The sequence below is a fragment of the Chenopodium quinoa genome, unplaced genomic scaffold (assembly GCF_001683475.1).
Source record: "Chenopodium quinoa cultivar QQ74 unplaced genomic scaffold, ASM168347v1, whole genome shotgun sequence".
Taxonomy (NCBI): Eukaryota; Viridiplantae; Streptophyta; class Magnoliopsida; order Caryophyllales; family Amaranthaceae; genus Chenopodium; species Chenopodium quinoa.
The window spans coordinates 1-71,727 of NW_018743285.1; the positions used below are offsets into that span (position 1 = coordinate 1).

Below are 71,727 nucleotides of genomic sequence, written 5' to 3' on the forward strand. Positions count from 1 at the left end.
CTGCAGGTTCCGTGACAGTCCTATGCACGGTGGGAGGCCCCTTGGCCAAGCATGGAAGCCATGGACAAATGAAAGAGGGGCAAAAGGGAAGGAGAGGAAGCAAGAAAAGGAAGTGCAAGAGGAGGTGTGGCCGAACCTCTGAAAGGTCCGGTCGAACCTTGGTGTGGTCAAACTTTTCAAAAGTTCGACCGAACCTCCAGGGTGCAGTGAAGGCAGTGTCAAACCTGTTTTCAGCAATTTTGCAGGAGAGGTCGAACCTCAAAAGTTCGACCAAACAAGGATCAGGGAGGTTCGACCGAACCTACACATGGTTCGACCGAACCTACCCTGAGTCCGACCGAACTTACCCATAGTTCGGTCGGACCTTTTCCCGATCTCAGCCAATTTTGTACGGACTATTTAAGGTCCTTTTGAGATCGTTTAAAAGACGGAGAGAAGCAGGACAGTAGCCTAGTTTTCAGAAACCTCCTTAGTTTGAAACATTCCTTAGGATTAATTTAGCTTAGTTTTCATCAAATCAAATCATTGTATTAGTGAAATTCAAGAATTATTCTCAAAGTTGGGCAATTTGTATTCAACATTTGAAGCTTCAATTAGTAATTTCTCCAACCTTCTTCCTTTTAATTTCAGATTTCATTTGGTATTTGCATGTTATTTAAATCTTCTTAGTTCTTGGTAATTTGTTATTGGATGATAGTTATTTCAATTGTTAACCACTTTTCCCCAATTATTGAAGTATTTAGAACCCTAATTCTTGATTGCATGTTGATAAACATGAGTTGTGAGTAGTTTTCTTGCTAGGGTTGGGTGAAGCTCGACCTTTTTGGGTTAACTATGCAAATGTGGGAGAAGCATTGATGTTTGTATTGCAATTAAATTGATTATATGAGATTGCTTGTTAGTTCCTCATGATAGGTTTAGCTACCCTTGACTAAGGAGCTTGATAGTATGATATGCCTAATTTGACATGGAAGTGTAAATTGAGTACGTCATTACTTATTGTAATTGATTATGTATCATCTATTGCTAAACTAATGAGGAATCTAAGTTTAGTAGTGTGAGTTGTTTTCTAATTGCATGAGGTTGATTTTACATATAGTCCTTGCTATATCTTGTCTATTTTACTCCCCGTTTGCCTATTTGCCTTGGTTGAGGGGATCTCATTCCCTAGTATCTTTAATTCATTGATTTAGCACCATAGTTTGTTTGTCTTCTTGACGAACCCCTATTCACCAATTGACTTCGAGCTAGCTTAAGTGTAAAGATCTTTGGCAATCATATCCTGTTCCTTGTGGACCGAACTCTTACTTGTCATTATGCTTGGTTTGTAAGGTGTTTGTTAATAAATGTGTTTGATTGAGTGTGGAATGTACGACCGTTCGCACGCCCATCAAAATGGCGCCGTTGCCGGGGAACGGTGTTGTTGATAGCTAATTGATTACTTGAGTCTAGTTCACTATAAAAAAAAATTCAAAAAGATTGTCTCTTTTTGGCTACACTTGTAGCCTTGGTACTAATTGCGTTTGTTGAGAGTGTATGCGCAGAACTCATAACAGGATCTTGGTACCTTACGATCCCGAGATTGAGCAAACTTATAGAAGGAGAAAAAGAGCCGGTTCTAGGCCGTTTACTACTCCCCCAGCTAGAGAGACCAATTTCGAGGAGGATCGAGATCAAATGGGTGACGCGGAACCACCACCTCAAAGACCTTTAAAGGAGTTGGGAACTCCGGGAGCTTATAGAGCTTCAAGCGGCATTGCTCCACCCGTTACTCAAGCCAATGACTTCGAGATTCGGCCCGCAATGATTAATTTGATTGAAAGGAGGCAATATAGTGGAGCAAAACATGAGAGCCCTCTTGCACACTTGAACGAGTTCGAAAAATATTGTAACACGATCAAGGTAAATGGGGTAACTCAAGAGTTTGTGAGACTAAAGTTGTTTCCTTTTTCTTTGATAGGAAGAGCTCTTGAATGGCTTGAGAAGGAGGTGAGGCCTAACTCCTTGAGAACTTGGGACGAGGTCACCACGGCTTTCTTAGGAAGATTCTATTCCCAAAAGAAGACGGCCGAGGCAAGAGCTTTGATCCAAGGTTTCCGTCAAAAAAGCTAGTGAAACCATTTATGAAGCATGGGAACGATACAAGGAATATCAAAGGGAGTGCCCTCATCATGGCATTCCGTCATACCAAGTGCTTCAAATTTTCTATGGAGGCTTGAGCCCACAAGGAAAGACTAGCTTGGATGCAGGAGCGGGTGGCCCGATTATGAACAAGACGGAGGAGCAAGTCATAGAGATAATTGAGGATGTGGTGAGGCACCACATGGATTGGCAAGAAGGAGAGAGAGATTCTCTAAACAAGGGAGGAAATGCGGTTTACTCCGTTGATCATCTTAATGCCATCAACAATTTGACCTCCCAAATCGCCAACCTTGGAAAGGAGATGACGTCCATTAAGGCAAAACTAGAGACCTCTAGTTCAACACAAGAGCATCCCTCCCAATCTAAGGGGAGAGGTATGAATTCTAACTCTTCTCCCTCTACTTCTAATAACATGCCTCATGGATGTTTGTTTTGTGAAAATTGTGGGTCTTATGACCATGATACCTCTTCTTGTAATTATGATTTCCAACCCCAACCCCAATACGAAGATGGTAATGAAAATGAAAATGAACAAGTCAATGCCTTGTCTTATGATAATAGACATAGGAATGACAATCAAAGATACTTACCACCAAATAGAAGAGAACAAGGGGGGAATTCCTATAACCAAAGAGGAAATGATTACGATTACCATAATCAAAATCAATGGGGAAGTAGGAACCAAAGGGACCAAAATCCCCAAGGTAACTACAACCAACAAGGTGGTTATGGTAACCATAATCATAATAATCAAGGAAACTATGGGAATCAAGGGCAATTTCACCAAGGGGGAAACTCTAATAATCGGAACAATTGGAACAACAATAATAATAGAGTTTCTTCTAATCAAAATACGTCCAATTCGAATGCTAGAGGTAATAGGGCTTCCCAAGACAACCACTATGCACAAGCACCACATAGTAGGTCTAGCTTGGAGGAAATGATGGAAAATCAAACTAAAATGTTCAATTCTTTCATGGCCTCAAGTGAAAAGAAATTTAGTGAAGTAATGACCCATAACAAAATGCTTGAAACACAAATTTCTCAATTGGCCAATGCTTTAAAAGAGGGTGCTAGCACTTCTAAACTTCCACCCCAAGGACTTGACCCCAAGAAACCGGTGAATGCTATATCAACTAGGAGTGGGAAAGTGTTGGAAGAGAGAGTCCCTAAGGAAAACAATGAGAAAGTGAACATGAGTGAGCCTCCCTTTAAAAGCGATTCTGAACAAGAGAGAGAGCAAAACCATGAGAATGAAAAGGAGAAAGAATGTGAGAAAGAAAAAGAATTTGAGAAAGAGAGAAGAGAAAAAGAGAGTGAAAAAGAAACCAAACAATTGCAAAGACTTCCATATCCCCATAAATTTGTGAGACACAAATTAGATGTGCAATTCGGAAAATTCCTTGAAACACTGAAGCAAATTCACCTTTCAATCCCTTTTACCGATGCTATCAAGCAAATGCCTAACTATGCTAGGTTTTTAAAAGATATTTTGAGTGGAAGGAGAAAGTGTGATGTGGTGGAAACGGTGAATCTCACCGAGAATTGTAGTGCTATTATCATGAATAAGATGCCACCAAAGTTAAAAGATCCCGGTAACTTTTCTATCCCATGTGCAATATACAAGATGCAAATTGATAATGCTTTGTGTGACCTAGGGGCTAGTGTTAGTCTAATGCCATACTCGGTATACCAAAGACTTGGGATAGGGGAACTTCTACCCACCAACATCACCCTTCAATTGGCCGATCGCTCTATTAAATTCCCAAAGGGTAAGGTAGAGGATGTTCCTCTAAGGGTGGGGAAGTTTGTAATCCCGGTGGATTTTGTTGTGTTAGAGATGGATGAAGATGTTAACATTCCAATAATTCTAGGAAGACCTTTTCTTGCTACTTCGGGTGCTTTAATAGATGTTCAAAGTGCTAAAATTTCACTAAAAGTAGGAGATGAGGTGATAGAATTTGATTTGAATGAGAGCATGAAATATCCAAGCTCTAGTCTTGATAATTGCATGATGATTGATACTATTGATTCTATTGTAACTTCTATGCATGAGCACTTGCTCACTACTAACGATGCCCTTGAGAATGTCCTTTTGAACAAGGAAAAGATAGGTGACCAAAGCAAAGAGATGGCATTGTATGAAGAGATGCTTGAAGGAAGTACGGAATCAAGCAATGAGCAAGTGTGCATGGGAATCACAACACATGATGCATTAGAAGTAGCTATCTCAACAGAAGGTAAGGGTGTTCCAATGGTAGAGTTGAAACCTCTACCATCACACCTAAGGTATGAGTTTCTGGGCCCCAATTCAACTTTTCCGGTTATTGTGAATTCTTCTTTGAACGAGTGCCAAACTCAAATGTTATGTGGTGTTTTGAGAGATCACCAAGGTGCTTTAGGCTATACCATAGATAACCTCAAAGGTATTAGCCCCGCTTTATGTATGCACCACATAACACTTGAGGAGGGTGCTAAGCCTTCCATTGAGAGGCAAAGGAAACTCAATCCTCAAATGGGGGAGGTGGTGAAGAAGGAAATCACCAAACTCCTTGATGCCGGCATCATCTTCCCCATTTCGAGTTCTAGATGGGTTTCCCCCGTTCATGTGGTCCCTAAAAAGGGAGGAATGACCGTAGTTGAAAATGAGAATGGTAATCTCATTTCAACTAGAACGGTGACTGGTTGGAGGATGTGCATAGACTATAGACGTCTAAATGCATCCACCAACAAGGATCATTTTCCTCTCCCTTTTATCGACCAAATGCTTGAAAGACTAACCAAGCACAAGTATTATTGCTTTCTTGATGGTTATTCGGGTTTCTTTCAAATCCCTATAAACCCGGATGACCAAGAGAAAACAACTTTTACTTGTCCCTATGGAACCTTTGCATACAGGAGGATGCCCTTCGGGCTTTGCAACGCACCGGCAACCTTCCAAAGATGCATGATGAGTATTTTTGGGGACATGCTTGAAGCCGAAATGGAAGTTTTCATGGATGATTTCTCGGTAGGGGGCCTTTCGTTCGAGGATTGTTTGTCCAACTTGGGCAGGTGCTTGACAAGATGTGAGAAGGTCAATTTGGTTTTGAATTGGGAGAAATGCCACTTTATGGTGGAAGAGGGAATTGTCCTTGGTCACAAGATTTCAAGCAAAGGGATTGAGGTTGACAAGGCCAAAGTTGAAGTGATAGAAAAGCTTCCCCCACCAATCAATGTGAGAGGAGTAAGGTCATTTTTGGGGCATGCCGGGTTCTATAGGAGATTCATCAAGGATTTCTCACAAATTGCTAGACCCCTAAATGCTCTTCTTCAAAAAGATGCCATCTTTATTTTTGATGAAGAGTGTCTCCAAGCTTTCAACAAATTAAAGGAGGCTTTAATCTCAACTCCAATTGTGCAAGGGCCAAGATGGGATTTGCCATTTGAGCTTATGTGCGATGCAAGTGATGTTGCGATTGGAGGTGTATTGGGGCAAAGGGTAGAGAAGAGGCTTCACGTGATTTACTACATGTCTAAGACCTTGAATGAAGCTCAACGGAACTACACCACAACAGAGAAAGAATTTCTTGCCGTGGTTCATGCTTTTGAGAAGTTTTGGAACTACCTCATTGGTTCCAAAACTATTGTCTACACTGATCATGCGGCTATTAGGTACCTTGTGGCAAAGAAAGAGTCCAAGCCTCGTCTTCTTCGTTGGGTGCTATCACTTCAACAATTCGATGTAGAGATTCGGGACAAAAAGGGGGCCGAAAATGTGGTTGCGGATCATCTATCCCGGTTAGAGAACGTGCAAGATAATGACGATGGGGTCCCAATTTGTGATGAGTTAAAAGATGATGTGCTTTACTTGTTGGCCGAGAAAGATCTTCCTTGGTTTGCGGATTTGGTGAACTATTTGGCTTGTGGGGAGTTTCCCCCAAATGCTTCAAGGAACCAGAAGAAGAAGTTGAAAAGGGAAGCAAGGCATTACATATGGGATGATCCGATCCTTTTCAAAAGAGGAGTAGATGGTTTACTCCGTAGATGTGTGCCAAATGATGAAGTGAAGAGCGTTTTGAAGATGTGCCACTCCGATCCTTGTGGAGGGCACATGGGTGCCAACAAAACAGCCTTCAAAGTATTACAAAGCGGGTTATGGTGGCCTCAAATCTTCAAAGATTCATGGGGATTTGTGAAAACATGTGACTCTTGCCAAAGAACCGGTAATGTTTCGAAGAGAAATGAAATGCCTCAACAACCGATTCTTGAACTTGAGGTGTTTGATGTGTGGGGCATTGATTTCATGGGACCTTTTCCCTCATCTAATGGAAATCAATACATCCTTGTGGCGGTTGATTATGTTTCTAAATGGGTTGAAGCCATTGCCTCCCCAACTAATGACCACAAGGTAGTGATGAAGATGTTCAAAAAGGTGATATTTCCAAGATTTGGGATCCCTAGAGCAGTGGTTAGCGATAATGGTTCTCATTTTATTCATAATGTGTTTCAAAAGATGCTGAGAAAGAATGGGGTCCATCAACGCTTTGGCACGACTTATCACCCGCAAACAAGTGGGCAAGCGGAGGTTTCCAATCGCCAAATCAAGGTAATTCTTGAGAAAACAGTGGCTAGGAATAGGAAAGATTGGTGGGACAAGCTAGATGATGCCCTTTGGGCCTATAGAACCGCTTTCAAAACCCCCATCGGCACTACCCCCTACCGGCTTGTATATGGTAAGTCTTGTCACCTTCCGGTTGAACTTGAACACCGTGCTCAATGGGCTATCAAAAAGATCAACTTTGATTTGGCGAGTGCGGGTGAACAAAGGTGGCTAGACTTGCATGAGTTAGAGGAACTACGGATGGATGCTTATGATTGTGCAAGCTTGTACAAAACCCGGTCAAAGGAGTGGCAGGACCGGCAAATTGAAAAGAAGACCTTCAATGTTGGAGATAAGGTGTTGCTTTACAATTCAAGGATGAAACTATTTCCCGGAAAGCTCATGTCAAGGTGGAGTGGTCCATTCACCGTTAAGGAGGTGTTCCCCCATGGAGCAGTTGAGCTAAATGATTTGGATGGATCGAGGTCGTTCAAGGTCAATGGGCATCGCCTCAAGCTTTATTATGAGGATGCTCATGTTGGTTTGATTGAGTCAATGCAATGCAGTCTCATCTCTTGAATGTGTGAAGTACGTCAAGCTAGTGACGTTAAAGAAGCGCTTCCGGGAGGCAACCCGAGTTTCTAACCCTCCTCTATTCTATTTGCTTGATGTTTTCTTTTCTTCTTTCACAACTTTGGATTGATGGTTTTGCGGGTATTTGGTTTGTGTTGGTATTCTTGTTTGTCTTGCCTTAAAAAGGAATGCATTTTCCATATACCTTAGGCATGATTGTGTTGTATTTTAGTGTGTCTTGAGGGGAAGTTTTGTGCAAATTTTCAGATAGAGGGATTTAGGGGTGTTCGACCAAACTACAGCAAGGTTCGGCCGAACTTTGCAAAAGTTTGACCGAACCACACAAGAGTTCGGCCGCTCCTCCCCTAGAACTCAAAATGGGCTAAAAACTGTCGAATTCTGGAAAATCAAAGAGTTCGACCGAACTTTTCATAAGTTTGGTCGAACCTATGCTGGTCCGACCGAACCTTAAGAAAGTTCGGCCGCTCCTGTTCTGGAAATCAAATTAGGCTGAATTCTGGCAGTTTCTGGAAGATCAAAAAGTTCGGTCGAACTTTTAAAAAGTTTGGTCGAACTTATTATGGTCCGACCGAACCTCATAAGGTCCGACCGAACCTTTTTCGATCTTGCCCAGATTTAATAGACTTGAGCCGCTGCTTTCTCACTCTTACTTCTTACTTTCGGCTCTCCCTCTCCCTTTTCTTCTCCTTCTCACCCTAATACTCCATAGTCACCCCTCCTTCAACCTCAAATCTCCATAAAAATCACTCCTATCTTTTTCCCTCCTCACTTCATTTACATCCACTACTCAATTCCTAAAATCTCCCATAAAAATCACTCCTTGAATTTTCCCCAATTTCTAGGGTTTGAGTGGCTTGAAACTTCTTGATTTCTACTTACTTCCAATCAATTGTGGTATGGTTATTCTAACTTTTGCAAGCTCATTTCTTCAATTTCTCTTTGTTTTACCATGTTTTACATGTTCAAGTATGATATGTGGTACAATTGATATTGTTAGTCATGGCTTGTTTGATTTAAATGGTTATTGGGATTTCCTTGTTGTAATTGGTTGGTTGTTGTTAGTAGAACTTGTTTCATGATGAATATGCATGTATGACTTGGGTTTTCATGATTTCAATTTGTTTGCTTGAATGTGTTAATCTTTCACTAGGTTGTTCATGCTACATTTTGATTGAGAAATTCTTGAGTTGGATGGAATTTTGTGACTATTACTCATTGTTCTCGGTTTGATTTCGATGAGTTTTGAGTGGATTTCATGAATTTTAGGGGACGTCATGCCCATTTTCGCCTAGGTTTTCTTAGGATTTGCATTCGATTGCCATAGGATTTTTAGCTCATGCCTTGGTTTATAAGTGTCCATTAATGCCTTGAATTGTATTGTTGCTACCATCTACATCTATTTCACAACTCATGGCTTTTACTCTCATTGCACACACTTTTAATCTCGACGAGCTTCTTGTGCCCCCTTTTGGTTTGAATCTTCCTAATGTTAATTCTTGGCGATTTTTGTAGATTCACAATGCATCTTTTTGGCAAAAGCAAGTCCAAGAGGAAGAGGACGGGAGAATCTTCATCGTCAAATTTTCCTCCTCCTCCCGGCATCTATGATCATGGCATCATCGCTCCAAACAAACACTTTTGGGATGTCTATAAAACCCTCATAGACCGTCCCATTCGTTCTACAAGGTTCTTCTGCGGGAACACCTTAAGAAAGCTTGGCATCATGGATGAAGTAGTCCGGCTCGCACAAAACTTTGGTTGGGGCGAGTTCATTGACCTCCACGCTCACACCTATGAGCGCGTCACATTGGAGTTCCTTGCTTCCCTCCGCAAGGAAGTCATTGAAGAAGATGATGAAGGGAATGAATCTCAAATTATTCTTCACTTTCGTATGTTCAACGAAGACCATTCCCTATCCGAGAGTGAGCTCAATGAGATCTTCCATTGGCAAGCAACCGGGATGCATCGGCCTTCCGATATGACCTCAATGTGTCGCATTCCCTATAATGAACAAGAATGGTGGCAGAGCATCTCCACCAAGCCCATCTTTCGCACTAACACCGCAAAGGTCAACAACATCATCCATATTGCTTTGAGATACTTTGCCCGGCTCCTTCAGTATGCCGTATTCTTCAAGGCAAACCTCGGCTCTATGGTGAAAGATGAGGTAGCTTGCCTTTTCTTGGCCGACAATCCTCAGCGTTTAAAGTTCAAATGCTCCACCACTTTTATCTCGAGATTGTTGGACACTCGAGATGGGCGGCTTGGTGATGAGATACACATGGGGGGCATGATCACCCTCATTGCCCTTTCTTTGAATGGTGGAGCTTACAAGGACCAAATTGATTTGCTCCCCCATGTGCTCCAAAACAAAGAAGAAGAGGCCGTCGGCTACCCTCCTTATGCTCTTTCTATTGTTGCTCTCCGCAACCAACGCTTCATCAACTACTCCACCCAGAATCGCAAATTTATCCTCTTGGTAGATAATGGAAAAGAATGGTGTGTCCTCCCGGATCCTCCTCACACTTTGGTAGACCCTTCCAACCCGCTAAGGTGGAAGATTGCGCGAAAATTCATCCCCGATGAATTAAGGAAAAAACAAGCCCGCGGTGCAATCCCTCACCCTCAACCGGTCTACCAAGTGGAGCATAATTTCCCCCCCCTAGTGGGGGAGGTGAGACATCTTCTTCTTCTTCCTCTTCTCCTTTTGATATGAGTGCCCTGCGTAGTACCCTCGATGGTATTCGTTTTGATAATCAGGCTTCTATTGAACAATGAGGGTACTACGCAAGGATGAACTATGATAGTCTTGTGCAAGCAGGCGTTCAAACGCCCTATGTTAACTATCCCTACCACCCGCCTCAAGAGGGCCCAGTTCCACATTGGGACATCTATGACCCTAACAACCCCTCCCCCAACACCTATGCTTATTGGGAAGGTCCTATCGACCCATCCCAACGTGTTGGTACCCCACCATACAACCCTTATCGGCCGGGTGGGTGCGACTACGCCTATGATCCGGCAAGTCCATCAACCCCGAATCCTTTTGATGGTGGTTGGGGTACCCAAGGGTGGCCCTATGAGCACTTTAACCAACCTTTCCATCCATCCATGGATCGCCCGGGGTTTGATTTCATGAACCCCCCTCAGGAACGGGAGGATAGAAACCCCCAATGAGGGTTCTCTCCCTCCATTTCCCCCCCCCCCCCGGACTTTCATGCCTATTCCTTTTGCTCGAGACGTGCAAAAGACTAGCGTAGGGGAGGATGTTCCTTTTGGTTGAAGTGTACATAGGAGGGTAGTGTGGTAGGATGGTAGCTTGTGCATATGGAGAACCATCACGGATAATGAATTTATTGTAGTTAGAGATGATTTTTGGTTGGTAATATTCTTATGATGATGATGTTAAAAAAAAAAAAAATAAAAAAAAATAAAAAAAAAAATAAAAAAAATTTGTTTTTCCCTCTTCTCTCTTGATCCCAAAATCCAAATCCCAAAATCCAAATTTTGTAGATAGCTTTTTGTCAATCTTTTTCTTTTGTTTATAATTCTAGTCTTTTCCTTTTGTTCACTAACTTTTCTTTGTATAGTTGTAGTGTTTCTTTTCTTTTGGCTCACTTTCCTTGTAGCTTGAAAACGGAAGCACAAAATGATGGGATAAGGAGCAACTCAAGCTCCGGAAACCTTGGTGAGATCGCAATTTTGCCTTGTGTTCTATTTCAAGCAGCATTTGGTGAGATCTTTCCCTATTTTTCTTTTTTTTTTTTCCCTTGTGTGCATAGTTAGCTTAGACTAGAATGGAGTTGATTGTTCGAGGTTGTTTGCATTTGATTCCTCGGAATATGGTGATCGTTGGTATTGATGCCGAACGATCTTTGTTTGTCGATTGAGAATTATATGTTTACTAGCCTCTTATCTCTCTTGTACTCCTTGCATCAAAAAAAAAAAAAAAAAAAAAAGAAAAAAAAGGGGGTGAAAAAGATTTTCCTTTTTATTCATGGCAAACCACGAAAAGCTTAGTTGTTTCATTTTCATTTCGAGCATAATAATGTTGACTCGTGTGTTTGAATGCTTTGCTTCTTGAGTGTTATAAGTTTGCATGCTTCGGGATTGCCATTGGTTGACTCTGGGACATGTTCATGCTAAGGTAGTTGTTCTAGAACTCGTTAGGCCCATCGAACCCAAATTCACTTGTTTGTGGTAAGAAGGTGTTGCTCTCATTAGGGGATTTGAAGCCCTAGAGATGGTTTTTGTAACCCGATGTGAGCTTTATTGTTCAAGCCTCCAACATTACTTGTATGAGCGGCGTAGGATCCTCACCAAGGCATGCTTAGATCTAGAACTTGGCGTCTGGCTCCCGAGATCGAGACCGAACTAACCTACGAATGACAAAGGCATTCTTCATTCGGTGACTACTTTTGTTTTCTAGTATTAGTTTTTTTTTCTTTTGTATTTTTGGGTTGCATTTGCCCTTACCATGTTGAATCTTCCCCTCCTTGATTATAGCACATTGCAAGCCCATGGCCCTTTTGTTTTACTTTCACCCTTAGAATCGTGAAGCTCAAGCCATGAGGGTTTATTGTAGTTTTGATTTGAAATTTGGAAGGGAATGGTTCTACTTGGAAAGTGAAGCAGTGTTTTTGTGAATATATGTTCAAGAAAAGCAAATGTAAATCCTAGAAAAAGCCTTTGAAGCTAAAAAAAAAAAAAAAAAAAAGAGAGAGAATGTGACAAACGAAGGGTTGATGAATGAAGATGTAAGAGGAAAGCGAAAGCTCAAAAGTGTTTGGCATTATAGTTCAAGATTGTGGCAACGTAGTTTTAAAATTGGTTGATGATTGATTTTGAAAAAGAGGCTTGATCACCCTTTGCTTCACGGTTAGGCTAAGCACCAAATTCCAAATTCCTCCACACCCTTACCCCCCTAGCCATCGTTATAACCCTTTCAATGCCCTGTTGACCTAGGTTGGTTGAGTCACTTATCGGTGGAGGGAGCTGGAACTCAAGCATATGGAGAAGGCATGACTTGGTGAGATGTCGGGTTCCCCTATTTTGCAGTGTTTTATCTTTGTTCCGGCTCCTTCGAGGAGTCACTTGATGCTATCTCCAAGGGCGGATTTGAATCTAGATGAGGGAACGCGGTAAGATTGTATGTAATGCGGGGGGAGTGGTGCATGTTTGAGTTCTCTATGCTTAGCATAGCTTATCCTTCAATCAACTTTCGGCATCCCCTTGCATGCTCACTTCTACTACTCAGAAAGTTTGACACTCATTCATGTTTGTTATCTCCAAAAGCTCGATTTGGCTATGATTTGTGTTGGATTTGTTGTTTCTTTTTCCCTTGTTTTTGGTTTGTCTTGAACGCAATTTTGTAAGAGTTGTGGGGTATGCTCTCTGGAAACCCTCACGAGATCACAACTCGTCCTCATCGGCGACCTTGGGGTTTAAATGGCTTGTTGCTTTTGCTAAAAGCAATTTCGGTTTTTCTTTTGTTCCTTGCATGTTTGAATAACTAATTCTTTCTCCCTTGTTCTTTTTCCTTTGCTTTGCTCGAGGGCGAGCAAAGGCTTAGCGTGGGGGAGTTTGATGAGTGACATTTATGTCACTCTTAGGGGTAGTATTTAGGTCTTTTTCCTCTTATTTTTATTAGGTTTTTCCACCTCATTATCCTCTTATGGCTTCTTTTTGTGTTGATGAAAAGTAATGCTTATTTTGATAATCTTTATGCATTATTTTATCATCCCCATGCTCTCGTGAACTTTGGTATCTTCTGCAGGTTCCGTGACAGTCCTATGCACGGTGGGAGGCCCCTTGGCCAAGCATGGAAGCCATGGACAAAGGAAAGAGGGGAAAAAGGGAAGGAGAGGAAGCAAGAAAAGGAAGTGCAAGAGGAGGTGTGGCCGAACCTCTGAAAGGTCCGGTCGAACCTTGGTGTGGTCAAACTTTTCAAAAGTTCGACCGAACCTCCAGGGTGCAGTGAAGGCAGTGTCAAACCTGTTTTCAGCAATTTTGCAGGAGAGGTCGAACCTCAAAAGTTCGACCAAACAAGGATCAGGGAGGTTCGACCGAACCTACACATGGTTCGACCGAACCTACCCTGAGTCCGACCGAACTTACCCATAGTTCGGTCGGACCTTTTCCCGATCTCAGCCAATTTTGTACGGACTATTTAAGGTCCTTTTGAGATCGTTTAAAAGACGGAGAGAAGCAGGACAGTAGCCTAGTTTTCAGAAACCTCCCTTAGTTTGAAACATTCCTTAGGATTAATTTAGCTTAGTTTTCATCAAATCAAATCATTGTATTAGTGAAATTCAAGAATTATTCTCAAAGTTGGGCAATTTGTATTCAACATTTGAAGCTTCAATTAGTAATTTCTCCAACCTTCTTCCTTTTAATTTCAGATTTCATTTGGTATTTGCATGTTATTTAAATCTTCTTAGTTCTTGGTAATTTGTTATTGGATGATAGTTATTTCAATTGTTAACCACTTTTCCCCAATTATTGAAGTATTTAGAACCCTAATTCTTGATTGCATGTTGATAAACATGAGTTGTGAGTAGTTTTCTTGCTAGGGGTTGGGTGAAGCTCGACCTTTTTGGGTTAACTATGCAAATGTGGGAGAAGCATTGATGTTTGTATTGCAATTAAATTGATTATATGAGATTGCTTGTTAGTTCCTCATGATAGGTTTAGCTACCCTTGACTAAGGAGCTTGATAGTATGATATGCCTAATTTGACATGGAAGTGTAAATTGAGTACGTCATTACTTATTGTAATTTGATTATGTATCATCTATTGCTAAACTAATGAGGAATCTAAGTTTAGTAGTGTGAGTTGTTTTCTAATTGCATGAGGTTGATTTTACATATAGTCCTTGCTATATCTTGTCTATTTTACTCCCCGTTTGCCTATTTGCCTTGGTTGAGGGGATCTCATTCCCTAGTGTCTTTAATTCATTGATTTAGCACCATAGTTTGTTTGTCTTCTTGACGAACCCCTATTCACCAATTGACTTCGAGCTAGCTTAAGTGTAAAGATCTTTGGCAATCATATCCTGTTCCTTGTGGACCGAACTCTTACTTGTCATTATGCTTGGTTTGTAAGGTGTTTGTTAATAAATGTGTTTGATTGAGTGTGGAATGTACGACCGTTCGCACGCCCATCAACCATCATAAGAGCTGCATTACTTTTGCTGTTGGTTTCATAGCAAAGGAAGGTATAGTGTCATTTGAGTGGTTGTTCAGATCATTTCTCAAGGCAAAGGGTGGAAATGAATCGAATTGTATGATTACAAATCAAGATCCAGCAATGAAAATTGTTGTTAAAAGTGTGTTTAACAAGACTGAACATCGCTTCTGTATGTGGCACATAATGAAAAAGTTACCAGATAAGGTGGAGAAATCAATCATGCAAGAAGAAACTGGTTTCCTAAAAAAATTATGTGCTTGTGTTTGGCATCTTGAAATTGAACCTTCTGAGTTTGAAGAAAGGTGGAACAAGGTGATGGTATACCACTTGGAAGAACATGAGTGGTTAGGTTATATGTACAAGATAAGGCACAAGTGGATTCCGGCGTATTTCAGAGATGTGTTCCTTGGAGGAATAATGCGTACAACATCAAGATCTGAAAGTGAAACAACTATTTCTGCTCCTTTATCAATCCTCATGTGTCACTTGTTGAGTTTTACTTGAGATATGAAGCTGCAATTGATGCCCCAAGACACACTCAAGGTCAGAATGATAATGATTCAAAGCATAAATATCCTGAGTGCAAAACACCTCTAGGGATAGAAAAGCATGCCTCACATTTATATACTAACTCTGTCTTTTATGAATTCCAATATGAGGTTGAAATTGCTTGTTTTTCTTGCGGTGTTGATGAATTGAAGAAAGAAAATGGATTGGAAGTTGCAAAAGTAAGTGAAGGAAATCGGATTAGAACATTTGATATTGTGTTTAATCCAACTAACTATGACACCACATGTTCTTGCAAGTTATTTTATAGACAAGGTATTCCATGTAGACATATGATTTGGGTTTGGAAAGCAAAAAGGTTTGAAACCATTCCTAAGCAGGATATGCTACACAGATGGACTACTATGGCACTAAAAAAACCAATTTTTGACTTGGGTGGAAACCTGTTGGAGCAATGTGCTAATTTAATTGACAAGAAAAAATTGTTAAATGACTTATGGTCAGAGATACACACTTGTGTAAGTTTGGCAGAAGGAAATGATGAAGATATTCAAGATCTTGTGATAAATTTTCAAGGAATAAGAAAGGATTTGGAAGCTAAGAGGATTGCAAGAAATAATGAAACAGCAGGAAGTGCAAACAACAAAGCACAAGACATTGAGCTATTGATTGGAGCTACTGTGCCAACTGAAATAATTGTCAAACCTCCAAAAATTTCAAAGAACAAAGGGCTTGGAGTTCACGTATCAAATGAAGAGACTTCAAAAGAGAAAGGGGCTGAGATTGATGTGCCAAATGTTGAAACAAGAGGTAGATTTGCAAAAAGGCTGAAGGGAGAAAAAGAAAAGGCTGTAGAACAAAACCAGAAAAAGAAGAGATTTTGTAGAGGTTGTGGTGAATTGAGTCACCATGATATTAGAAATTGTCCAAAAAAAGTGTAATGATAACTTTACATAAATATAAGATTTAATATTTTTGGCACATCTCCTCATTATATATTAAACATTTCAATTCAGTAGCTGATCACAATTCTGATTTCAGAAATTAATTTCAAAATCTAATTCTGAATCTAATTACAAAATCTGATTTCCGATTCTATTACAGGTTGTGAGTGCGTGTAAGTATGTGCATCTGTTTCTGTGTGTGTGCCTGTGTGTGTCTGTGTCAGTGTGTGTGTGTATGTGCATCTGTCTCTGTGTGTGTGTATGTCTGTGTGTGTATCTGTGTGTGTGTCTGTGTGTGTATCTGTGTGTGTGTGTCTGTGTCAGTGTGTGTGGTGCATTGCATATATGTGTGTCTGTGTGCGTGTGTATGTGTATTTATGTGTATGTGTGTGTGTGTTCTTGTTTAAGGGAGGAAGGGGGTTGCAGGTGATCCTGCTATTTTTCAAACAATAAAATGTAACACATAAAAACATACCATAAGAAATAATAAAGATCCTGGAAATTTATGTTTTAAATTTTGTTAATATTCTGTTGATTTTATATTTCTTAACAGAATCAATTATTTACTCATTTGGAAAATGAACAATCAATTTTTTGCTCATTTAGCAAATGAGCAAATAGTTAGTTGCTCATTTGTCAAATGAGAAAATAGTTAGTTGCTCATTTGTCAAGTGAGCAAATAGTTAGTTGCTCATTTGTTAAATGAGCAAATAGTTAGTTGCTCATTTGTCAAATAAGCAAAATTTATTTTTAATCATTCATTAAATAAACAAGCATTTCTTTGCTCATTTGTCAAATGAGCAAATTATTCTTTGCTCATTTGTCAAATGAGCAATTTGTTCTTTGTTTATTTTTCAAATGAGTTAATTATTCTTTGCTCATTTGTCAAATGAGCAAATTGTTCTTTGTTCATTTTTCAAATGAGAAAAAACTTAGTTGCTCATTTGTCAATTGAGCAAATAGTTAGTTGCTCATTCGTCAAATGAGAAAAGAATAATTTGCTCTACCCTTGAGCAAATAATTGTTCTTTGTTTATTTGCTCAAATAAGCAAATATTTTTTACACATTTGTCAATTGAGCAAATAGTTCGTTGCTCATTTGTAAATCAACAAATAGTTCAAATAAACGGTAGGTATAAACGACAAAGTATTTCAGGTAAACACAAAAGTCACCATAATCAAAAGTCACCATTTTTACATCATTCAAAAAATAACAATTTACAAGTTGATTAAATCATTGTTTCTCTACTTCCCTAAAATTAGAAAGCTATGTCAACACCTTAATCAATACTACATCAAGCAAAATATTGAGGTTACACTAACAAGTAGCCTTTTCTTCTTAGGCCTTTTCTTCTTCACCCTTTTGTTCTTCAACTTTTTCTTCTTCAGTCTTAGGAGAAACTTTCTTCTGCGTTTTCTTCTTTTGAGGAATCTCTTTAGCAGATTGAATTGGAAATTTGCAATCAAATTTAAAATGAGCAAATGAATTGAAAATGAGCAAACCTAAATATTTGTAATAATATAAAAAACATATAATGAGGAAACATAATTAAATTGAGCAAATCCAAAAAAAAAAAGAGCAAATATAAAAAGGAGCAAATGAGCAAAATAAGTTGGTAATGGTGGTGGTGGTAGGGTGCAAGGGACAGGGGCGGCGGCGAGGGAGTGAGAGTGAGACAGGTTGTGGTGGTGATATTGGTGGTGGTAAGGTACAGGGACAAGGGCGGAGGAAGGAGAGAGAGTTTGGTGGTGGTGGTGATTGTATAGTGTAAGAAAGAGGGTGAGAAATAGGATTCAGCTCAATAACATGAGTTGCAGAAGCAGTGAAAGTGAAAGAGGTAGCTGTAGCTGTAGCTAATGAGCAAATATTTAGTTGCTCATTTATCAAATGAGCAAGTGGTTGTGCTTCTTAGATTGAGCACTTCCGTGTGCTGTGATAATCTGAAATTACTGTGTGTGTGTGTGTGTGTGTGTGTAAGTGAGTGTAAGAGTGCATGTGTTAGAGTGTGTGTGTGTGTGTGTGTCTAAGAATGTATGGTTTTTGTAGGCAAATATGCTATACTGAATGCTATATATGCTAGGTTTTGCAAATCATATTGAAGGGTAGCATTATCAAGTTTTACTCCTTTTCAAATCATCTAGTTTCTGCTATCAAAGCATTGAGTTCCTTGGTTTTCTTGCCTGCACACAAGCCCCACCCCCCTTCTTCTTGGTCTGTTTCCTGCACACCAACCACACTCCCTTCTTACACTTCCTTATACAAACCTATTCCCCCTCCCCCCTCATCATTCTGTTTGCAATTCTGATTTCTGAATCTGATTTCAGAAATGATGAGCAACAACGAAGAACTTGACAGTCATTCTAGTACCATCACAAATGTGGCAACTACTCCTACAATAGTAGTTTCTCCTAAAGTAGCACCTTTGCTCACTCCTGGAGGAACAAAAGAATGGCTTCCAATATGCCCCAATGAGTTGAAACCAGCTATAGGGATGAAGTTTAATAATCTTGAAGAGGGCCTTGAATTTTATAAAAGATACGCATTTGCTGCTGGATTCAACACAAGAAAGTCTACAACTAAAAGGCAAAGAAGAAGCAAAGAATTGAAATCACAGTATATCTTATGCAATAAAGAAGGATACAAAGAGAAAAGAAAGCCTACTGTTGAAAAAGATTTAAATAACAACGAAGGAGAAAGCAATGAAGAAAAAACTTCAATCAAAAGGAAGAGACTCGTTACTCGTGTTGGGTGCAAGGCACATATTATCATAAAGCATTGTGATGATAACAAATTCATAGTGTCACAATTTCATGAGGGACATACTCATCCGCTTTATACACCTAGTTGCAATCTCTTCCAAAAAGAAGGAAGAAAAATGAACATATTGCACAAAAAAATAATTGTGAATAATTCTAAGGTACAACTTTCAAAGTCTCTTATGTTTCATGAATTCTCTACATGTTCTAATAAAAGTAGTATGCTCATTTGAAAAATGAGCATTTAATTGTTTGTTTATTTGAAAAATGACCAGTAAATTGTTTGATAATTTGAAAAATGAGCATTAAATTGTTCAAATGAGCAAGCAAATAATTGAATTGTTTGCTCATTTTAAAAATGAGCATTAAATTATTTGCTCATTTGACAAACTGTTTTGTTCTTTAAATAGGTGAATATTGGTCCAGTTACAACTTTTCGAATGATGAAGGAAATTGTTGGAGGATATGATAACATTGGTGCATCTAAGGAAGATTTCAAAAAATTTCATAGAGATTTGAAAGCATACATTCAAGGAAGTGATGCTCAAATGTTCGTGGATAACTTTACCAACAAAAAGCTAATGTGGAGCGCTTTTTTCTTTGATTTTGAGATGGATGAAGATTATTGCCTTTGTAGAGCATTATGGGCTGACCCCCTTTGTAAAAAGAGTTACGCTCTATTTGGTGATATGGTATCCTTTGATACCACATACTAAACCAATAGGTAATTCATAAAAATCACAATTCATTTTTATGTTATAACTATAGCTTAACTTAATAACTTTGTTTTAAATGAACTTAGTATAATTGTTTGCTTATTTCACAAATGAGCATTGACTTATTTGCTCATTTCAGAAATGAGCATTCAATTATTTGCTCATTTGACAAAAAAGCAAACAATTGTTTGCTTATTTCACAAATTAGCATTGAGTTATAAGCTCATTTGACAAATGATCAATCAATTATTTGCTCATTTTCCAAATGAGCATTGAATTATTTCAGTAGTTGATGACAATTCTGATTTCATAATCTGATTTCAGATTCTATTACAGATTGTGAGTGCGTGTATGTATGTGTATGTGTGTGTGTGCGTGTGTGTGTCTGTGTCTAAGTACGTGTGTATGTGTATTTATGTGTGTGTGTAGTTATTTGATCATTTAAAATTTAATCTGTATGTGTAAACAGGTATAACATGGTGTTTACTCCATTTACAGGGGTTGACCATCATAAGAGCTGCATTACTTTTGCTGTTGGTTTCATAGCAAAGGAAGATATAGTGTCATTTGAGTGGTTGTTCAGATCATTTCTCAAGGCAAAGGGTGGAAATGAATCGAATTGTATGATTACAAATCAAGATCCAGCAATGAAAATTGTTGTTAAAAGTGTGTTTAACAAGACTGAACATCGCTTCTGTATGTGGCACATAATGAAAAAGTTACCAGATAAGGTGGAGAAATCAATCATGCAAGAAGAAACTGGTTTCCTAAAAAAATTATGTGCTTGTGTTTGGCATCTTGAAATTGAACCTTCTGAGTTTGAAGAAAGGTGGAACAAGGTGATGGTATACCACTTGGAAGAACATGAGTGGTTAGGTTATATGTACAAGATAAGGCACAAGTGGATTCCGGCGTATTTCAGAGATGTGTTCCTTGGAGGAATAATGCGTACAACATCAAGATCTGAAAGTGAAACAACTATTTCTGCTCCTTTATCAATCCTCATGTGTCACTTGTTGAGTTTTACTTGAGATATGAAGCTGCAATTGATGCCCCAAGACACACTCAAGGTCAGAATGATAATGATTCAAAGCATAAATATCCTGAGTGCAAAACACCTCTAGGGATAGAAAAGCATGCCTCACATTTATATACTAACTCTGTCTTTTATGAATTCCAATATGAGGTTGAAATTGCTTGTTTTTCTTGCGGTGTTGATGAATTGAAGAAAGAAAATGGATTGGAAGTTGCAAAAGTAAGTGAAGGAAATCGGATTAGAACATTTGATATTGTGTTTAATCCAACTAACTATGACACCACATGTTCTTGCAAGTTATTTTATAGACAAGGTATTCCATGTAGACATATGATTTGGGTTTGGAAAGCAAAAAGGTTTGAAACCATTCCTAAGCAGGATATGCTACACAGATGGACTACTATGGCACTAAAAAAACCAATTTTTGACTTGGGTGGAAACCTGTTGGAGCAATGTGCTAATTTAATTGACAAGAAAAAATTGTTAAATGACTTATGGTCAGAGATACACACTTGTGTAAGTTTGGCAGAAGGAAATGATGAAGATATTCAAGATCTTGTGATAAATTTTCAAGGAATAAGAAAGGATTTGGAAGCTAAGAGGATTGCAAGAAATAATGAAACAGCAGGAAGTGCAAACAACAAAGCACAAGACATTGAGCTATTGATTGGAGCTACTGTGCCAACTGAAATAATTGTCAAACCTCCAAAAATTTCAAAGAACAAAGGGCTTGGAGTTCACGTATCAAATGAAGAGACTTCAAAAGAGAAAGGGGCTGAGATTGATGTGCCAAATGTTGAAACAAGAGGTAGATTTGCAAAAAGGCTGAAGGGAGAAAAAGAAAAGGCTGTAGAACAAAACCAGAAAAAGAAGAGATTTTGTAGAGGTTGTGGTGAATTGAGTCACCATGATATTAGAAATTGTCCAAAAAAAGTGTAATGATAACTTTACATAAATATAAGATTTAATATTTTTGGCACATCTCCTCATTATATATTAAACATTTCAATTCAGTAGCTGATCACAATTCTGATTTCAGAAATTAATTTCAAAATCTAATTCTGAATCTAATTACAAAATCTGATTTCCGATTCTATTACAGGTTGTGAGTGCGTGTAAGTATGTGCATCTGTTTCTGTGTGTGTGCCTGTGTGTGTCTGTGTCAGTGTGTGTGTGTATGTGCATCTGTCTCTGTGTGTGTGTATGTCTGTGTGTGTATCTGTGTGTGTGTCTGTGTGTGTATCTGTGTGTGTGTGTCTGTGTCAGTGTGTGTGGTGCATTGCATATATGTGTGTCTGTGTGCGTGTGTATGTGTATTTATGTGTATGTGTGTGTGTGTTCTTGTTTAAGGGAGGAAGGGGGTTGCAGGTGATCCTGCTATTTTTCAAACAATAAAATGTAACACATAAAAACATACCATAAGAAATAATAAAGATCCTGGAAATTTATGTTTTAAATTTTGTTAATATTCTGTTGATTTTATATTTCTTAACAGAATCAATTATTTACTCATTTGGAAAATGAACAATCAATTTTTTGCTCATTTAGCAAATGAGCAAATAGTTAGTTGCTCATTTGTCAAATGAGAAAATAGTTAGTTGCTCATTTGTCAAGTGAGCAAATAGTTAGTTGCTCATTTGTTAAATGAGCAAATAGTTAGTTGCTCATTTGTCAAATAAGCAAAATTTATTTTTAATCATTCATTAAATAAACAAGCATTTCTTTGCTCATTTGTCAAATGAGCAAATTATTCTTTGCTCATTTGTCAAATGAGCAATTTGTTCTTTGTTTATTTTTCAAATGAGTTAATTATTCTTTGCTCATTTGTCAAATGAGCAAATTGTTCTTTGTTCATTTTTCAAATGAGAAAAAACTTAGTTGCTCATTTGTCAATTGAGCAAATAGTTAGTTGCTCATTCGTCAAATGAGAAAAGAATAATTTGCTCTACCCTTGAGCAAATAATTGTTCTTTGTTTATTTGCTCAAATAAGCAAATATTTTTTACACATTTGTCAATTGAGCAAATAGTTCGTTGCTCATTTGTAAATCAACAAATAGTTCAAATAAACGGTAGGTATAAACGACAAAGTATTTCAGGTAAACACAAAAGTCACCATAATCAAAAGTCACCATTTTTACATCATTCAAAAAATAACAATTTACAAGTTGATTAAATCATTGTTTCTCTACTTCCCTAAAATTAGAAAGCTATGTCAACACCTTAATCAATACTACATCAAGCAAAATATTGAGGTTACACTAACAAGTAGCCTTTTCTTCTTAGGCCTTTTCTTCTTCACCCTTTTGTTCTTCAACTTTTTCTTCTTCAGTCTTAGGAGAAACTTTCTTATGCGTTTTCTTCTTTTGAGGAATCTCTTTAGCAGATTGAATTGTGTTTATTTCGCTTAAAATTATTGCCAAGGTGTACTTCACACGAAGTTTTTCCATGATTATCACCTGTAAGAAATAGGAAAGAAAAAATAAAACAAGAAAATTTTAAAAAATATAAATGCATAAAGCAGGGTGAAGCACGAAGCACGTAGCAGAAGAATAGAATAAGTAATAAGAAACCCAAATTCTGATTCCTTTACATTTATTTTAAAAGAAAAGTAGCTTGAAATCTTGCTAAAGGTTCACTGGGTTCACTAAATTTTGGTTCAATTGCTCTACAGTTTATACTCCAAGTTTCAGCCGAGTTGGAAAAGGGAAGGTGGATGATTGGTGTGCAAGGTCACTCAGAACCATCTGCTACTTATATTGGACATAAACAGTTTATATTGGACATAAACAGAATTCTATTAGAAGTTGTGGAAATTATGTCCTGTTTTTTTAATTATTGAAATGCTGGTGCAAAGCCTCTACATCAAGAGAAAAAAAAAAACCAGAGTAGGAAGCTGCCTTAGTGTGCTACCTTCTCTGCCATGCATAAACAGATGGAATCTTGGAAGATTTCACTTATCAAGGATGCATAATCCACAGCCTAAAGCACTAGTTTAAGCACAGAGATGCCAGTTTAAGCCTTATATTTAATCAAATTAATTCAGTCAAATAATTGCTTGCTCATTTGAAATATGAGCAAATTATTAGCTGCTCATTTGACAAATGAGCAAGATTTATTTAAATTTCTATATAAAAATAATAAAAAAAATATCTTTGTGGTGCATATAAACATACTAATATCCTTTATTATCATGAATTTTCTTTATCATTCAAATTTTCACTTTACATGTCCATATTCCTATAAACTCAGAGAGTATTAGAAATTAACAAGTATCTAAGGACAATTCATATAAGATGAAAGACTTACATTATTCTTCTTCAAACCTGAAGCCCACTTTGACAAACCCATGTATGTTTCCATAATCCTCATCAATGCAATTCCACAGTGCAAATGATTATTATCTGTAGACTTCCAAGGAGAATCAAGTGTAACATGCTCCATGCGCTTGATATCACTTGACAACATAGAGTTCTGTACATTTCCTTCATATTGCATAAAATTGCAAAATGCACTTCTCTGAAAATAAACATGTCAAATGAGAAAAGATAATAGATATTTATAAAATCTAATAATTTTACTGAAATAAGCAAACATAATGTTAATAGAAATTAACTTTTAAATCGTACCAAATGTTTTAAAAGCTGTGTATGATCTCTGGAATCTTCATTATAATCAATAACCTCAATATTACCATGCTCTGTGGTAGTGTTGAAACATACCAAGAAATAATGACCTGTTTCGTAAACTGGGAAGAAGAAAAGTTGAATGTCCTTCTTTGGGACAACACTTTGGCTGTATAACTTCTGAGAAACCTCACGAAACATAGTATTCCGATAACTAACAAAATCAATCTCATAATGAACAAGACACTCCTACATGTTTAAAAAAAAATTAATACAACTGGAATACTGTAAAATACTTCAATAAAATAAAACAAATTAAAGAATATGAACTTACAGTAGCAGTAACATTAAAAAAGAAACGAGCAGGAGAACTTGAGTCTCTAAATTTCTCATTATAATTCAAAATACTACACCAAGCATTAATGATTTCTGAATCAATTTTAAGGTGAGTATACAACTTTTCAAGTTGAAATCTCATGACTTCAACATCATGCACTCCATTAACTTTGGATAAAAAGACTAGATCACTGCATAAAGGAATTAAAAAAGTTAATATCACTAAAGCAAATATGAATTAGTATACAAGATAGCAAATTCTATAATAAAAAAAAAATACTTACAAACGATTTTTATCATCATCAAACAGAGCTTCCAAGACAGTTTTCTGAACTTCTGATAATGTAGTGTAAATGTTGATAATCCGTGCCTTAAAAGGTGATCTAAGCAGCATTGATGGTTGAACTTTATGCTTCTTCAAAACAGGAACATCAGCACCACCTACAGCACAAGGAACATCAACATCGACAGCAACTGAAGGTCGTACAGGAACATCAGCATCAGCAGCTACTAAAGGTTGTACAATAGTTGGGGAGTTCTCCAGATCATCAAAACCTAAACTAAAAGTGGGAGTTCCAAATCCATTTTTAACTGAAGATCTCAAACCAGATCGAATACTTAAACCTCCTACAACTTTTTCAGTTTCAACTACAATAGCAGGACCTTCATTTTCAGAAAGACTATTTGCTATCTGAACACTTTCAGCCGCAATCTTTGTAACATCAATGGCTCCTGTTACGGTTGGACAATCAGCCCTAGCAAAGACTGAGGATTCAACATTCTTCTCATTAGCAGAAATCTTGGAAAATCTATCCCAAGCTTCAATGACGGCTAGATCTTGCCAATACTCATCGTCTTGGCTAAAAGAAAAGCTATGATTTTCTGGCATAGCTTGAGAACTCAATCTTTGCTCGTCACAACTACCCATTGCATCTTCCTTCAGCTTTTGTATTTTCTCATTGTGAGGAAAATGCTTCACAGCTAGTTCATGTTTTTCATGAAAGTCCATGTATGCCAACACCAGCTTAGTCGAAGACGCTGCAAGATCCATTAAGAATTTCTAGAAAAAAAAAATAAATAAATAAGATAAATAAAAAAACAAAAGACTAAATAAAAAAAACATAAATAACAACTCAATAGTAAAATATTTGCTCATTTGTCAAATGAGCAATTAATTTTTTGCTGATTTCTCCATTGATGCGCCATAATAGAGTGCCACATTGCATCATTATTCAACTGTTGCTGATACTCCACAACCCAATTTTACCAACCAAACTTCACAGAATAGAATTCAGAACATTGAGTTAGAATGGATGTCATTAAACAACAAATTAAATTAATATTAGATCTACATTAAAAATCATATAAATACCTTCTTTGGATCTACTTCAACATCTTCATTAGTTTGTGGAACAGTTGGAACAGATGTTTCCTGAATGCAAAAAAAAAAAAAAAAAAAAAAAAAAAAAAAAAAGGTCAGAATAAGTTGGGATCGTTTGCAATGAAATCTAACAAGATTTGGTCCAATTCAATTTAATTCTAAAAGGCAGAAAATCTAAGTATTGATTGAGAGTGAAATACCATTTTTGGTTGTTTGCTGCCAGAAGGACCAACAACCTTCAGATTTTTATCGAAAATTCCAAGCCTCCCCTTAAAAATTTCCAATTTCTCACGGCTAGACAACATATTCGTTGACCAACCTTTGAGAACAGGAGTTTCTCGTTTCGCTCTAACTTCCTCAATGATAAAATAATCAACATATAAAAGCTACAAACAAGTAAGATAGAAAAGATTAGTACATTAAAATTAAACAAATAAATAACAGTTAATGCATAAAAAATAAAAAATAAAAAACTTAGAAAATACCAGACCTAGCCCTTACCACCACCTACCCACACATTTCAATTCTGATTTCATATTCTATTATAGGTTGTGAGTGCATGTATGTATGTGCATCTGTCTGTGTGTGTGTGTATCTGTGTGTGTGTGTCAGTGTCAGTGTGTGTGGTGCATTGCATATATGTGTGTCTGTGTGCGTGTGTATGTGTATTTATGTGTATGTGTGTGTGTAAGTGTGTGTGTGTGTTCTTGTTTAAGGGAGGAAGGGGGTTGCAGGTGATCCTGCTATTTTTCAAACAATAAAATGCAACACATAAAAACATACCATAAGAAATAATAAAGATCCTGGAAAGTAGCGAGTAGGAAGCTCATCCCATTTGATCTTCGCCTTCACAAGAGAATCAAGGATAAACTTCGACCAATTTAAATCCTTGATTTTAGCAACATTACTCAAATATCTAAGAACGTCATGATAAACATTCTTGTTTTGTCCTCCTAACATAAAATAACAAAATTAAAAAAACATGATCAAACAAAAACTAAAATGAGCAAAATGAAACTAAAATGAGCAAAATGAAATTAAAATGAACAAAATGAAATTAAAATAAGAAATATGAAAATGAAAAAACTACCTGACATTAAAGTGGAAACACAAAGAACTACGAAATTGTGTTTGAACATTGGCCCAGCTGATTTATGGTTCTTCAAGTACATTGAAAGTTCCCCAATGTTCACAGATAATGAGTTCTTTGGGAACTGTTTTTTCCACTGGTTAATAACTTTATCATCCTTTGAAAAAATATTAGCATCCATCTCCATGCCTCCAGCTGGCAGCCCTAGGACATCATGTACATGTTGTTCCGTAATTTTGAAAGGATCGGAATCAAGAATATTTAACGTACAACTATGAGCATCAAAGTGCTTGACTAACCAAAAACCCAATTGCAAAGGCAGTTGGGACACTTTCAAAAACTCCAAAGACCCAAATCCTATAGCTCTAATGGCAGTCAACTGATCTTCAGAAAACTCCTTAAAAACATTAACAACAGATGAAGGTGACATCCTATTACGCAACATCCCATAAACAACAGATTTTGATTTCTGCACTTCATCAACAACATCTTCACTGTCTGGATCCTCAAACTTCACATTATGCTTTTCTTTCACTCTTTTTTCAACCTTTTTTCCTTTACCCTTTGTAGCAACTACTTTGATTTTCTTTTTCTTCTTTTCACTAATCTTCTCCTCTGCCACTAGAGCCCCTGTTGAACCTGCCTCGGCAACAGCCCCTGATGAACCAACCTCGGCAGCAGCCCCTGATGAAGCTGCTTCGGCAGCAACCCCTGGTGAACCACCCTCAGCAGCAGCCCCTGATGAACCGGCATCGACAGTAGCCGCCCCTGATGAACTCGCATTCGCACCAGACTCCTGTTCAATAGAATTCCTGCTGATACAATATCATAAAAAAAAGTCAAATATCACATAGATTTAACGAATAAGGAAAAACATAGATGCTCATTTGTCAAATGAACAAATAGTTAGTTGCTCATTTGTGAAATGAGCAAACATTAGTTTGCTCATTTGTCAAATGAGCAAATAATTTGTTACTTATTTCTAAAATAAGCAAAACAGATAGTTGCTCATTTGTCAAATGAGCAAATACTTAGTTGCTAATTTAACAAATGAGCAAATAGTTAGTTGCTCATTTGTCAAATAAGCAAATATTTAGTTGCTAATTTTACACAAATGAGCAAAAACATAGATGTTCATTTGTGAAATGAGCAAACACATAGATGTTCATTTATGAAATGAGCAAATAGTGAGTTGCTCATTTGTGAAATGAGCAATCAGTTTTTTGCTCATTTGGGAAATGAGCAAACAGTTTTTTGCTCATTTAGAAAAACACTAGAAAATAAGCAAATAGTTATTTGCTCATATGTCAAATTAGCAAGCATTTCTATAATAATTCATTAAATCAACAAGCATTTAATAAGAAAACATAAAATAAGGAAATAACAAAACACGTACATTATCCTTTCCAAATGTACATCTGTATAATCTTTAGCATTGTTAATATCAGTAGCAACTGAAGAATCCATAGCACTGTTACAAAAAAACCAAAAAAAAATGTAAGGTAACTTAATCTACAATGTTGCATCTATAAACAGAAGCCAGCAACTGATAAACAGAAGATGGACAAGAGCCCAAGTCAGATGGTTGTTTCAACTTAGGAATGCAAGCTAGTTTCTGTTTGTTTCCTTATTGGTTTTCTGTTTTTTCTGGTTGTATTTTGTCTGTGGTGTTTTTTTCTGTTTTGATGCAGAGGCTTATGCCATGGTCACTAGTGACTCAAACACACAGTGACTCAAACACACTGTTCAGCTGAACAAAGGATATAAGGCCATATGACTGAGTCATTGCCGATTTGCTCCTTTAAGCTATTCCATGGTACCACATACTTCAAAAAGAAAAACCTAACTCACTGAAAACTGAGGTTAACTGAGAAACCAAAGAAAACGACAAGACTTTTAAAAGACCTATAAATGAACCATGCGCTAATCAAACAAGTGCTTGGCTTCATCACATATAAGATATTCTCAAAGTTTTACCAGTATAACAGCTGAAAATAAACAAACAACCTCTGAAAATTCCTCAAATTTCAAGACCATGCTTCAGGAAGCACTAATGACTAACTAAGCACCAAAAAACACAAAAGAAGAGAACGCAAACTTATCAGGTGGTCAATTCCCATATCTTATTTATAAGAAACCCATATCTTATTTATTTTTTTTTTTTTAAATGATTGCAGAGCCATTTAAACAAAACACAATACAAGAAAATAGGATTGATCCATCATAGAGGGGAATTTGGCAGTAAGGTGACATGAAACAATGCCAACCATTCTAAACAGCTTGCGAAGATGCTTCACCATTTGACCTTGTTTGAAATGTTTAATACAAAGATGGATAATTAAAATTATAAACTCTGAGGTGTATAATTATATTTAGTTTAATGTAAACTAAATTTACACACATGTTGCTAGAATGTCATTCCAAACTTTGTTTTCTATTTCCATACTAACAACTCGTATATATCCATCTATAAACTCTAATCAATTTAGATTTATGATAAGGCATGCTTAGGAAGTGCTCTCTATGATCTTTAAGACCTTCTTTTGTACTTCAAGTGTAGCAGTAGTTAAGGACCCTAACTAAAGCATTAAGCATACATAGTCCTTCCATTGACAAAAACTGTTATATACAACATCCACTGTTGCTAGAGTAGATTTTAATAGCCTATAGCCCCATAAATCCAAGCCCCGACATTATAAAAAACAAAGCACATTTAACATACATACAAGCTTCGATACGAAAGCAATTATAACATACTCTAAGCACCTGTATACAACAACAAGGTTTCCTAACAACAAAGCAAAAATTAAGAGTAGACAAATCCAACACATACAAGCTCTTAATAACAGAGTAACAACCAAAGAACCATGACATAGAAACGAGGAAGCTAAGAAATTGAGATATCATAATTATAATCTTTCGATTTACTTTAAAACATAATTGATTTACTTTTACTTAGTTTTTATCGACATTTGAAATGGATAAAATAATAGGTTTTATTGGGGCATTTTGTTAAACAACTAGTGTACATTTAGAACTCTAATTAGGGCTTTGCCTGCTTTTGGAACTTTTGAATTTAGCTTTCAATATATATTCATATTCAAATTTTATTTGTCTAGTTTTGTTGCGACTCTTGTGAGTATAATTGCTCCCAGTTTGAAGTCGATTACTAGCCTCACTGATAAGAGATGTGCAAAAGGACAATCTGTATTCTTAGCAATGTAATGTTAGAAGGAAGCTTATATTTTACACTTCAAATGAATCAGAGTAATTTTAGGCACATTCCACTCACCTTTTAACCTGGAAAGCCATGCAAGCTCCATTGTCACCATCTCATCAATCGATGAGTCAATACACAACATCTACATACGTGAGAAGAGGTCTCTGCGGTCTACATAGATTTCTATAGTATGATATAGGACTATTCTCCGGAATAACGAAAAATAAACCAACTTTCAGAAAGCCTTAAGTTAAAAAATATTTTTGTTGAAGATAAGACCTAGAGCTGGACTGGCTTTAAGGTGCCTTAAAACATGGGTGTAGTAAGTGCCAAAAAAGGCTCTGTAGTGCAGTAAAGTATCTGTTTAGGCCAGTAAACTATTGCATCAGAAAATTACTATCTGCTCTGCATGTAGTAATATTACTACAGCTTCTAGGGGCTTAAACTAATACGCAATGGAGCCACCAAGTCTTTTATTTCAACCAAATGATTTCCAGTGACTAGGATGTCATCAACATAAATAGCTACCAATCTACAATGATGGCATGATTTCCTATTGCTTGTAGAATAAAGAATAACCATTCTCGAGTACTGATAAAGACATATTAGACGACTATCTAGCACACAGAAGAAACTGATATCCTTTCAAGTGGTTTATATCTTGAGAATGATACATCTTTGTGAACTACACACGAAAACTTCAAATCAGCAACAACCAAAAGCTACTCACTACCCTTTATCTCAATACATTCTTCTTCTGTCCATTCTCTCAATACATTATTTAGCTTAAAAAAACTTGAGAAGAATACATTTCAATTGCTTTGCATGATAAATTCTTTCTTCTGCCCCATCTGTTCTCTGCTCTAATACTGTTAGTGTTAGCTACCAAAGCCTAATCAACTTAATTAGACATGAACACGGGATAATTAATTAGCCTATCTATATTTGAGACAACATGCCAGGAGGCAAACTGTCCACATATACACTATTATACAAGCACCAAAGCATAACATTTTAAGTTGATTGATTCAACATCATATCCTCAATTGTCATGAGATATTTATATATCAAGGATCAGAACACACTGAGTTATTTGCTTGCCTATTCCGAATAAAAATAGCTAAGATTGAGCATAATAAAAAAAATAAGGTTATGAGTATCACAAATTCTGAATTAAAAATTTCTTTCATAATTAGTCAGGAAGCACTAATGACTAACTAAGCACCAAAAAACACAAAAGAAGAGAACGCAAAATTATCAAGTGGTCACTTCCATAATAGTAGAAACAATATCACCATCAGCGGCCTTGAGCACCTTGACTGCCTTGCCCCTTGGGACCCCAGCCTTGAGTAAATATACACTCAGACACACAGTTCAACAGAGTCATGGTCACTAGTGACTCAAACACACAGTTCAACAGAGTTAATATACACTCAGACTGGTCAAGCTGCTAAAACAATGTATGTACATAGAACCACAACATAATCGCAACAACATAGCAACAAAAACGCAACATATTCACAACTAATCGAGCAAAAATCGCAACAAAACCACAACATAATTTCTCAAATACACAACCAAAGCAAGAAGACTTGTAAAAATCTAAATTCAGACAAATTAAAACTAAAAATAACTTGATAATTACTCAAAAAAAACTAAAATCAACAAAAAAACAAACTAAAAGATAATCGACACAAAGTAACCTAAAATTAATGACCTAAAATTAGAACAAATTAAATGAAAAGGAAAACGAAAATCAAGCAAAAATCACAACAAAATCAAGCAAAAATCGCAACAAAACCACAACATAATTTCTCAAATACGCAACCAAAACAAGAACACTTAGAAAAACCAAAATTCAGGCAAAATAAAACTAAAATTAACTGGATAATCACACAAGAAAACGAAAATAAAACTAAAACATAATCGACACATTGAAAATAAAACAATGAAACACAATAAAAAGAACAAATTAAAATTAATAAGCTAAAATCAGAACAAATTAAACGAACATCAAAATGAAAATAAAACAAAGAATGTAACCTAAAATTAATTGAAAAACAGCAGATGTATAAACAATAAACTCACATTAACGAAGAATTGATGAAGATTGAAGAACTTGTGATGAAAATTCAGAGAGAAACACAGTAGAAAACCGGAAAACTTGAAGGAGGAGAGAGAAAATTGAGCGAAAAAGAAGAAGGAGGAGAGAGAAAAAACGCACGAAATAAATTTTAAAATAAATTTGTTTTGTTTTGTTTGTTTTACCGGGTTGTATTATGACCGTTGGATGTAGTTGATCCAACGGTTGTAATATGTCCTCACATAAAATAGGGTTCTCACATAAGGGGAGTGGTCTCATACGATCCTATTTCTATATATATATATATATATATATATATATATATATATATATATATATATATATATGTATATATATATACATATATATATATACATATATTTATATATACATATATATATATATACATATATATACATATATATATATGTATATACAAATAACAAAACATAAAATTTACACACAATAATACGAAGTACAATTAATACAAACAACAATTTATAATCAAACAATTCCAAGAATTAAGATTCGTGAGATTACACATAATAAATAAAACAACCAAATTATTATCAAACAACTCTAAAAGATTGAGATTGTGTGATTACCTTTTAGATCGAAATACCAAATAAATTATATAGGAATAGAGGACCTTAGCTTGTTGAATTTGGGGAATAAAAAGTCAGCATGATTGATCCAAATGATAGGAAACAAATTTACCCAATCAAAGAAATAGGATAACATAAGGTTAGGCAAATAAAAATTGCTTTTAGAAAACTAAGAACTGTGAATTAGATGAAAAATCACATTGCTGCCAACCTTTTGAAGACTCGCATACGGAAAACAGAAGTGGGCAAAGAAATAAAGCTATGGTCTCGTTTGGTTGCATATGGGAAGTAGATTCCCAAAGGCGAATTAGAATTCTAGGAAATGTTATAATCTTGTTTGGTTGACATAAAGGAATTCGTAATTCCCATGAATATACTTCCTATGATTTGTTTGGTAAACACTATGTAATTTTCATATATTATAAGAACCTTTCCTAATTATAGAGGGTAGGAATGTAATTTCATCCCACCTTTCCCAATTTTAAAGGATAAACAAGGGTAAGAATATAATTTCATGCAAAAATAAACAAGGCAAATTTGATTGACCAAGGTATAGTGGGGTAATTAAATTTCTATGTTTTGTAGGAATTTCCATTTCCCAAGTAATTTCCACTTCCCACATAAGTGTTAACCAAACAACAACTCATAAATACATTTCCCATGAATTTGTATTTCCCCCATTATAAATGTGCAACCAAACAAGGCCTATATATATATATATACACACATATATATATGTATATATATATATATATATATATATATATACATATATATATATATACATATATATATATACATATATATATACACACACACACACACTAAAGCAATTTAAAGAATTATTAGGGTTTCAAGATAATTTATATAGAACAAAATAAAATAAAGTCCTATTTAAGCTATATTAAGAGCTATATAAATAAAATACTCGTAATATAATTTTTATTTTTTTTTAAAAAAATATCTTAGTTTAGCGGTTTAGCCATAAAATATATAAGATAAAATAATGAAATATTAGGGTATTACAATCTATCCTACTTAAAACAACTTTCGTCCCCGAAACATAAAATAGAAAGTTTTAGGGTATTACAAGATTTTTGTACATTTTAAATTTTGGATGGTCTATTTGCATTTTTTGTACATTTTGTGCAAGGGAGCACGAATATCATCGTCAATGCTTGAATTAAACCCAAAATATGATGAGATTAGAAGGTCTTAAGTTTTTTCTTACCTGATTTTATTTTTGGTTTAGAAATGTTGAAACCCTCACTATTTTTTTTTTTTTTAATTTTAGAGAAGAAAAGCTAATTCACAACCCAGAGAGTAGAGAATTGTAAGTGTGTTTCAATTTTGTCATACAAAATTAGTAGAATAATTATTTGAAAGCAAAATGTTCATTTTATGCAAACTATGAACAAAGATAACGATGACGATGTACCTCTTATTAATAAACTTAAGAAGAAGCGCAAAAATCCTACTCATATAATAGATCCAGCCCTGTTATGTGATATCAACAAAACAGCCAATTAAGCTATATAATGTTCATTTTAATATTGGAGAATGTTCAATTTAATTTAAGAAAAAATCAAAGAAAATATTGATGTTCATTCTCATAGTTGATGATGTTCTTTTTGATTGGTTTGATGTTCATTCTCATAGTTGATGATGTTCTTTTTGATTTAAAAGCATGCTCAATTAATTTTTGTAACTTGTTGATATGATGCTCATTTACCATAAGAGAATGTTCAATTTAATTTAAGAAAAAAAATCAGAGAAAATATTGATGTTCATTCTAATAGTTAATGATGTTCTTTTTGATTGGTTTGATGTTCATTCTCATAGTTGGTGATGTTCTTTTTGGTTGGGAAATGTTAAGAAAGAACAATGTCAGACTAAACATTTGAGGTTGGGATTTGGTGGTGAAAGCCATAGTTAATCATTAAGAGTAAACTCACCATAATACTTAAAGTTCATTTTAATAGGCAAGTAAAGTGAGAATATAAATACTTAATGTTCATTTTCTTTTAATGAGATGATTGAAATACAGTTGGTTCATTCTTTATTTGAAATATTTTCATTAATAAAAATTCAAAATTTCATTTCTAAAGAGTGATGGGACTTCAAAAAATAGTTGAAAAATAATGATGTGGAAGATAATGATCATCATCATCTTCAAAATGAACTAATGAAAAAAAATAATTTGTTCATTTTCATAATTGAGCATGTTCATTTTCTTTTCAAAGCATGTTCTATTTACTAAATCAAAGAATGAAACAATTAAAAATGTTGTTATAAGATGTTCAAAGTAAAAAAAAAAAAAAAAAAAGAGAAGTTCATTTATATATCTACTCAATCTTTATTCAAACCATGCTTATTAATTTAATATCAAATGATCATTTTTGTAAATAGGGAAGTGAATTTAAAACACAATAACAAGTTGAAGATAAAACTCAAAATATGCAAACCTCCACCAGAAAATATTGTGAGAACATTAAGATATCAAATTGTTCTTTGGTATCCTCTAAATCTTCTATACATTATTATGTTCTAATGTTGTATAATTTTATTTATTAGCAATAAAGAAGATAAGGGGCACATCACAGAAAAAAAATACTTGATAAAGATCAAATGAATGTTAAGGAGATATTGGAAGTCATCAAGATATAAAATCCCCATAAAACATTGAAAAGGTTTGACAAAATTTTTTTTGTTCATTATATGTATAGTGTTTGTTCATTATATTTTAAAATTATACTCATCAATAACATAATACTAAAACAGACATCATGAATGACACGTGTCACGTCTTGGTGCTGTTTTTTTTTAACAAAAGATCTTTTATTTTTTGAATATCTGTATAGTACTAATATAATAATATTATTCCAAATCTTATATATCATCTTTACATAAAATGCATTTTTTCGTGTTCTTAATTTTCCATACACATTTACCTAAAATATTATTACATTTTTTTATATATATATATAGAAAAAGTTAGTCACTGAACAAGATACTATCATTACCGCCTAGACATCAATGAGAGTGCAGTGCAAAGCAGGAAAAATAGATACTAAAAACAAAGCTGAAGAGGCAGTCAAAGTAAAGGAAGCACTTGAAGCACAAAAGAAACCAGATGAAGCAACAATTGCTACATCAACATCATCAACAGGTACAAGGAGAAAGCATATTGCAAGAGAAAAAGTTTTTAGGAAAAATGATTCAGAAGAATTGGACCTAGAGGAAAAATTGAAGAAAAGTAAGGATTCTTACATTCCAAAAGCATTAAAGAGAAATGTAGTGAGAGGAGAAATGAAATAGAAAGTGAACATGTCATAGTAATTTCAGAAAGTGAGTTTTTAGAGGCAACAAAAAATTCAGGTAAAAAGATAAATCATTTTTTTTTCTAAAATGATAAATTTATCTTAAGTGAACACATATCTTCACATGTTGAGTTAATTAAATATATTTGTTTTTTTACAACTATTAGAAGAGAAACACAGCCATCAAATGTAAGAATAGAGAAGCTTTCGACTTTCGTGAAGAAAGGTAATATATACTTTAAAAAGAATAGATTGTTCATTCCTTTAATGATGATCACAAGTATGCATGTTCATTCCTTAAATGGTAATTTTTTTTTTTTTTTTTTTTTTTTTTTTTTTTTTGTGATGTTGATTAACAGGCGAAGTAGTAAAACAAGTAGTTCCAACTGAGTAGCCAATCAAAATAGATGATTCTAAGAAAAGAGGTATGTATAAAATTGATTATTCGTTTTGAATGATGATCAATCTTAATTGTTCAATAAATGATTCAAGAATGTTCAATCTTTAACAGATAAGGAAGCAAAAGACCTAGGAGGTTCTAACATTGCAATTCAAGAGAAAGATCCCAAAAAAACAGGTATTAACCTATAGTTTTTTATTCATTTCTTTAATTATATATTTTTATTTAATCTTAAGTTATTTACTTTTGTAGCCAAGAGAGAGAAAAAATTGGTACAATTTGAGAAGGAAAGTGATGCAAATAAACAAATTGTACCATTAGAACATCCTATTCAAGTGGAAAAACCAGGTATGATCAAAATTCATCATTGTGTTCATTTATATTATTGTATATGATCATTATTTCTCATGTATTATTCATTCATTTTGTAGCATTAAGAGTGAGAGGCAGCGACGAAATCTAATAAGAAAAAGAAAGTTGAAGTTTCAAAAAATGCAGGTATTTATGCTAAATGCTCATCTTTATTACAATATTTGATTATTATGAATGTTCATAATGCAAAGCCAATTGTTCATTTTATTAAAGGTTCATTGTAAATTTCTCATATGTTCATAAATTTTATATATAATCACAAGTATGCATGTTCATTTATTAATTGGTTTTTTGTTCACTTTCTAAAGCTGAAAAGAATGAGAAAAAGAGAAAGGGGAAAGAGATAGTAGATCCAAATGAGGAGAAGAATAAAAAGAGAAAAGGATGGTTAATGATTGTTGAAAAGCAAGAAGAGCAACAAGAAGAAGAGGATGAAGAGTTAGAAAAAACAAGAGCAAGAGGTGCATATGGGAAATTTGCCAAACTTTTCAAAGAGTTATATAAGAATAAAGAAAAAATGAAAGTTATTCAGGAGATTGGATTTGGAGCATTTCTGGAGTTTGATCTGCCACAAACCAGCCAGATTTTCTATGAAATACAGTAATGGCCTGTTTGGAAGCTATCATTTCATTTCAAATGAAAAAATTGTCTCAAATAGCTGTTTGGGAATTACTAGAATTTGCATTTGGATTTGACTTAATATCTAGTCTTTCAATATTAAGGTTCAGTTTACAGGTTTTGAAATCCAGTATCAATTTATGGCATTTCAAATCCTTCAAACCATTTCCTCTATTTCCTTTTTGATTTTTCCCAATTGCAAAACATTTACCAGTTACTTGATCTTGTATCACTTTAATTGTGGCTAACATTATCTCGTACCCACTCTAAACAACCTCCGTTGTCTTCACATCGACAACCTTCGTAACCGTTGCCATCATGTAAACAACCTTCGTAGCCTTCGCCTTCACCTTCGTGAACGACCTCCCCAATCGTTGCAATTTCACACCGTCACCTCCGCTGCAAGTCCTTCAATGGCAGCATCATCATCTTGAAATTTCATAAACCTAATCCCAGCTTTACAAAAGGGGAAATAAAAAGATATGCAGATCTAAGTTAATTTGAGCCATACTTCATCAATTTGGGTTGATAATTTGGGAATTTTGGATGAACATTTGAGGTGGAGAGAGAGCTGAGAGAAGAGGAAATGTAAGAGGAGAGAGAATCACTGGTTTTGGTAAGTGGAGATGGTGTATGGCAAATAAATTTGAAATTCTTATTTCTCCCAAATAGATTATTTGGAATTGAATGTGAGTAATTGAAATTCTAGATTTCAAATTCCATATTTGAAATGAAATGGTTGAACCCAAACACTATCAAAAAACATAGGAAATACAGTAAAAAAAAAATTAAAAAAAAAAATCAACATTTAAATTATACAATAAAAAAAAAATTAAACAATAAGCAATTATTCAATCTATGAAATAATCAATTAACAAAATTAAACATCTTAATCATGCATTAAACAAGGTACTCATGATCATCAATTAAAAACATTATAAACTCCATTGAATCAAAAGGCAAAAAATTATTCAATAAAAAGCACTAAGTTATTCAATCAATAATCAAACAAAATAACTAAAATAAACTTACATTCATGCATTAAGGTAGGAAGAATACCAGATGAAAAATCAGTAACAAGCTCCATTGTTATGCACAACCAAAAGAATCAAAAATCTTGATTTATTTAAAAGAATTGAAACTCGAAAATCGAATTTGAACAATGAGGAAAAAAATATGGTAAAATCGAGAAGAGAGAGAAATTCTAAATTAAATGGAAAGAAATCAAATGCTTTAATTGGAAACAATTAAATGATTTATGTACTCAATTATTGGGAACAAAAATTGCGAAACAAAGTTGAAGTTATAAGCTAGGAAGAACGACGTCGTTTAGAGGAAGAAAGAAAATACAGCTGGCTCTCAATACTGCAAAACGATGTCGTTTTGCGCTGTTCCACCCATAGATAACCGGGCGCTACCCTAGCTAAAGATTTGCGGTTAGTTACGTGCTGGGCTGAAATTTTCAAAGAGTTGGCCCGTGCACGACCAGGCCACGTGTCATTGTGTCGGGCTTGCATAACTATCAATAACATAATTCTAAAACAAACACCGGGAATGACACATGTCACTTCCTGGTGTTTGTTTTTCCCTCCAAAAAATATTTTCTAAAAGTAAATATATTCTAACTTTATTTTCCTTTTATATATTTTTGATTGACAACTTATTTAAAACAATAAAATTATATTTATCTAATTTGTATATTGTAATAGCAATTAAAGATTCTTATTATTAATATTGATATTATTTGCTCAAAATGATTTTTGTCCCCAGATTTATTACAAAAATCAAATGGATTTCATTTATATTTTATAGTACGAAATAAAAAATAAAAAAAACTATATTATAGTGCATCAAATTGACTTTAACACTGAAATCTATAACTATAACTAGATATTATATATATTATATTAAAGGTGAAACCAGGAATGACATGTGTCATCTTCTTTTAAAAAAAATTCCCGCCAAAATAATAGTATTTCCCCACATATAACTTTGTGACGTAATCCATTAATACACATAATAGTCATGCATGTAATACTCTCACTATTTTCTGTAGTATGATATAATTTTATTTTTATTTTTGTAATTATGAATTTTTCATCTTATTTTGCAATTAGATAATTTTTATAATTATATATAGTGTCAAACTAATAATAAATAAATAGTACGTGAAAATTACCGTGCATGGCACGAGATATAATCTAGTTAATAGTTACACCATAGTGTAGGTATTACCCCTTCCCACGTGTATTATATAGCTTGAACAATAAAAATCCGTTACATTTTCCCTCAACTTTTATGAATCAGTTTCCCTCGTAGTTTTATCAACATTAAAAATTTCTCTCTTCATAATTTTATCATTTTCTCTTTCCATTTTCTTTCTCCAAAACTACCAAAATCTTCACATTTGTCTAGAAAAAAAAGAAATCAAAATTCTCTTAGATTTTTACTAAAACATTAGATGTAAGAGACGAAATCGAGAAATCGAAGAAAATTTCTACAAAAGAACGATCAATAATTAAATTGTAAGTTGATTTTGTTTATTGCTCGAAAAAATTTTCAAACCCTAACTTTTTATTTGCCTTATTCTTCAATAATATGAAATTTTATTAGTAGTAGTTCATGATTTCTTATGATTTTTATCATAATAATGATTTCTTGTGATTATATTATATTGATGTTTTGTATACTCTATTTTAAGTTGATTTAATTTGTGGTGTGTGTTATTAGCTTATAAAATTACTAGACAAAAAAAAATAAAAACAGAATTTAATTGCCCTAATTTTAGGACAATTATTTTTTCTATTTCGTAGGATTATAAAATTGTAAATGTAGTTCACAGTGCAAATTTTTTTTTTATTTTTTATTTTTTATTTTTTATTTTTAATGAGTGTTCACTTTCATTTTGGTAAATGTTCATTAACATATTAGTATATGATCATTCACATATTAATAGATAATCATTAGAATTCTTCCAAATCTAATAAGAAATTTCAATTAGAGTTTGTGATTTCTCATAGTATCTAATGGAAGTGATTCTTATAATAATAATTGAATTATTTTATAAGAATTTTCCATAAATATAAAATACATTAATTAAAATAGTTATTCTGTGAATTTTTGCTAGTACATTTAATCTATCGATCGTAAATGTTAATTTTAGATGAAATTTATGTTCATTTGTAGAAGGATTAATATTCAAATTATAATTGCTAAAACATATACGAATTATAACAACTAAAATTAGAGACAAATTATCAATTTGATTTATGAAATTGAAGCATCAACTCTTAATATTACTTATTTTGTTACTAAAAACTTTTTTTTTTTGAGGAATTCTAGATAGTAAACTATAAATTATTGTAAATGTTCGTTTTTAGATGGAAAAAAGATCATTTTAGAAGAATTCATGTTCATTTATGATAATTTTCATATTAATACATGTTCATTCTCTTTGCATTATATGTTCATTCTCATATTGAAAGATATTCATTTACAATATATTACAACATTTATTTTTATATCTAAACATATTAATTTAGTTTTATGCTTGTTCATCTCATATTAAAGATATTTGTTTCAATTTTTAATACTTGTTTGTTATTATGATGATTAAAAAAAATGCTCAATTAAATTTTTTATATATGTTCATTCTCGTATTGAAGATGTTCATTTGATTTTTAGTATATGTTCATTTTTATATTGAAAGATTTTCATTTATTTAATACTTGCTCATTTTTTGACATTGTGCTCAAATTTGTTTTTATAATGTTTATTTAATTATCCTATTTTGTTTGTAGTGTAATTTGATTGTTACTAGCATTTTACATTAAAATATTTTATTTTTTCTCTTATTACAAGGACAATGAAACAAAATAAGTTGAAGATGATAATAATGTATATGTTGAGAAAAAGATATGAATCAAGGAAAACGTACAAACATCATAAGAGTAGAAGGGGTACAACTGTATAACAAGGACAATGATTCTATATACTTTTATTTATTATACTAAATTTATTAAATTAAGAGACAATAATCATTTTGTGAGGCACATATATGTGATATGTGTAGAATTAATAAACGTAAATAATATAGAGAGAATGAAACAATAATAATACTCTTATTAATCGCTACTCATTAACTTGCAGTACACTACATAATTTATAGGAGAGTAAAAACAACCAACTAAAGCTATAAAATAAGAAAATATTATGATTGATCACATTATCAAAGTAAATGCCTAAATAATATCTCCACTAATCAACTTAACATAACTACCTAAAACTCAATAAAATACTAACTCCTAATTCTAAGGAAGTCTTCATTAAAAGTACTAGCCACTACTAAACATTAGGAAATTGATAACTTTGAAGGAATAAACTCAACATACCCCCTTGCTTTAAAGTTGGGTAACTCCAACACTTGCTGACATTGGACTTCTATTTGAGAACACTTCTTTTTTTAATCTCAACACGAACACGTGACATGACCACACACTTGAGTTTAGAAGACCCTACTATCTTCTACTTCAAATTTCAAAACATCTTGCTAGACATTTTAATTTGTGATGCACATCATCACCAACACGATATTCTCGGAGCACTTCTCTCCGCACAACCACACCTTGACATTTTTGTTGATGCACTTCTCATCAATACTTGGAGCACTTCTCTCTGCACAACCACACCTTGACATTTTTGTTGATATACTTATTATCAGTTATCGATCTTGTTGATGAACATTTTCATCAACTTACATTCAATGGAGCACATCTCTCCATCAACTCTCTTTTACATTGTCCTACAATAGACCATGTCAACTTATATTGTACCAAAAATCTTTGGTATAATCTTGGAAACCGTCTCTACGTTGATTACTGATTAGGGGATTTTGCTCCCACCAATCGGAATGCGCCACGTGGGCCAATCAAGACCTGCCAAGTGTCCCCCAGTTGGAACTGTCAGGGCTTGCCACATGGCACACGCTTATTCGTCCACCCTGGACCTATTATGTCATGACACGTGGCATACTCCATGTCTAATGGAGAAACCGGCCACCTAGGCCCAACTTCCGAGGGAAGCCCAATCAGCCCAAGGTTAACCTAAACCTAGGATTGGCACGTTTCCCGAGGTTATAAATACATCCCTTAATCCTCATTAAGGGGAGGATGCACATTAAACACTCTCACCTAGAGAGACCCAATCACTTTAATTTCCGCATTAATTACTCCTTAAGCAAGTACTAACTTGACCGTCGGAGGCGGATCTCCAATCATCCGGAGCATCCGTTTGTTTTGCATGTACAGGCGTCCGGTTCCAGTCTCGGAATTGTAACTCTCCCGCAGGACATCAGAAAACCCCAAAACATTTTGGCGCCGTCTGTGGGGAATTGTTTTAGGTCTGTCCTACGGCCCTACGTGTGTGTTAGCCAGCAGCTGTGTTTCATTCATATGTTGAATGTGCTACCGCCCTTGCCCGAACACAGATGCTCTTAAACTTCAAGATGTTCCACCACTTTAATGCTCCCACTTGGGTCACAAGCTTGCGTTACCAAGCTCAGCCATGAAGAGTGCAAGACCAAATTTCTCCCTTAAGGGATACCTCAACTCGGCATTTTTCAATACATGACTGACAAAGTAGACCGAGAGCTGACAGCCGTCTCTTTCAGCAAGAAGAACAACGCTTAACGCATGATCAGAGACGGCCAGGTACATGTAGAGTACTTCTTTGGGCAAAGGGCTGACCAGCCTTGGCAAGGAATGCAAGTGAACTTTCAATTTCTGGAAGGCCGCCTCAGCATCCGGCCCCCATTCAAACCTTGACTTCTTCTTAATGGCCTGGAAAAAGTATAAGCATCTGTCGCCTGATCGGCTTAGAAATCTTCCCAAGGCCGCCAGACAACCTGTTAACTTCTGAACCTCTCGGACGGTACGAGGCGACTGCATATCGATGACCGCCTGCACCTTCTCAGGGTTCGCCTCTATTCCTCTCTGATTGATAAGGAATCCGAGAAATTTCCCAGACTCAACTCCAAATACACATTTCTTGGGATTGAGCATGACATGGTGCCGCCTGAGTGTGGCGAAAGTTTCTCGGAGGTCCGACAGATGATCTGTCTGAAGCTTAGACTTGACAATCATATCATCAATGTATGCCTCGATGTTTCTCCCTATTTGATCAAAGAACACAGTGTTTATCATTCACTGGAAGGTGGCCGGGGCATTCTTAAGACCGAACGGCATAACCGTGTAACAGTATAACCCTTGATCAGTGACGAAGGCCGTCTTCTCCTGATCTTTCTTCCATAAAGGAATTTGATGGAAACCAGAGTAGGCGTCCATAAAGCTCATCAAAGCATGGCCGACTGTTGAGTCGACCAGGTTATCAATTTTAGGCAGAGGGTAACTGTCTTTGGGGCACGCCTTGTTTAAGTCTGTGTAGTCTACACACATTCGCCAGGTGCCATTTGACTTTTTAACAAGCACCACATTTGCAACCCAGTCTGGGAAGTAACATTGCCGAATGAATCCTGCATCAAGTAGTTTTTTGACTTCGGCGGCTGCCGCCTGACTTCTTTCTTCGCCATGGTTCCGCTTTTTCTGCCTTACCGGCTTCTTTTTCGGATCCACAGCCAGTCTATGTACCGCCAGGTTAGGACTAATGCCTGGCATTTCGTGGAATTCGAATGCAAAGATGTCCTTGTATTCTTTCAATAGTTTGTGCAAATCGTCACCCAGGATATTCAGAGCAGTCGTCCCAACCTTGACTGTTCGGTCGGGACGTGAGTCGTCTAAGATCAGGTCCGTATGCTCACCAGCCGGCTGAGGGCGGAATTCGTCCGACCGCTCCTCTGCCAATGATTGCTATTTTCTGTCTTTTCTTGCGGCCCTCGTCTGGGCTGCCTTTCTCCTCTTGCCGCCTGCTTCTTGAACAGGCGCACTCTCCTTAACATTGTCAAGGTCTGTTTTTCCACCACTTGATCCAGCGGTCATAACAGTGGGTTTGATATCCGAGAGATAGCACTCTCGGGCCATCCTCTGATTTCCCCTTAGGGACCCGACTGTTCCATTATCCCTCTCAAACTTGAGCAACATAAGTGATGGGATTATAACAGCCTTGGAATTATTCAGGGTTGGTCGTCCCAGAATCATGTTGTAGGCCGAGAGTTCTTCTACTACCAAGAACCGGACTACCATGTGTCGTCCTTCCCCTTTTTCACCCAGGCGGATGGGTAAATCCACTCGTCCCACTGGGTGGACGACTCCTCCCCCAAACCCTACTAATGGGTGGGATGCCGGATGTATGCAATCAGTCTGATATTTTAATTTTAACAGACATTTGCTACTGATAATATCTGAGGAGCTTCCAGTATCTATAAGGATTCGGCCAACTCTTTGGTTGGCCACTTTACACTCAATAACGATAGGGTCGTCATGCGGCCCCCTTACCCCTCCTAGATCTTCTTCAGTGATGACAATCTCAGGGAATGAATATTTGGAGGGCCGTTCTAGGTGAACGGAATTTACATCTAGCCTTCTGATATTGTCTTTGTTGCCCCTAATAGTGGGACCGCCTCCTGCGAAGCCGCCTGCAATGGTGTAGACGACTGCATCATCTGTATCAGAGTTGTCGGCCTGTTGACTCTTTTTGGCCGACTGCTTTTTCGAGGAAGTGTTCCGCCTGGATTTCTTGACATAAGAGTCAAGATCTCCTTGCTCAGCTAGGCGGTCCAGATACCGCATAAGACTGATGCATTTGTTGGTGTGATGACCAACATCTTCATGATAATCACATAATTTTTCTTGGTTCTTGTTGCTTGCAGAACCCTTCATGGGGACCGGCTTCTCAATTGAGATCCGTCCCTTGATTTCCTTTAGGATAGCTTGGTTGTCCTTGCTAAACACATACTTTGGAGAGTATGGTTTGAATTCTTTTTTCTTCTTCTGGGCCGGCTGTTTAGAGGAATCAGCCGCCCAGACCTCTTTTCTCTTCTTCTCATCTTTGTTTTACGACTATTTCTGTCGCCCTTCTTTTTTGTCGAACCTTTTCCCGTCCGACTGTTTTGTACTGCAAAGATCAGTCGCTTGTATATAGGCTTTGAATGGGGGCCAGATGCTGAGGCGGCCTTCCAGAAATTGAAAGTTCACTTGCATTCCTTGCCAAGGCTGGTCAGCCCTTTGCCCAAAGAAGTACTCTACATGTACCTGGCCGTCTCTGATCATGCGTTAAGCGCTGTTCTTCTTGCTGAAAGAGACGGCTGTCAGCTCCCGGTCTACTTTGTCAGTCATGTATTGAAAAATGCCGAGTTGAGGTATCCCTTAGTGGAGAAATTTGGTCTTGCACTTTTCATGGCTGTTAAAAAATTGAAGCCCTACTTTTTGGCACATGCAGTCGTCGTGTATACAGATCAACCTATCAAGCGGCCACTGACCACCATGGAGTCGTCAGGCCGGATGATCAAATGGGCCATAGAAATTCAGAGCCTTGAAGTTACTTTCGAGCCTAGAAAGGCAGTGAAAGGGCAAGCCTTTGCTGACTTTATTATTGAGATGACTCGTCCCCCTGATTCTCGAGATCCAGACCAAGTCTAGAAGGTATATGTGGATGGAAGCTCTACTTCAAATGGTTGTGGAGCAGGCGTCATTTGTCAGTCACCAGAAGGCGACAGGTACGAATATGCTCTACGCTTCAGTTTTCAGGCTTCAAACAATGAGGCAGAATATGAAGCTTTACTAGCCGGAATACGCATGTGCAAGGCGGCAGGGGCACGAAAGATAAACGCCTTTTCCGATTCACAATTGATAGTGAGTCAGTATAATGGCGAATACGAAGCAACCCATCCGGCCATGATCAAGTATTTACAGGCGGTACGACAGGCAGTCGGTTCCCTTGAAAATTTCCATCTGACTCAAGTGCCGAGATCAGAAAACAACCAGGCGGATGCACTTTCAAAATTAGCATCGTCCGCCTCTTGTGATACTTCTCGAACTGTTTTTTGGGAAGTAATGGAGAAGAGAAGCATCGAGGAAGACCCTATTGGAATCCTAGACAGAAGCTCAACCTAGATGGATCCAATCAGGGCATATCTGACAGACAGTACCCTGCCGGATGATCATCACCAGGCGGCAGCGCTAAAAAAGCGAGCAGCCAGTTTTTAAATAATAAAGGGAGAACTTCACAAAAGGGGGTACCTTCAACCCTACTTAAAGTGTGTTACTCCAGAAAAGGGGCGAGAGATACTAGACGATCTTCACTCTGGTTACTGTGCTTCCCATATAGGCGGTAGGACGCTTGCTCAACGGGCAAGGCGGCAGGGCTACTTTTGGCCTACTTTAGAAGCAGATGCAATGGAGATGGTGAAAAAATGTGACAAGTGCCAAAGGTTTGGCAAACTAATTCACCGTCCGGCTACTGACCTCACTACCATTCATAGCCCACTACCGTTTGCTAAGTGGGGCATGGATATTCTGGGTCCCTATACGCCTACTACAGGCGGAAGGAGGTACATACTTGTTGCAGTTGACTACTTCACTAAATGGGTGGAGGCGGAGGCTGTAAAGGGAATCAAGACGAAGGATGTAATTTCATTCATCAGGAAAAAGTCATCACTCGGTTCGGGGTTCCCATGTCTATGGTCTTTGATAATGGTCCCCAATTTGAGACGCCTGTTCTCAAAAGCTGGTTGGGTGACCAAGAAATTGCACACTACTTTGCATCAGTCAGCCGTCCACAAGCAAACGGCCAGGTAGAAGCTTTTAATAAAATCATCTCAGACGGTCTCAAGAAAAAGATTGAACGAGCAGGCGGCCTATGGGCGGATGAATTACCACATGTTCTCTGGGCCATTAGGACGACTGAAAAAGGGGCGACTGGAGAAACTCCATTCCTCCTAACTTATGGTGCGGAAGCTGTTCTTCCAATAGAACACTACGAGCCGACTCTTCGAGTAATGCTATATGACGAAGAGGCAAACTGGGAAGCCATGCGCCTGGCATTAGACTCACTCCCAGAAAGGAGGGGCAATGCTGTCTTGCGCCATGAAATTTACCGCTTGAGAATGACTAGATCATACAACAAAAAAGTACACAGGCGCCCACTCAAAGTGGGGGACTTTGTACTTAGAAAATGGAAGCAGTTGGTAGGGCTAATGAGTCTGGAAAATTAACTCCCAACTGGGAAGGACCCTACCGAATCTATGAAGAAGTCAGAGACGGTACCTACCGTCTGAAAACACCAGACGGCCAACCGTTGCCTCGAACATGGAATGTAGATAATCTTAAGAAATATTTCTTTTGAGGGATGTAAATAGTCAAGGGCTACTTAATAAAAGTTTGCTGTTTCATTCAAGTTTGTACTAAGAGGGGCACGCCTACTAACAAACAGTCGGCTACTCTCCATATTTAGTTTTCATTTTTTACCTAAGAGGGGCATGCCTACTGACAAACAGTCGGCTACTCTCCATGTTTAATTTTTATTCTTACTTAAGAGGGGCATGCCGCTTGTTCCACACAACCGGTTACTCTCCCAGAACACAGTTCACCAAGAACTATCAAAGGCTCATGGCTAAAATGATCAGACCAGGCGCCAAGCTAACTGATCAAAATATAAAAATTCAATTCGACCTGTCCCAACGTTATAGCAGGCGTCCGACGGCATCCATCCAGATGAAATTCGTCGCAGAGAACAACTCCCTTTTGGGTGGAACATTGTTCTATAAAATCATTACACGACACCTATACGACTGTCTAACCAAGACAACCACGTAGCCGTTTCCCGGACAAGGATACCTCTCACTTAACTGACTAATCAGGTCAAGCAAGTGTTCGCAGTAACCATCCGGGTCAACCGACCGACTGAACTACTTGGGATAAGAACAGTTGGTATCTTATGAGTTAATAGCCAACAAACATTGGCGAATAAAGGGGAACAACCGGTACCCACCGCTTGATACCTCTACTACTCAGTCACTTGGCGACTAGGTAACAATTATGTTTCCATGGTCACTCTTTAAAAAAATTTAGTATGAAGCTAAAAAGGTGTTCATACGGCGCCTCTTCACACTAGATTAAAAGTGGCGGGGAACAGACGGCCTGGACGGACTAGAGTCTCTAGCTTAAAAAACAAACAAGGCGGGTAGGAAACCACCTTCCTACTTGGTTGAAGGAAACTGATCGCTTAGCCTGGAAACAGACAACCAGTCGTCCAGGGGCATAGGTGGCGTGACTAACTATCTTGTATCTGTCCGCAACTATCGGCCATGCAAAACAGTCGGTATAGTGTGTAATTGGATATCAGAATATTCGATACTTAAACAAATTTGAAACAAAACAAAAATGAAATGTTTTGGCATAAAAAGAAGCCGGTCATTAAAGACTGGCTAAATATTCAGAACCCCGGCCCCCTGGCCGGGTAAATACAAACAAACGGCACGCAGGCCGTGGAAAGAAGACATAAAGCTTAAGAAGGGGGCAGATCTTCAATATTAGCAGTTGCCGCCTGGTCAACACTCTTTTTGCTGGACTCGGCTTCAGCTGCATCCTTCTTCGATGCATTACCCCCAAGCGGCACAAGCGCCACTACCGGCTGCTCCTCCTCCTCCAACGCCTCGTCCTCAGCAGCCGCCAGGATCTCTTGATTATATCTCTCAGAACACTGGCGGTACGTTTTTTCCCATGAGGCAAAGTCGGCATTGGGGAAGAGGCGGCCTCAGGTCATGCGCTGGATTTGAGCAGAGTCTTCCATCATCTCCCGGACCAGCTCTTTCTTTTCTTGCTCGGCCTTTTCCGAGAGCTCCTGAGTAAGACTCTTCTCCTGGGTCACCAGGCGTTCCTTAACGTGCGCCAAGGATTTCTCCAAGGTGTTGTATGAGGACATCTTTTGGCGAAGAGGTCTCAGCTCGGCCTTGAGATTGTTGATGGTCGCCTCCAGCTCGCTATTTCTCTTTTGGGCCGCCTCTAACTGAGCCCGGATGGCAGAAGTAGCCTGCGCCTGATAATAAAGAATGTCAATTGTCAGAACTTCATTTTGGGCAATTTGAAACATTGCCTTATCACAGTCAGAGGCGGCCATAGCTTTTGCAGCCTTTATCTTTTTGTTCTTCCTGTCAAGCGGCTTGCGAAGGCCGTTCACTCGGAGCAGGGCCTAAGTAAAAGGGAACAAGCGTCAGTTTTCAAACAAAAAACAGGCGTCCTGGAATTCAAATACTCAAAAATATGCTAAGTATACCTCAGCAAGGACCCCTGCAATCCGTCTAGGTCAAGGGTGCCGACACCCCTGACCGCCTCCCTTTCAGCTGGAGGAACGGCCTTGATCATAGACTTGGCCACCTCGACCAATTATGGCTCCTGAGGGCCAGCTGCATCAACCATAAACAAACGAGTTAGACCTAGTAAAGAAAGGAGCAAGTCTAAATTCACAAAGACAGCTTCATACTTCTAGGCGGCCTAGCTGGAGTTTTAGAAGGAGTGGTCGGCTGCTTCTCAGCCGCCGCATGTTTCCTGGCAGAACCAGGAGAGCTCGCAACAGTCGTCCTCCGGGTCTTGGAGTCCGGCTGTTGGGAAGAAGAAGCTCTTGGAGCTCCCGCCTAAAAAAAAAAAAAACAACAACAAAACAAACACTCGGTCAGTATAAACCCAACTCCAAAAAGAGAGTGAGAGGTTCGAAGCTCACCAAGGGTGCCCCCTTGTTGGGGGAGTCGGTTGAAGACTGTTGCATGATGGAGGCCCGCAACATGGCCGCCGCAGTCTTGGAGGCGGTAATTTTGCTCATGCGTCCGCTGCAAAAACAAATAGCAAAGTTAATAAAAGTTATAACAGAAATGCATGGAAAAGCAGAGTATTCGACAGGCCGGCTACCTCTTGAGCACCGACTGTTGAGGCCACAGGCGGCCAAAAAGTACTCGTCGTAGAGCCATTTGAAGCTCGGGACGCAGTGCAGGGGTACTTGCTCTCGTACCCCTGAAGTAGAGTTCACCCTCGACTCTACTTTGAAGAGTCCTTTATCTAGGATCTCTTTCTTAGCCTTGGGGGGAACAGGCGGCATGCTGCGGCCGCCTGCAAGAAGGGGAGGATTCCTGTTCCACCTGTTGAAGCGTTTGTTCAGCTCTGTGTTTGAACTCTTAATGATAAGGAAGGTGCTCCGCCAGTCCTTCCATTTGTTTGCTTTACCTCTTGTCATGAGGTAGCCCCTGTGGCTCGTCAATTGATACCAGCCGGTACCGCCTGCCTTAGGGGTTCGGCTGAGGTAGTTCATGTGGGCGAAAGCCTCGAAGTTTGGCTCCACCCCGTGCAGTTCGCACCCGGCCACATAGCCGAGTACGTTGACCCAGGAGTTCGAGGCTAACTGCCATAACCCCAACTCATACCCATCCAAGATCCGCTGAACAGCCGGATGTAGTGGGAAGCGCAGCCCAGCCTTGATGGCCGCCTCGTAGCAGCCAAAGCAGGCGCCATCATAACTAGTACCAGCCGGCCAGACGACTGTGTCTTCTGGATCCGGCACGAACACTAAAAAGCCGGGGCCCATTGTGTGGTTCGCAATAAAGCTCCCCACTTTCTCTTGCATGGCCGTTATCCGGCCCCGTGGGACAGTGCAGTAGTAGGGGGTATTTTGCTCTCGGTGAGAGGCGGATGGCTCCGCCCAATTGTCCCCCTTCTCAACTGCGTGAGAAAGCCTCGCCTCTTGTAGGCGACTGTTTTTCTCTTCCGTGTCCAGAGAAGCATGACCAGAAGAGCTAGATTCGGATTCGTCCTCTGACGAGTCCGAAGAAGACGACTCCTCTCCTCTCCCAGAGGGGCCCGCCTCCTCTCCTTTAAAAGGAGCAGGAGAGAATGTAGACTTGTCAACTGAAAAATTGGAAGGGGTCACTTTGACTCCTCCCTCAGAACAGTCGGCTTTCAAGCCGCTTTGGTTCACTTCCACATCTGGCGCTTGGTCAGATGTTTCACTAATCGGCACCCTGTGGGAGGAGCCGTCTGAGTTCGAAATCCTAGCAGTTGTTTTTGTCCTGGCCATCATGTTCTGCATAGACACAGAGACAGTCGGACTTTGTATAAAGGGCAAAGATGGGTCCAGAAAAGGGCAGGCGGCACTCCTAGTCCTAGATTCAGCCGTCCCCGGTGACCGGCTGATCACTAACCTAGGTCGTGTCGTGTGCTTCCGTGGTGCCATTTCAAAAAAGAATAAAATAAAGAGAAAATTAAGAGTAAGAGAACCGACGGTTACCTGAACGAGTGACGTTGATGAAGTTCTGAAAATCCTTTGCAGTCGGCTTGTCAGAGCAGGCGGTAGGCAGAAAAGGTCCAAAATGTCAGAGCAAGTTCAGGGGTCCGAATGTTCTCTCACAAAGTTCTCAAGTGTGAAAATGACCGAAGTCAACACTCCTTTATATAGGCGAAGTGAGAAGGCGAAGGGTCACTTCCAGAATTCAAAATTTTGGCGGGAGAATCGCTCGGCCTTTCGCCGAGTGACACCTGTAGCAGGTCGTCGCCTGTTACAGGGAGACACCTGTCACCGGTAACACGTGACCAGTCACGTGCCACCTGTGAGGGGCAAATGATTAGGGGATTTTGCTCCCACCAATCGGAATGCGCCACGTGGGCCAATCAGGACCTGCCAAGTGTCCCCCAGTTGGAACTGTCAGGGCTTGCCACATGGCACACGCTTATTCGTCCACCCTGGACCTATTATGTCATGACACGTGGCATACTCCATGTCTAATGGAGAAACCGGCCACCTAGGCCCAACTTTCGAGGGAAGCCCAATCAGCCCAAGGTTAACCTAAACCTAGGATTGGCACGTTTCCCGAGGTTATAAATACCTCCCTTAATCCTCAGTAAGGGGAGGATGCACATTAAACACTCTCACCTAGAGAGACCCAATCACTTTAATTTCCGCATTAATTACTCCTTAAGCAAGTACTAACTTGACCGTCGGAGGCGGATCTCCAATCATCCGGAGCATCCGTTTGTTTTGCAGGTACAGGCGTCCGGTTCCAGTCTCAGAATTGTAACTCTCCCGCAGGACATCAGAAAACCCCGAAACAATTACGACTTCCACACTCGTAAAGATTACTCGATCTTTACCTTAAAAAAAATTTTGCCCTATTTTTTTTACTGGATTAAAATCCAATTACATGGGCTAAAAGGGAACTCATCAACACACCAAACCAACCATTACTTCCATGGTTAAACATAAAAAAAATTCTCGCAAAAAACTTATTGTTGACAATCAATCAATCAAATCAAGCTGCATTGCTTGTTTCTCTTACTTTCCTAATGTTTATTCCTTCAAAGAGAGCAACATTATATATATATATATGTGTGTGTGTGTGTGTGTGTGTGTGTGTGTGGACTATAATATCTCTTGACATAATATCAGTAGACTTATCAATCAATCGATGGTATGACGATGATGTGTGTTATACGGATAGGATGTAATTAGTGTGGGTCGATAATTGGTGTAGGAGGTGATTGGTGTAGATTTGAGCAAGAGTTAAATGAGATAGATAAATGAGAAAGAGATAAAATAATGAATGTCCGATGGTAGATAAACAATCAAACTTAATTAATAAACTAATATTAATTTTCAAATAAATGTATTTATTAAAAAAATATATATATATAAAATCGAGTTGACGGGTCGGGTTCAGGTCGTGTTTGACCCGCAAATTTACGGGTTAAACGGGTTCGAGTTAAATCGGGTTATAGGTAAAAAAAAACTTTGTTTAAGACCCACAAAAACGGGTCAGGTTTGTGGGTCGGGTCGAAAATTGACAGGTCTACTCATGATCCATGTGGGAATGATGAGTGACATTTATGTCGCTCTCAGGGTAGTCTTTTCTAGTAGTTTTAGTAATAATTTGCTCCATTTTAGTATGTTTTTGCTATGATCCGCCTAGTTTGAGTATTCTACCTTTGTGATGCGTAATGTGTATTCATGTGGTTTAGGTAGTCTATACCCCCCCCTTTTGTTGTATTACGCTTTGCCTTCCTGTTCCATGATTGTAGGTGTATGCCGTTGATTCGGAGATGGAAGGAGTAAGGGAAAAACGGGAGAATTCCAGACCAGACAAATGGCGCGGGCGCGCCTCCCTTGAGCGCGGGCGCGCTGATGAGCTGGACCAACCATTAACCCACATTGGAGTGGGCGCGCATTTCGAGGAGTGGCTGCACCATCATTTAAGGCGTGGGCGCGCCTTTGTTGGTCGCGGGTGCGCCTGTTTGCTGCGGATTCAAATCCCGAATTCAGTCAAATCAACAAAAGGGGAGGAAAAACGGCTAACATTCGATAACATTCTATCATTAGGATACTTTAGCATAGAAACCTTGGAGGAGGGCTTTTGAGGAATTTTTCTAGGTTATTGTTTTAGCCACTTTTGTATTGAAGAATCTTGATAGTTTTAAGTGTAATTTCATTGCCCATCAACATTAGTTTTACTCTTAGTTTTTGAAGAAGTATTTTGCAACATTGATGTATGGTCAAGCTTGGAGCTTGTATGATGTATGGTTCTTTACTTGGATTTCAATGAAGGTTTTGGTATATTTATCTATTTTCTCTTGTTTTTATGATTAAAGTTTCTACCTTTGTTAGTTTAGTTGATAAAAACCTTGTCTTTCTTACTATTTCATTGGTTATAATGTTGCTTAGTATGATTGTAGCTGTAGTTATGGATAGTGAGTAGTTTCTTGTTGCTAGGGGTTTGGTGAAGGTATGCTTTGAGTTTGATGTATGTTAGGCTAGGTTAATTTGGAATATTTGTGATTAAATCTTCCTTGTGCTTATACTTATTGGCCACTCCATGTTTATGGCCATATGCATGTTGTGGTTGAATGACTTAAACTAAATCGTGACGATAGTGTGATTTAGGAATAGTCATTAGGTGATTGATTATTGCATGACCTTAGCTTGTATTCCTTACGACGATAGTGTAAGTGTATGCTAGCTAGGAAAGCTCTTAATCCCGATAGGTGATTAGAGGGTATTCTTGATATTGCCTTGTACGAGTCGCTTGGTTTGCATGTAAACTTATTTCCCGGTGCCTGACTTCGTTGAATTCATAGCATGTTTGATCCTTCCCCCTAGCGCTTGTTTTAATTGTTATTCTATCCCCTTTAGTCATTACTTTACCCACCATATTTCTTGACCGAACTAGATTGACATTAGGATATAAATAGCGGTGCCTAATCGTTTCCCTGTATTCGACCCTTAACTTGCCTCTATACTCGTTTAGTTGCATGTTTAGGACTACAAATATCATTTGATAGAGGTGTCTTAGTAACGACCTAAAATACCGCTTGTCAGGGAACCATAACTATAGTTGCTCCAAAATGGTTAAAAGCTCATTTAGAAAAAAAGTTGATAATGGCTAACAATCCTTGATTTTCTTAAAGAAATTGAAGCAGGGAAATTCTTCTATGTAGAAGGAAAAGAACACTTGTTTGAAAACTTTGTAACATGGGATGAGTCATATGTAGCTAAATATTTCCAAGAGCTCTGCATAGAGGAAAAAATCACTTAAGACCTCATATATGATAACTATTTGGACAACAAAGATAGTGAAGGTGGCCCTACAATAATGATAGATGAAATGGTGGAAGACTAAGCCCCACAACATCAATTATCAGTGCATACACTTTTTATTGTAGTCACGTTTAAAGAAATTTCATTCACTATTCACTTTGTAAAAATATGGATGAAATTATTTTGCTAAGTCAGAAAGGAAACTTATGAAACTTTGTTTCTTTATATAAAGGGTCTCAGGGAGATTGTAAGAGGTAGGCTTGAAGGAGTTTACTAGTATTTTTGAAAATTTGAGAGAGTTCTCTAGAGAAAAACCTCACCAAAATAGTAAGATTGAATCTCCATCTCTCTTAAACTAGCGGAAAAAGCTCTACTTCTTATAATGTCTATTTAAGCTTTAAGTAAGAGTGTTGTAATGTATGCGTGTTGTAATTTTTTAAAATTAAATAAAAGTTTATTTAAGAAGGGAATGTTATCCTCTTGAATCTTATTTTTCAAATAAATTGTCTTTCTGTTTAGAAGTTCATCTTAAACACAATACAAATTGCTTGATTAGAGACTACGGTTTAAGGTAGGAAACGAATTCACTACTACATAAACGAGAAAATGCAACCCCAAAAAATCGTTGCAATAGGACCTTACTGTTGCTATAGAGCTATTACAACGGTTGATGGACCGTTGCATTTATCGACGTTGCACTGGATTTAATGCAATGGTTCGTTTAGCCTAATGCGACGGTCTTATGTCATCTATCATAGACCTTTGCATTGGGTCAATAAAACCTAATTCAACGATTCTTACAAACTCCTATGAACCGTTGCAGCAAACCTAATGTAATGCTCTTTTACTTCTTATGCAACACCCATTACATTCCATAAAACTGTTGCATATTAAATTGAATAACGATCGTTTTATTTTGCTAAAAAAAATATATAGCAATTTACAATGTTGTATGATTGTGCAAATAATGCTTCATCGAATTAATTCCAAAGCCAAAATACAATTTTTTTTAAAATGAAACTAATAGTAACTTAAAATATCAATCTATACAAGGTCGTTATGTATTTTGAAAACCAAGAAGTTGAGTTAGCCTTGGGCAAGAAAGTCACAACAATTATGTCAATTAATTTTCCTCCACTATCCATGATGGTTCAACATGTACCTATACAAACAAATGAAATTAAATGACATTAGAGAATATTTCATCATCAACTGCATAATAAATAAATCAAATAAAAAGTTATATGTAAACAACATTATTACTTAAAATAGTAATTCTAAAATTACCTTACAAATTAGGAATTGTAGTTTTAAATTATCAACTCAATAAACTCCAAGATTCCATCTCCCATATAATTTCATATGAACAAGTCTATATATATTTTGAAAACAAAAATCATTTAATCATGCTATAGTAATAAAAGTTAGTTTAATTATTAATAAATAAAAGTGTATGCCAATGAGTAAATTATACAATTATAATACTACGATGACATTTTAATACCAAGCAAAGTGTTTATGTTAAATTTTGCACCTAGGATTTGATGTGGGATAAGGGCTACGAATCAACTAAATTAAATAAGGAAAGTTGGATGTAGAAAGTAAATGATAAAAAAATAAAAAGAGAGAGGGGAGACACTATATGGTGACGCGAAAAACCCCGATAAAGGTGGGTAAAAACCGCAGGTGGAAACAAGGCCACCATTCCACTATAATACGAGCATAAAGCCAATAATTACAATTACAAGGTATATTTGATAACAACATAAATGAGTATAAACAAATATATGTACATATCTTGGGCGTAGGACTTTTATAGTGTATATGGCAGGGTATACATGGCGTAGTAGACTAGTAGTATTGTAGAAGTACATTATAGTAGTGGTCTTTTAGGAGAGTGGTGTTGGGATTAGAATGTAGTAGTTGGGCAATGATATTTTAATGGAAAGTCCACGTGGATGGAGATTGAAGGCATTGCATGGGAATAAAAGAGTAGTATGTAGTGTATTTCTGGGAAGGTTATATACGTAGGATGGCAATGGCATTTGTAGTGGAATTCCTATGTGGATGAAGATACTAAGGATTAGATGAGCTAATATCGAGTGTATGGGATTCATGGGTATGTATATGGGGATTAGCAGTAGGTGAGTAGCTAGCTAGGTTTTTCATGTCCTTTGCCGTAGGAATGGTTGCCCTTTTATAGCTTTGATATGTTATAATCTTGAGATACTTTGGGTGGTTGTTGCATGGTTTCCTCAACCACATCCTTAAATAGTAGGAGTAGTGGTTAACTCTTTTACTCGGTCCTTTGACGAACTTAGACTCCTTTAGGGAGTACATACATCGTAACAACCTTGAAGAAATATTCTTGTTGATCTAGTATTTCTCCTGGATTTTAGGGACCACTAATAGCTATCTTGACATGGTCTTGTATATCTTGGTCTTGGCCGTCAACGTTGGTCAATAGTCGTACAAAATGACCTATAACACAAAGCATTATAATAATACTCATAAAAAACATCCATGCATGTACCGCATCCACTATGATTGACTCTATGAAACCCATGTAATATAAGCATATAAAGCTCAACTATCAACCCCCACAAAACAATATATACACACTAGCTTAGTTCCCGAGCAATGCACGATTTTACTATACTTTTTAACACTACTACAATACATCTGATTTACGACGAAAAAATTCCGTCGGTACACCTTGTAAATCCGTCGGAAATGGCTATTTCCGACGGAATTCCGTCGGAACATGTTGTTGGAAACCAATTTGTCGGAAAAAACGGCCATTTTCGTCGAAAAACACTATTTTGACGGAATTTTTTCGTCGGAAACGGTTTTTCCGGTACCGGAAAGTCCGTCGGAGATTTTCGACGGAATTTAAATCCGCCGGAAATTTCCGACGGAAATTTCCGTTGGAAAATTTAATAGAAAAAAATAAAAATAAAAAGCCCCACCCACCTCCCCCACCACCACCCCACCCCTGCCCCCACCACCACCCCACCTCCCACGCCCCACAACCCAGATCCCACCCCCTACCCCCACCACCACCCCACCCCCCACGCCCCACAACTACCCACCAGCCCACCCCCACGACCCACAACCCAGATCCCACCCCCTACCCCCACCACCACCCCACCCCCCACGCCCCACAACTACCCACCAGCCCACCCCCACGCCCCACAACCCAGATCCCCACCCACCAGCCCACCCACAAAACCCCCACAACCCAGATCCCCACCCACGAAACCAACCCACACCAGCCCACCCACCTCAACCACATTCCAAAAAAAAACAAATTCAAAATTCAAAATAAAAAAAAAACCCAAAAATAGAAAATTCAAAGAAAAAAAACAAAAAAAAAAAGGTAAAAATGCCGAAAAAAACGAGAAAGAGAGTAAGAGAACTTACCTTAGATTCCATCAAAACCCCTAAATTGGCTTGAATTAAACATGAAAAACCTTAGAATCGGTGGTGGAGGCTTTGTTGAGCAGCGGCGACGGTGGTGGTTTTGTTGAGCAACGACGGCGATGGTGGTTTTGTTGAGCAACGGCGGTGGTGGTGGTTTTGTTGAGCAACGGAAGGAGACGGATGGAGGAGGGATGAGGAGAGAGACGATGGGAAGGAGGGAGGAGGAGAAAGAAACGAGGGGAAGGAGGAGGAGGAGGAGAGAGAAACAAGGGGAAGGAAAAGGAGGAAAAAATGACGCTGGGAGAAGGAGGAGAGAGAAACGAGAGGAAGGAGGAGGAAAGAGGAAAGAAAGGAGAAGGAGAGAGAAATAAAGAAAATCCGGGGGTTTTTTTTTATATATTAAGACTTTTCGACGGATTAATCTGTCGAAAAATTTCCAACGGATTAAAAATCCGTCGGAATAAGTGGCTTTTCCGAGGGATTATTCCGTAGAAAAATTCCGACGGATTTAAATTCCGTAGATAAACCAACTTTCCGATGGAATATTCCGTCGGAAGCCTTTTATTCCGAGGGAATTAATTTCCGTCGCAAAAATTCCGACGGAGTTTCCGTCGTAAGGAACCTTTTCCAACGGAAAGTTCTGACAGACCTTAATTCCGTCGGAAAATTCGGATTTTCCGACCGAATTTAGTTCCGTCAGAACGATTCCCTCGGAAAACGGCCTATTTCTAGTAGTGTAATGAGTTATAAATTAAAGATATTTTAATTCAACTAGCAATGATACAAAAGTTATTAAATAAAGTAGACATTGTTAAAAATATAAAAAAGATTAAGAGACTGAAATTTTGTAATGAAATACCATTCTAAATTAATTAGTCAATGTAAAATTTGATTCTCTTTATAAGATGTGTGTAAGGTGCTCATTAAAGGTGATCTTAAACTTAAATGACATGTTTCTTTAGCACGATCCATCCACTGTTAAGAAATAGGAAAGTTCGAACAACCCCAAATCATATTCTTAGGCCTAAATTCAAAATTGACTTGATAAGCTCGCTATGGCTTGAAAACCATGCTCTAATTTTGCAAGTTTGTGCATGAGTTTCTGTAAATAAGCCCCGCTTAGCCCAATTTTTTACTGAGTTGGGGAGAATAATATCATAGTACATACTATCATTTTATTTTTTGATATATATGTGAAGTTTACATAATGTATTATATTTTTCAAAGAAGTGCACGTTAATAAAGTAAGGATAATATAGTTGCAATTATTAATGTTTAATATTTATTGAAAGTTTTTTCATAGATTCGATCATATAGTATAACATTCAAAAGGTAAGGATAATTCAAAGTTGTATTAAAGATCGTAGAATAATACGAAGTAGTAAAGAAGAAAAAATATTTAATACTCCAAAGTAAAGTAAAGATACAATCAATCATCAATAAAATATACTAAAAAAGACAAGCGAATCAATGTGAGGGTTGACAAATGTCGCTCTAAGCAATATTTTTGGTTAATTTTTATTATAAATATCATACAAAGTATTAATTTCAAAATATTTTATTGTAATTATTATAGATTCTTAACTATTTGGGAATAAGTTCATTAAGTCTACGTAGATTAGTTTTGGTTAATTTTATTATATAAATCATATTGATTTCAAAATATTTTAAAATGATTTTGATATATTCTTTACTATTTGGGATTGACTTTATAATGTTAGCTTTTGTTTGGTGAAGTTTTGCTAATATGTAAATTGTGAAGTATTTTTTTTTAGGAAAATGATTAATTCAAACATTTCTTATTAAATTTTGATGATGTCGTATTTTAATTTATTAAAACATTGACAACTTTGAATTTTATTAAAACATTCAAACATTGCTAATATATATATATATAATTTTATTAAAACTATATGATGTCTTATTTTCATATTCTATATATTTAGGTTAAATTTTGTCAACTTTGACATTATATAAATCTTTTTTCATTATTATAATACTTATTCTTACATTAATTATCAATCTCTTACATTTTTCTCCTTTACATTTTTCTTTATTGAATTTATCACAGCAAGAAACAATATTCATTTGCTATCTTTAATTCGTTTAAGGAAGCACTTTCTTTGATAATCTTATAGTGATGTTATTAAATAATAATTATTTAAAAAAATATTAATTAACCATTGGAAATTAAAAGAAAAGGAAAGAATAAAAAATTATTCATTTAATGGGTTTTTCTAGAAGGACACAATATTTTTTTAGTTATTATAATTTTAATATGTATGAAATATTTGTGGATGCCTATTATATTCTTGTATTCTTTGGAATATTCTAGGTTTAGGGTTTAGTGTTCTCTAAGAAAACCCTAACTATTGTATATGTATATATATCTCCTCTTTTATAGAATAATACACACAGATTAATTCTCTCTCAATCTCTCATGTTTCTCCTTAATTCACAATACGTTATCAGCACCAAAACTTTTTACGCATGCTAGAGATTAAATTTGATAGACCTTTGCGTTAAACGATTCATCGAGGATGTTTTGTGTGAGCAAGTCGGCACAACAATTGAAGGGAATTTAAATTCCTTAATGTATGTAGCCAACATTAACCTTTCTTGGGTTTTTGTTTTCGTAACATTATGATCAATTTTCGATATAGGAGTTGGGCTCCAAGCTTTCATGCCACGTTTGGGTATAATGCTTTTTAATTGGATTATGATTTTAATTATTAAAGTTTTAATGGCATTACAACTGAATTATTTATGTGGATTTTATACTTTGAAGCTATTATATTTATCGAAATAGTGCGACGGTTTCGTGTCCTGTTCTCTAGCAAGATGAACAAAGACCTTTCATTTTTAATTTGCTATATTGTTATATTGTAGGCTCGGAGATTATAAGATAATTAAGATTGAGAAGTTGTAATTCGGCTATGCAGGCTACAACAAAATATCAAAAGTGTGAGTCGTGTGACAAGACCATCTTGAAACCAGGGAAGTTTCTTCTCAACTTTAAAATTTGTAAAGTCAAACTTATATTCATATGTGCCCCTGATTATGAATAATATTATTTTTATGTTGTTGTCTATGTGAGGAGTTAAGTTAGTATATGAGATTAACTAGACAGAGTAAGTTGGTTTGACTAATCTTTGTGAGTATTGAAGAAAAATACTTCCATGTGAATTTATTTATTTGTCACTAAATTGCTAGTTGATTTACATTACTTCTGCTAATATTTATTGTGTTCATTGCATTGGTAAATCGTAATTGATTGTGGAACTCAATGGAATTATTAAGCAAGGTGTATTTGCTAATTTTATTGTTTCATATGGTCTATTCCATTTAAAGATTGACGATCTTTTGGTTACATATTGACAATATTACTACTTGAAGATAACATCAAATTGGATAAACAATAAGAAACGAGATCCTTAATAAAGGGGGCAATATATAAATAATTATGCATGCCTAATACAAAGTTTAGCTCTCGAGCAATGTTTATCTAATCAAAAGATCAGATATAATCTTGCCAAGAGATTAACCGATAAATTTACAGAGTATATTCTTACTCTAACGGACTACCATACCCCATACTTGCTAAAGATTTGTTGGTTTCCATAATTAACAAGATTATATTAATAAGATAATATACTATGATTATATTTCTTATAACAAGATTACACTATATTATTATCATAATATTATGATTCTTTTTATTATACTATCAATGATATGATATTTTAATTAGTAGATTTTACTGCTATATAATTTAGTTATACCTTTCATTCAATGCTATTAATTTTGGTGAGTATCCTTATTACTCGTATTAGCTTAACATTAATAGGGAATTCAGAACAATTGATCTTAATCTTTGATACATTAATTTAGTGTATTCATGAACTTAAAATATGTATAATTGCTAGAAGTATATCATTTATTTTTCAGTTAAAGGTCTAAATAAGACTCGTTATATCTCTATGCTTGATAGCTGAATTGAAAGGCTCGATTTTACAAAAGACCAGTAAGCAAGGTCGTACAAAGTTTGTTATGTATGTAATCCACATGCGGTAAAAATGTGAATTTTGAACTTCTGATCTATTTGTTAAATGTTTCCGTGAACATTTGTTATGTAGGGGTAGCATATTTGTTTCAACTATTTATACATATAGGAGCTATGTTTATTCTCATGTGATATACGTCCTGTAATATAAGAGTTGTCAACTGTAAAGAATTAATTTCTCTAAAATGTTTTACATAAGGCATATGACTTGTAAAATTGTGGTAATGTATATGCTGAATTATGTGCTACATAAGTTTTATGTATGACATTGATATGTTGAATCATGTGAAATATCTCAAGTATGATTTTTATGATGACATGTTAGTAATCTTATAAGTAAAACCTATTATGAAACATACTGCCACGATTTTTCAGAGAGTTTTATGTATGACATGTTAGTAATCTTCTATCAGGAAAAGAAAAATTATTGAAGAAGTGATACAATCTGATAACTCTCTAGAAGAGATTATGTTTAGTAAAATTGATATGTACCATGATTATATAATAATATACTACAGAAGAGTATAAAATGTCGAACAAGCTTAGCATGTATCAAGATTATAGTCAAAGCACTCCAGCAGAGTATGAGTTATTATTGGATTAGTTGATTGTTTTGCCAATTGTATATAGAAACACATGTTGGTGTTCTAATATCGCTACAACAAAATAAGGCAAAGCTAACAGTGAAAAACCATTGCCTAATATAAAAAAAGTGTTTCCTTGTAGCTAAGGCAACACATATGAGGTGTAGTTTATGCCCCCGTTATCTATTCATAAGGCAACACATTTTTATTCAAAGACAACAGTTTTTAAAGCCAAGGTAAAATGATAGCTAAGGCAACAATTGTACAAAGGCAACATGTAAAAATTGTTGCAACGTTAGGATACAATTCATAACTATCTCTTTATGTTATACTATACAACAATTTTTCACTTGTTATATATGTTAGTAATAATACAAATGTGTTGTCAAATATCTTAAAGAGTAACACTGTAAAAATTAAAATAAATCAACGTGTGAACTCAACCATAGACAACAATTAGTCTAAATTAAAGGAAAGCTGAACATCAATATAGATGTAAATTGATTTTATAACATAATGCATGTAAACTCATCAAAATCCCAAAAAAAATATTTAATGAAATATCACTACATGATGTATCTATAGCCTTAAGATCCTAAATAGATTCATAATTTAGTACATTATTAATACTACTAATTGTTTGTATCTAATTCAATACAAAAGGAAGGGATTGTCACATCATAGTTTAACTTTTTGTCTCTGTCTTCAATATATATCTCACTTCCATGTAATTTACACCCTGTAATACCAATTAAATAACAAAGTTAAAGAATAATATAGTTTGCAAAAATTAAGGAAATAATTCAAATTCTAAACAAAGATAAAGCATGACATAAATTTCATAATGTAGCTAAAATAATTCAGCATATATTTACCCGAGTTAAGCAAGAAGTTAAACTACTTTAATACGGAGCAGCTGGTGGCTAGAGGTGCGCCTGCTAGGCAGTTGCTATTGCAGGTTGGTGCATGTGCGGCTTTCTACATGCTGTGATAAAAGAGGGAATTGAAGAACTCAATGGAAGCACTTTAGTCACCATTCACTAATGTACAGTTGGCTATTTGATATGCTAATGGCCGATGAAAAAGCATGAACGTCTCGTGCGAAGAGTGATAAGAACGGGAAGAAAAATAAGCCAATGATTGAGAGTTTTGTTTAATAATTATTGGACTATCTTTCAACAGTTTTCTAATCAATAATGTCACCATTAGCTTATGTGAGGTTGTTCTGCATAATAATTTCAAACTGGGTTACCAAATATATAAACAAAACTGAGGTTGATCATATAGACCTTTTATAAAATAAAAAGATCTTTGCAAATAATACCTCATGAAGGGTTCCATCAGTACCCACAACAGTTATAGCATTAGCAGTTTGGCACCCTCCCTAATAGCCTATTGAAATAAGACTGGAAAATAAAATCACTACAGCTAACAAAAATAGAATATAACAAATTTTTTTCCTTGAGAAGTTATCAGAAGTTATACCTCACTTATTATATCAGTTGGTGGCTGAGACGTGACGTAAGTCACATATCTGACCAAAATAAAAGTACCTTCAGAAACCAGCAAAGGTTGTATAAGGAGATGCAAAATGCATGATATTCCCAATAATGATTAATAAGATGTCCAAAGTATTAAGTTGTTAAGTCAGTAAAGTACGAAATACAAGATTAAATGACCAATTTCAACAACAAATTAGATGACAAGACATGAGAATTCCACTAGTGTCTTTGCCTCTTTGACTCTAGTGTCTTTAAAAATACTAAAGCAATGATTGACTTGGTGCTTTCAACAGAGCAACAAGAAAATTTCAGATTTCTCCATCTACAATTATGTAAATTTGAGCTAATCATTTTGCTACGACTTATAGGCATATTGTGGTAAAGATTCATTCAATATTGTTCAATATCAAAGTAACAACGAACATTGGAATCAATCTCAGGACTTTACAAGAAAAAATATACCGGTATTGAGAATCTAATGATTTGATCAAATCACGAGTGGCTAATAAAAATCCCTGAGGCGTGGGAATATTCATCCATATGGACAATATTTTTGCCTCACTCTTGATATAGTTCAAATCCAGAGAAATAGGGATATTATCATCTCTCTTGAACAAGCACCAAACTAAAGCATCAACCTCTTCGATATAACAACATATTACAATACTAGAATGATATGAAATCATCTTAACTCTAAAAAATGAAAGCATCATGACAAGGAGAAGCTACAAGATATAATATTTTCATTAATCATGTAACATGAGGAATTTATTTAGCATCCTAGCAACCTGAGCTTACTTAATTAAGTCAAGGTTTCATTGTAAGATAAAATGTAAGTTACTTCCTTATTTTTTTTTTTGGGGGGGGGGGGGGGGGAGGGAGGAGGGGCTCACATAATATGGAACCCAATGTCCAAAGCTCCAATTAAACATTTTAAAAAATACAACCAAAATCAATTAAATTATCAATATTTTCATGAATGAACTACTACTATTAGAGGAGTAAATACTCTGAACAATTATTATTTAGAAGCAAACATGACAAAGTAACTCGCATCAATATTTTCCTTAAATTTATAATAAAAAAAGAGCACACCAAAGATAGTGCGTGTATTCTACTCTTGAAAGCTAAAGTGGACTTGCCAACTTATTAATGTTTTAAATTGCAATTTCAACAATATTTTTCATAAGACTGCTACAATCGTGTGGCATAAAACAATTGAATGGCAAAAGAAAAGTAGAAGTTAGAGTCTTAGAGACTTACGCAACACAATAGGCCAAATTCAAAACTACTATAACAGAAAGATGTAGATAACAAGAGGAGCAGGATTATCACGAGCCCATTGATTTTTGGTTTCTGAAAAAGCAAGAAACACAGACAATTAGGAAAAAAAAAACCTTTGAAGCAATCAACCTTACATTCCAGAAGATTAATTGCCATTCAGATTTACCTTGGTCTAGTTTTTGCGACAAGCACAGAAAATTTCGGTTAATCCAATAGTTTTTTTCGGTACTTAACAGGGTTACAGGACCAGGACATAGTACTACAAATTCAAATCCTTCAATCATCCAATAATGGGTATGTGTCAAGATATAACCCCTATCCTCGAATTGAAAGGTATACAATCACAAACTAGACCACGGAAAACATTCACATGAATCTTGCAAGATCAGAACTCAAAATCAATAGATACACCATAAACCCAACACAGTTAATCTTGTTGCAATTACTTGAGTACTTGAGAACATGGCAAAGGGGAGGACAAAAACAACTTAAAAATAATGTGAGAGGTGTTAGTATCACACTATCACAAGGTCTAGTTTCCCCACTGCTGAAACAACATCAGAAAAATAGAGATACAGGTATGAGTAACACCCTATCACAAGGTCTAGAACTCTAGATTCCCCGCTGCTGATCAATCACATACGAAGTATTTAACAACACTTAGATACAGTAGATACAACTCATCAACATCTTAATCCTTCATTGTGAAAAGGTAACCATGAAGAGGCCAATACCTGCAGCTGAAGCAAAAGGCCAAGAGAATGACAACAACGTATGAGTATTTTTTTTCATTGTTGTTCTGCAGCCCTTTCTGTTTTGAGCCTGAATAAGCCTCCAATATATACTAATAAATTGACACACATAACAGTCACACACAACCGCAACACAACAACAAAAATATAGCAGTCAATCACTAAATACTAAGAATTAGAGATAGAATTCTTGATTAAAGTAAAAAAATTGAGGCAAAATTTGAAATTTGATTATCCCTTGACCTTGTTGAGCTGCTAAATGATATTTTGCCTATAGTTCAGTAAATGCAGAAATAAGAAATGAACTTTAATTATCAATGACAATATGAATTCGAATTCCATATACAATTTAATCTATGGGGAACTTAGATTACTAATTGCTAATAAAATACGAGTATGTGTAATTAATATTTATATAAGATTGTGAAATCAAAACAGCACCACAACAGCCCCAACAAATACAATTTTTCTTTAATTAATTTGAAATTATTCATGAAACCTAATTTTCTTGGTTTTTATTAGGTTTTTAATCTTGCATTTTTAATTAAAAACAAATCAAGTAATTGACAACAACAAAATTCAATTCGATTGTTAGGGATTTTTTTGAATAAAGAAAAGGGATATTTACAAGAGACCTAATTCGAAAATTTACATACCTCGCATTGAACCTCGATGGAAAGTACTTTTGCTAAATTTCAATCCAATTCGAAATTAATCATGTAACAAAAAGCAATTCTGATTGAAATCATGCATGGAATTGAAGGAGTAGCCCCGATGATGATTATCAGATCAACGCCGATGATTACATCGGGATCCTTTGAAAAACAACAACTCTAATCATTTGTGCCGAGAAAAATTATAACTCCGGTGATCTCCACATCAGATTATTACTGTTGCGATTGGCGACTTAGACATGGGTGGTAAGGCCGACAAGGGTTTTTTCCGAAATTTGATTTGTTCCCGGTGCGGTTTGCATTTTTTTCAAACCACACCAATCGCATCAAACCGCACCGCAAAATGCAGTTTGGTGCTGTGTAGTTTGCAGTTTAGCCATATATTTTTTTAATTATAATTTAATTTATAATTTAAATTAATTTATAATTTATTTTATTTTGTAATTATTAATTTATAATTTAAATATTTAGCTTTTTTTTTAACTTTTAATTAGCTAATAGTAAAAAATTACATCATATTTTTAATTTATTTTATATATATATTAATAGAATTAGTATAAAATTGGTATAAAGGTTTGCGGTTTGTGGTGCAGTTTGGTCTAAATGTTTTGGAAACCTCACCAAACCACAAAAGTGCGGTTTAGTCATTTTCGGAAACCGCACCGCAATTTTCAAACTGCAAACCGCACCAAACCGCAACCTCGAGATACTGTCTTCTTCGAGTCTGAGACCTTACTTTTGCAATTACTCGCGGTTTGGTACGGTCTAGACCGCACTCTAAACAGCCCTAATCAAAGATGATGAGTTTTTGTAACTGGCCTTTTGGCTCTCCAAACACACACAAAAAAAAAAAAAAAAAAAAAAAAACTAATATTTGGTCATACTCTGTTTGACTGAGTTTTTGTAACTGGCCTTAGCTATGCCCGTTACTAATGCTAATATATTTGTAATCTGAATTGGTTATGTCAGTTATTTATACTCTTATATAATAATTGACGTAATATATGTCAATTACTAATGGAGCTTAATGAGGTTTTTCTACTAGTGTACTCAGATAGAATTTTTCTTTATTTTCCTTGAAAATCACCTAAAAATTTATATTAACGAGATACATAAGAAAAATAATGGAGTAACCCATGATTTTCTTTTAAACATTTAATTAGGTTAAACATCATATAGTTGGAAACACACCGACTAATGATGTGTATTCAATGAATTGATGTCATAAATGATAAGTGATATATATTGTTAGGCGACAATTATAATGTCGTTATCTTTTGTAGCAACATTTTCTAAACATGTTGCCTTAGGCAAGAGAAAAGCAACACTTTAGCTGATTGTTGTCTTTAGTGATCTATAGAAACACTTTTTTAATTGTTGTACAAGGATTTAGTCTTATTATTTTGGTTTATAGTAACATTTTAAAATTGTTGTCTTAGGTTATCAAGGGTAATAGTTTTTTTTAGTGTTGCAATTTTAGGTGTTGCCTATTCTCATTATTTTTGTAGTGCGGATCACATCACTTTGATGGCCATGCATAAAATATGTTAAATAAAGTAATCATTAGTGTTGGAAAACTATTCAGAAAGTGATTGGATGTGATGATTAAATTAAGCCATTCGGGTTTAATAATTACCCGTTTTTGAAAACATGAAGTTTCATTTGATATGAACAATAATGTGCTGACGCTCTCTCATGTTAGATATATGAAATGAATTGAATGACAAGACATAACGTTGAGATTGAGCTATATTTGAATTGTGATTTAATAGTTTGTTTTGAAGAAATTTCAAGAGATTATATACTAGTTTTGAACAATTTTGCATGTGAATACGAACAAGTAATAAGTGGCCAGAAGCTCACTGAAATTACTTTTGTGTGTCGAGATTTTGAGTAACTAGAAACTCATTATTAAAGTAACGTATTTGGAGAATTAGATTATCACCATATAGTAGCTTTACATACAAGTGATTTATCTCTTGATTGGGGCTATTTTATGTCAGCACATAAGAAATAAAATAAGAAAATAGACAACTGCACAATTAATGATCCCCATATTAATATTAATCTCTAGAAGAGAACACAATTTCATAATTCTCCAGAAGAGATAGAAATTTGTTGAATATGATTATCCTACGAGATGAAATTTGTTGCACATAAGATTATATTCTAAGTTGGTGAAGAATTGCCCCAATATTTGAGATATTTTTCCAACTTAGGGGGAGTAGAATTGAAGTAAGTTGGCAAAATTATAAAATTATAATTAGTTGATCCCTTTAATGATACTTTGTAAAGTTACATGCCAACTTTTGTATCAACATATGTTGCACATATATAATTTGATTTGTATGTCGTTATGACCCATCTAGAGGCATATAGAGATATATTTTGGTTATTTTGGTAATGATATTATGTGCATACATTAAGATAGATCTTGCCAATTTTTCTTTGAATCACTACACCTGAAGTGTAAATTGTATGATCGGTTCCAATATAAATATGTGATATATGGGCAGATAGTGCAGTTGATACTTTTAAAGTATAATAATAGTTAGTATATTAATACCATAGTGTGAGAAATACCCTTGATAGGTGGTATAGATATCTGAACTATAATAGATGGCCTATGAAAAAAAAAATTATAATGTTACCGATTGGAGATGTATTTAGATATCATTGTAAAATAGCATGTGAAATTGTATCTTCTTGAATTTTATAATACTGGTATCCTATGGAATCGACGAATAATATGCATATGCATGATAAAATGGACTAGTGAATAAGGGATCTAAAATATATGTCCATTTTGTTGTCGACATAATGATAATGATAATGATAATAAGTTTATCTTGGACCAGAAGTCCAATGAAATATGGATTTTTAAATCCACACTGTATAGTGTCTTGCATTATTTTGAGTCTTATGTCCATGTGCATGCATGAGTCATAGGTTAATGGATTATTTATTGCATGTTTATGAAGTTGTTAGATGCATTGCTCATTGTATATTTTGTTCAATAATATCATGATTTTTATATCTCATATTGCATGCACTAATTTCTACATAATAATTGTGGTATGTGTGAATGTTCGTCCAAAGTATAGTAAGGCGTATTTATAACTTTGATGGAAAGTTACAAAGTCATATTTATATGGGCTTACAGTTGTGATGAAATTATTGATGACGTCGATTTAATAGCATGTTATGATTCATGTAAAAATAGTTCTTGAAGAACTTATATACGACGTGTTTGAATACCCAGCCCTACAAATTTTATATCTTGAATATTGCAAATATTATTAAACTCCTGAAAAGTTAATATGACTACATCATTGATATCTCAACCTGAAGTTTGAGTATGTGAGATTCAATCAATATTTGTATTCATTAGCGAACTCTCATATTAAATATGAAATTTCCGAAGAATAGAATTGAGATATCTTTCGACGAGAATATTTTTCATACGGTCCAGAAGAATCATGAGTGATGTATGTGGGTAGTTATCTTATAAAATTGGACAATTAGATCACGTGTTGTCATAAATTATGATCTATTATTAATCATCAATTTCTATGAAATATGTCAATTGGCCTCCAGAAGAAGGCATAAATATAATGATTAAGGCAACTTTAAACAGAGATTTCGAATGAATTGTGGACAAACACATGTATTATTATCATAAGTATGGTGATATGAACACTCACTTGTTCGCGTGAAGATTTGAAGGGAGGATCGAAGATCAAGGAATGGTACTATTTTGCGTCATGTGAGAAGATCTCAAGCTATACATTCATCAGGGGAAGAAAATACGTGCTGCACTCTTTTTCCCTTAACCATGGTTTTGTCCCATATTGAGTTTTCCTGGTAAGGTTTTTAGTGAGGCAGCATCGTGAGCGTATTACGAAGAATGATGTACTCTTTTCCCTTAATTAGGTTTTTATCCCACAGGGTTTTTCGTAATAAGGTTTTAACGAGGCGCAATCTTCGATAATGGACATCCAAGGGGGAGTGTTATGAAATATTTGTGGATGCCCATTATATTCTTGTACTCTCTGGAATATTCTAGGTTTAGGGTTTAGTGTTCTCTAAGAGAACCCTAACTATTGTATATGCATATATATCCCCTATTTTATAGAATAATACACACGGATTAATTCTCTCTCAATCTCTCATATTTCTCCTTAATTCACAATATAATATACATTTTAGCATAAAATTGTTAAGGAGTATATTTAAGGCAATGTTAGTCAATTCAACAATAAACCTTTTATACTAAACACTTAATATATATGTCAGCATTATATCATCAAAGGTAAACTTGAATAATAAGCAACTAATTAAATGTACATCTATATGAATTTTGCATAAAGAAATACTGAAAAGTTTTTAAAGATCTATTTGATATAATAT

General features: G+C 36.0%; 3 protein-coding genes and 1 long non-coding RNA gene across 4 annotated transcripts; 1 reads left to right on the forward strand and 3 right to left on the reverse strand.

Annotated features, from left to right (window-relative positions):
• Positions 1-22,541: 22,541 nt before the first annotated feature.
• Positions 22,542-25,506, reverse strand: LOC110735624. The gene is made up of 5 exons (XM_021915811.1): positions 24,711-25,506; positions 24,425-24,617; positions 24,094-24,339; positions 23,774-23,983; positions 22,542-22,923 (listed from the first exon to the last, which is right to left on the reverse strand). The coding sequence occupies exons 1-5, from the start codon at positions 25,475-25,477 to the stop codon at positions 22,747-22,749; spliced, it is 1,593 nt and encodes a 530-aa protein (XP_021771503.1). The 5' UTR covers positions 25,478-25,506; the 3' UTR covers positions 22,542-22,746.
• Positions 25,507-25,567: 61 nt separating this feature from the next.
• On the reverse strand, positions 25,568-38,919 carry LOC110735625. Its single transcript, XM_021915812.1, has 7 exons — positions 38,548-38,919; positions 28,294-28,368; positions 26,898-27,709; positions 26,591-26,760; positions 26,008-26,193; positions 25,799-25,858; positions 25,568-25,701 (listed from the first exon to the last, which is right to left on the reverse strand). Exons 2-7 carry the CDS (start codon positions 28,362-28,364, stop codon positions 25,690-25,692), a joined length of 1,311 nt encoding a protein of 436 aa, XP_021771504.1. The 5' UTR covers positions 28,365-28,368; positions 38,548-38,919; the 3' UTR covers positions 25,568-25,689.
• On the forward strand, positions 35,842-37,501 carry LOC110735568 (chromo domain-containing protein cec-1-like). The gene is made up of 4 exons (XM_021915759.1): positions 35,842-36,061; positions 36,637-36,702; positions 36,778-36,873; positions 37,206-37,501. Exons 1-4 carry the CDS (start codon positions 35,842-35,844, stop codon positions 37,499-37,501), a joined length of 678 nt encoding a protein of 225 aa, XP_021771451.1.
• Positions 38,920-65,484: 26,565 nt separating the features above from the next.
• LOC110735549 lies at positions 65,485-67,663 on the reverse strand. The gene is made up of 2 exons (XR_002514126.1): positions 67,300-67,663; positions 65,485-65,963 (listed from the first exon to the last, which is right to left on the reverse strand). It is a non-coding gene; the product is annotated as an uncharacterized LOC110735549 (long non-coding RNA).
• Positions 67,664-71,727: the final 4,064 nt, after the last annotated feature.

Excerpts from the sequence above, each read along its gene's own strand:
- LOC110735625 (XM_021915812.1), bottom strand. The coding sequence starts at position 28,364 with ATGGATTCTTCAGTTGCTACTGATATTAACAATGCTAAAGATTATACA. Across the intron at positions 27,710-28,293 it reads GTACATTTGGAAAGGATAAT|GAATTCTATTGAACAGGAGT; the intron begins GTACGTGTTTTG and ends TTGTATCAGCAG. Across the intron at positions 25,859-26,007 it reads GCAGCAAACAACCAAAAATG|GAAACATCTGTTCCAACTGT; the intron begins GTATTTCACTCT and ends TTTTGCATTCAG.
- LOC110735568 (XM_021915759.1), top strand. The coding sequence starts at position 35,842 with ATGAGAGTGCAGTGCAAAGCAGGAAAAATAGATACTAAAAACAAAGCT. Across the intron at positions 36,703-36,777 it reads GAAAGATCCCAAAAAAACAG|CCAAGAGAGAGAAAAAATTG; the intron begins GTATTAACCTAT and ends TTACTTTTGTAG. Across the intron at positions 36,874-37,205 it reads TATTCAAGTGGAAAAACCAG|CTGAAAAGAATGAGAAAAAG; the intron begins GTATGATCAAAA and ends CACTTTCTAAAG.
- LOC110735624 (XM_021915811.1), bottom strand. The coding sequence starts at position 25,477 with ATGGATCTTGCAGCGTCTTCGACTAAGCTGGTGTTGGCATACATGGAC. Across the intron at positions 24,340-24,424 it reads TTTTTAATGTTACTGCTACT|GAGTGTCTTGTTCATTATGA; the intron begins GTAAGTTCATAT and ends TTAAACATGTAG. Across the intron at positions 22,924-23,773 it reads CAGGTTTGAAGAAGAATAAT|GTGATAATCATGGAAAAACT; the intron begins GTAAGTCTTTCA and ends TATTTCTTACAG.